Genomic DNA, 70,316 nt, shown 5'->3' with positions numbered 1-70,316 from the left:
GCTGTGCGTGTCACTGGGGCAGCCCAGCAGAGCTGACTCTGAGCCCCTGCTCAAGGAGACCCTGGTCTTGTCCTGTATCTTAGGCAAAGGCAAGATCAGGGAACAGCACTTTGAAAACACAAGCCAAATACAGGGTGCTCTGAAATGAAATCCTTCTGCCTGCATATGAGAAAATTTGGTTTCTAATTGCTTGTTTTGAAATGTTTTGTCACAAACTTCCTTTGTAAATGGAGAAGATGGAAAAAAATGGGATGAGTGCTCCCTGGTCCAACCTCACTATCCAGATCTCTGCTTAGAGTTCTCAAGGAAAAGCTTCCTCAAAGAAGTCTCCTGTCCACATGTGATGCAGCACACATCTCTGGGAGTTCCCACTGTGCTCTGAGGTTGTGATACCCTCTTTAGCTAAGGAAGAAAAAACAAATAGTCTTTACCTCTGTAGAGGTGGGTCTGGATACAGTCATCTGAGTCTCACATACCCCAGAAGCCTAGGAGAGCTTGGATGTGGACTCCTGTAACCTGTCAGGTTAACTCCTGTAACAGAGACAGGCTCAAACAGAAACTGTCTGGATGTGAATCCAAATCCAAATTCCCAGAGACCTTTGGCTGCCAGTTGGCTGGGAGCCTTTATGCTATCTCTAATTCCACAAAAGAAACAAAAAAACCAATAAAGTAAAAGGTGCTTTAAAAATACCATGAGGAGAGAAACTGCCATGGAAATAAATAGCAAAAATAACGTTAACATGTCTGGTATCACGGCAAGTCTGACATTCAAGTAGTGTGGCCATGCCCACAGAGCTTCTCACAGCCACTGCCGGCAGGGCCCAAGGGTCAGAGCTCGGCTGGTGCCCCATTGCTCACTGGAACAACCCACTCCTTCCTGGGGCTGGAATGGATGTGAAGAGAAGGGGAGAGGAAAGATGGATGCAGTCTCTGCTGACAATCAGGTCTTTGCTGTGCCCACCTTTAGCGGGACGGAGACACAAAGCTCTTGTGGTTGTGTCTCTGTCGTTTGTGCCTGAGAGAGAACGGCCACGCTTCAGAGCTGGAAAGGATATTGCTTCAGGTATTCCCACATGCGCCGGGGCAGGGGCAGCTGCTCCACGTTGGCCGTGCACTTGTTGATGCACAGCCGGCACAGGTGCTGCAGGCTGGGAATGCTGTCCTTGCGGCCCAGCGGCCGGATGAGCTTCAAGTGTACTGCGGCTGCTGCCATCTCCTTCTGCAGGGGAGGTAGAGGAGACGGAGGCGGATAAGGAGCCTCGGTCTTGCTTTCCGTTGTGCAGGACGTGAGATAGTGCTGGATGAGACTGACCACGTCTGGGAAGGCCAGGATGCGAGGTTTGGACAGGTAGTTGGAGTCCAGGCGGAACTTGCTGTCAGTGTATTCGATGCGCACGTTGGTGGGCCCTCGGTTGGTCTTGACGGACAGTGTGAACAGGTAGCTGGGGTGGGTGCTGTCCCGCACCAGGAAGGTGCCCTCAGGCATCTTCTGCAGATGCTGCTTGGCCTCACTGGCGGTGATGGAACCCCAGTACCAACCTGGAAAAACATCCAAAAATAATTTGTTAGAGAAAGAACATATTATAGGATTGGCAGTATATTTAGGGAAGCCTTGAAACAACCATGTTCAGGGCCTGGGAAGCAACCAGAGCCGGAGTTGGCAAGACCTTCATAAATTATGACCAAGTTCTAAGGGTTTCCTGCCTGTGCTTGGCATTGCCGTGCTGGGGCTTGGGATGAGGCTGGCGGCTGCTGCAGCAGCTGCAGTTTACAGAGAAAAAGCAGTTTGCTTTTTGCAATTCCTTCTCCCAATTCAGTAACAAAAGATAAAGCAATAAATTAGTTCATGATATAAGTTTGTAGAGTCTGCGGATACGCTTGCTGTGTGCACAAGAGCCAGCCACGGCTGTGACAGAACCAGGTTCCTGTCTGAAGTGGGGAATTGAGTCTTTTATTAATTAAATAATTGAGTCTTACCTGATTCTCGCAGGTAGGAGAAGGTTTTTGCAATGCAGAGAAGGTCTTCTTCAGGGTCCCGTGTCTGAGGTGGGTTGCTGTCTGGAACTGGAGCTGCAAGGGCAGGCGCAGACTCCTCCTGGAAGGCCATAACTGGGAGAGGCTGCATGATAGGCTCTGACAATTCCTCAATGCCCCTGAGTGACAGTCTCTTGATCTTTTCCTCTGCCAGCAAAGGATGAGGTCTGAAATGAAAGGCACACTCTGCTATTTCTCCTTGCCATGCTACATTGTACTACAAGGTGTTATGTTTTGCAAACAGATCCTCAGCACCATTGTTTCTGAGAAAGGCAAGGGAGGAGGAAGGAACACAGCTAAAGATGAGCCTTTAGAAACAAGGACAGTGAGTTTGCCTCTTTGGCCTTATAGAAGGTGGTCAGTCTTGCCATTTAGGATGATTTGAACCTGATATTTTTAGATGTTGCCTTTTAATACATATTTTCATGGGCAGTAAGGTTTACAACAGCACTACAGTTTCATTTACATGATTGCCATGTTAGAGCATTTCTGTTTCTGCCAGTGGGATTGTCACTTGCTGCAATATAATGAGAAGCAGAACTGGGAATAGCTTGGATTTTGTCCTACCCACTTTCTGCTCAAGGATGACCTGATCCTAAATGAATCTATCAGAACTCAGAGTGAGCTGATCATGCAGGAAAACAATGGGAATTCTTGTTTTAGCCAAGCCTGTGCACTACACCCACCCCACCGTCAGCAGCTCGATGGCGGAGTCAATGTGGCTGTAATCCCTGCAGGATTGCAGGAGGAGGCTCTGCCATGGCCAGGCTGCTAGAATATGTATTCCCCTGTGGCCTAAAGTGGTGTAGCTATTCATTTTCACACAGCACGGAGCTCTCACGGATCATGGGTGCTCCTCCTCAGCAGCACAGGGATTGCTAAAGGAAAGCAGAGCTCCAGGAAGAGGAGAGATGTCAGAGGCCAGGAAAGTCTTCATTCCCAGGCAAGCTCCTGAGCTAAAATTAGTTTCTGTCCCAGTGTGTGTAAGCTCTTTGCCTCTGTGTCCCCTGTCCTGCTGCATGTCTTGTGTTACATCCCCCCACCATCCCCAAAACACCTGAGATGTTCTTTCAGACACTTTAAAGAGAAGATGGCTGAGAGAAATACACTCAGTTGTCAGTGTGACACTGTCACAGCACCACTGGAGCTGACAGTGATGGCACAGGGTGCAGCCACCTCCCCACATCGCTGAAGAGAAGGAGGCTCTGAAGTCCTAAGTGCTTCCCTTCAGATCTTCCTCCTTCCCTGTGCTTTATGTGAACAGGGCCACTTTGAGTACATAAATAAATGTGCTGGACTGCACCTGATCGTAGCTGCACTTCACCACCTCAAACTGCTGACAATCAAGTATGGGACAGAGAACAGGATGAAAATATGTGGGAGGAAAGTAGATTAGAGAGAACCTGAAAACACCTTCACAGCCTGTAAGTGAGAACCATGATCAGTTCCACATCTCTGCATTTCTAAACAAACCATGGAGGTTTGGAGTATGGTTTTGTAAAACCACTGGTAAATTTAAATCTACAGAGAGATACTTCTTGCCCTGGCAATACATAGCAAACCCCTGCTATTCTGCTGGTATTTAGGAAAGAACATTCTTTCTTTTTCCATGTGTCAAATCACACTTCAGAAGAAGGATACCTGCTTGGCTTTCATGGTATCTAATCTATGTTTCTTAATTTCTATTAATGGGTAGGAAGCCAGGCTGAATGAAAGTGATTGCTGGACCTTGTCCTCACCAGGGACCCTTGGTCGCAGGACCTGCATTTTCAGGGGCTTTTGTACACCTGCATATATTTTTATACCTGGAGATCATTGTTGGGAAAGCTCTGAGTTCTCTTTTAAATCCTCCTGGAGATACATTTATACATGTTGAGGGCTCAATTTTTCAAGATATTTGGATGTCTCCCTCTTAATGTCATGGTCTTCACAAATGCCTAGCTACCTGTCTCCTTGGGGAAAGGAGATTCCAAATTATCCATTACCCCTCTTTTTGCAATAGGAGGACCATTAACCAGCTCAGCTGCTTGGAACATGGTGCAAATAACACCAAGCTCATGGATTTGATCCCCATACAGGTCATTCAGAGTTGGACTTGATCATCCTTGTGGGTCCGTTTCAACTCAGAACGTTCTGTGATTCTGATCCTTGCCTGTGCTGAACCTAATTACCAATTGGTGCTGTGCAAAGAGGGTGTCCCAGGCCTGCTGGCAGAGCAATGTCTCTCATACCACCTGTTCCCTGAGCTGAAAATGACTGTGACTGATACTAAGGAAAATCAGTCCTGCACCATTCACTCCCCAGAACTCGAATACTGCAGTCCAAGTGCCAAATCTCTCTGAATTATTTTCTCCCGGACAATTTTTCTGGCCTACCCTTCCAGAAAGGTTTGGAACATAAGAAAATTTTTCACAGCATGGAACTTTTTTTCTTTTTATATACCAACTTCAGAGAGAAAATTAAGATTTGGCTGAGAGGCAGGGAAGGAAGGGAGAGAGAGCAAAGCTACACAGGGAAATGTCTGCCATGAACTGGGAGGAAAGTTGTTACGTCCAAGGACTGTACCAGTTCACAGTTTGGTCCTCCAAAAACGACATCAACTGTGTGAATTTGTCAGTAGGTTTCTCTTGCAGAGCCCATGTGCTTGAGATGAGTTTTCTCATTGTACTTGTACTCTGCTGCCTTACTCTTTGTGCCACATGAGGATGGAGGAGCCCAGACCCCGTGCAAACACTGTGGGGATCCTTCCACCGCAGCCAGAGAAGGGCTGGGCTCACACATTTCCTATTTTCCTTCTATACATTTACCTTATGTCCCTACAAAACCTCCCAGTGCAGCTGTAGGCTCAGAGGAGCATGGTGGAAGAGAGGAGAAGGATTAGAAATTTTGACAGACTGGGAGGTGCTGGTGTCCTAAACAAGTTTGTATGTAGGCTGAAGAAAGAAGCTGCTGCCAGGAGCAAAGCAGCACCAAGCACAGGAATGGGAGAGCAGAGGGATCAGCAAGTAATGGCTGATAGTTCTTTTAATGCAAGAACACCTGCAAGAGGGTTAAGAAGAGTTTGCTGGGATAAGGACAGGTTGAAAAAGGTTTGCTGACATGAGAAAGTCAGCCCTTTGGTGAGGCAAAGAAAGGATTTGCAAATAAATAGTGCTTGTAAGAGAGAAAGCAGAGGAAAGACGTGGAAAATCAGGACTGAATAGAGCAAAGTGTTCGTACAACAGCTGTGAGGAGGAAGCAAACAACCATATAAAATTTGGCATGTCTAGCTGGATGCACTCTCCAGAGAAACAGCAAATGAACTTCCCTATGCTTTGGCAGTTAGTGTTTCAGAAAGCCTTGGAATGGCAAGAAAGTTCAGGAGAATCAGATATGTCTGAGACCATTTAGTGTTGGCTTTGTAATTACTGTGCTGATAAGCTAAACTTTGTAACACAGTATAAACACTACAAGAAAAAGTGTAGAGCTGTGACCCTTCCCTCAGCCACATCCCAACACTCCAGTGGGAGCTTGGTCTGAATAGGATGGAGAATATGGAGTCCAGGATATATGAAATCCTAGAGGATAATGAAAATGGAGCAATAAAATAGACATGAGAAGAACAATATCCACACATCTGGCTCCATAATAAGTTCTTGGTGGGTAAGGGAAGCAGTAGCTCTGGTATGTTGACACTGGAGAAAAGCTTCAGATAAGGGTTTCCCAAAGGCCAAGCTGAAAACCGAATTCCCTTCGCCATGGCTATGCATGGAACTAGGAACTGCAGTTGCAGACTGAAAATAAGAATGAAAACAAACCTCCTTGCGTAGTAGGAAATTAGTGGTAAGCACGAGCTCTCCTAGTCTGTGGAACAGATTCTGGAGAGGGGGGGAAATGGCAGAAAAATCCCCACGCTTCAGTCATTGCAAGCAGACAAGGAAGATTTTACTCTGAGGAAAATCCACCATACACCAGAGTGATAGGAAAATCTGACATGATGGCTCAGACTGAAACAAATGTTCACAATTTCCAAGTATGTGTATGTGTAAAAATATCAGGTGATTCCTGTGCACCAGGTATTCCTCAGCTGATGAACTGAGCTGGTCACAGGGACACTGAAGTGCCAACACATCAGTACCGATACCAGAGAAGGCACTTGGATGTCACCTGTTCTCCTGAAGGCAGATGTGGAATTATCCCTGTGCCCTCTGTAGCTCTCACTCTACAGAATGCTATGTATATGTACATACACTTAAATTTACACAAAATTGAAATTAATTTAGCATAAATATCTCCTTAAAAATAGACCAAAGCACCTAAACTCCACAGAAGTTTTTCCCTGTAAGCAGTTTGATTCCAAGAGGACTTTAGAGAGCACCTATGGTGTTGGGTTGGTGTCCACACTCGTGCTGTGTCCACCACGGTGAACAACACACTCCAAGTTATTCTTACTCTCCCAAAGACTTTGAATAATGTGTAGTTTTTCAGCAATAGGAAGCACGGAAATCAGGAATACGTTATGGTTCTGTTATTCTGGCCTTGGAATCTAAACCCAGACACAATAGGACAGACAAACAGAACTCAGCACTCGGCCAGCCAAAGTCATTCCCATTCCATTACAGTCACACATGACAACACACACGAGCTGAAAAACTGTTCCAGAGAACCTTCCTAATTACAATTATCAAAGCACAGCTTTTCACGGAAGGCTGCAGAGTATCTTACCCCTGAACACAGAGGATCATGTCACTCCCGGACCAAGGGAAAAGCATTAAGTCTTCAAGAAGGTGGGAAATGATTTCTCCTCTTCTTGCCTTCTTTGCTTTCCCGAAGCAGCGAGTTCAGCCTCTAGTAGGGGTTCACGGTGAGAGAAGGCTGGCGAGTCCCAGCTAACTCCTTCTGCAGGTTGTTTCAGACACAGGAAAAGCCAAGCAGAAGACAAGCTGTCCGACAAAGACTTCAGCAACTTTGGCCAAGAAAATGCGTGCACTCTCAGTGCTTTACAAAAAATAATGTATTCTTGTTCTGCTTTTCAGAAAACAGCAGCAAAAAAAAAAAAAGTTAAAGAAAATAACCAGAGAAAAAGGAAATTACATATATTTAAAGAGGAACTGAAGTTCCTTCAGAACACTCTGAAATAGTAATAAATAGGTACCAATAAATAAGATCTCCCCGAGTGCTGCGGGAAGAGCCGGAGCAGCGACCTGTCTCAGCGCTGGCTCCGGAGAAATGAAGCTCCGTGGAACGGGAAAAAAAAAAAAAAAAAAAAGGCAGACCTCCTTACTAATCTTTTGTGTGTCCCTTTTAATCTGTTCCAGGAAGTGAGGGATTCCTGGAATCGTATTGTGTTCGCATCACTCTTCCTATATCAGCCACGAGGGGAGGGGGGGAAAGAAAAAAAGAGAGAAGGTATAAATAGCTGCGTCCAGCACGGCCGCGTCCATGCTGCCATGGCCTGGGAGGGAGCGGAGCGGAGCCCTCCCGGAGCGGGGCGGCCAGGGGAGGGGAGGGAGGGGAGGAGGGAGAGAGGGAGGGAGGGGAGCGGAGCCGTGCGGGGCCGCCGCCGCGCGTGTTCGCGGAAACGCCTTTGATCCATTTCCAAGAACTTTCCAGGAACGCGGGGCCGGCGCGCCGGGCGCTGCCAATGGGCGCCGCCGCCGCATGCGCGGGGCCCGCCCGGGGCGGGGCCGGCAGCGCCCACCGCCTCCTGCCCGGACTTGTGCAGTGTTCCCTTTGATTGTCTCGCAGTTACGTGTCGTTTTGCTTCCATTTGTTTTGAAGCATTTGTAGTTTTGCGGTGTCATTTTATGCCTCCCCTCCCCGGCGGTTCGGCATCCCTCCCGAACTGACGGCGCCTCTCCGGGTCGCTTGAGCTCCGCTGCAGCGGGTGCTCGGGGACGGGCAAGGCCATGGGGCTGGAGGGACAATTTCCAGTGAAACCTGGGGACTAGGAGGAAGACGTGCTGCAGGGTCTGCTACTCTGGGCAGCGACTGTGTGGTTGTCACGCTCTTAGGTTGTCTTAAAAGGGTTGTCTTGGTCACCTGAGAGTCTCCTGTGAATCAGGTATCAGCTCAGCAAAGTCACCTGGAAAAGGCTACACCAGCACCGTTTTGTCCTGCATGTATAGAATATTGTCGAGTTAAAATCTGGCAACCCACGAAGAAATATTTAGGTTTCTTTTAGGGCTATTGAGCCTTTTATTTTGGAATACTTTATAACAAAAGCTTGGTTGCTTTTGTCTTTTCCTGCCACGAGTTGCCCCCTCTTCGCTTATTAAAGATAAGAGAGAATGAGACATCTGCCACCTCCATTGGAGTAGGTTGAATACTTAAAAATATTCCTTATACCATTCAGAACACTCAGAAGTGGATGGGGCCGGGAGCAGAGGGGAAGGCAGGATGCTGATAAGGGTGAGGTTAGAAGGGTGCTCCCTTCTAACCTCATGGACATGAGCCTGAGAGCAGGCAGCCTGTGTTCTGCTCTTGACTCAGCCTTTCACTCCCTGCAGTTTCATTTGGCAGCTGCTCAGCCTCCTGCACACTTCCATCTGTTTTCTGTCCTGCATCAGGGGCATCAAGAGCAGTGCAGTAATGAGTGCTGCTAATAATACACAGCTATGTGAAGAGAGAGGTGCTGAGGGCCATCGAAGTATCCTGAGTATCCATCCAAGTACTCGAGGGCCATCTCAAGGGGGTGGAAATGTCAGCCTGCAGGCACTCCTTGACCAGGTAGCTTCTGAGCCTGACAGACTTCAGCTCCCACTTCCTCTGAATGTGTGTAAATTCACAGAGGAGACCAGGGGCTGGCAGAGGAATTTCAATCCTCACCTTTCCTGTGCACAGCAAGCATAACATTCAGACGATCATTCGGAGGCCTCTTTGTAGCTCTGGCTCAGGGTTCCAGAGGACACCTGTGTGCCTGTGCCCCTTCACATCTAAATCCGAGGCTGTCTAAACCTTCTGTCGGTGGCGCAGCAGCACGATGGATTTGAGCAGATCTAGATAGACTGCCTAGACTGAGCTGGGAGCAGCTATTGTCTCCGGCAAACCACAGTGAACCTGCACATTCGGAAGGTATTTAATTCGTCGTCAGCCTCGGGGGGGGGGATGCTGAGGTCCCAGCTTGGTGTGCCGGCAGGAGCGCTGCAGCCCGGCGCCGGCAGTGAGGAGCTGTCTGCATCTTTTTTCCACTTAGAATCGGGCTCCATCTAGTGATCCTCTCCCAGAGGAGGCTTTTTGTGCCGGCTCTGAGCTAGGCTGAGCAGCCATTTGTATCCGCGGCGCAGGGAAGCCCCGCTCAGAGCTGTGCAGAGCAAACATCCCCGCAGAATCTCCAGCGCTCCAGCAGAATCTCCAGTGCGGTTTTCCAGCCGCACTCACCGGACCCGAGCCGCTCTGCTCACGGCCCTGCAGGAACCGGGGAGATGAGCATTGTCTCGAAATAGCTGAGGGTGTGCACATAAATGAAAGGAGCTTGAATTTGCACTAGAAACTTCTGTAGGAGATCATATAGAAAAATAATAATAAAAAAATCAGCCCAGCTAATGCCTGGGCTGTTTTATCTGAGAAATCAGCGATCTGGTTCAAGTCAGGAGCACTCAGCAGTGTGAACGTTGTGCTCACTGGCACTCCTCGGGCACAGGGCAATGCCCCAAGAGGGGAAGAGCACACTGTGCCCGATGTGCCAGTGTCCCAAGCCCTGCAATCAATATAAATTGCAGCCATTCACACTAATTAGTTGTTTAAACCCAGTTTATATTCATATAAACGGTTTTCCAGAGTACTGTCTTGAATAATAAAGACATTACAGAGGCAGTAGCAAGAAACAGTATTGAGTGATATAATTGAATGCTAGGCTTCAGTTATGAAAGGTATCAAAGAAAGCTCAAAGCTCGCAATAAAGTCAGGGAAGAAAATCCAGAAGGAGTGAGGCAGTTAGTCCCTCACGAAAGTTCACTGACACAAGAGCACCATCTGCTGCTAAATGTGTGCTTGGGAAAACCGGTGGCCAGAGTCCCCACTGTGGGTGTTACACAGCTTCTGCTGGGCATTTGGACATTCCTGTGATCTTGTAGAGTTGGTATAAATGAAAAATGTCATCCAGAATCGAAACTCTTGAGAGGGGTCTGTGTGCCCGGGGACTGGATTTTACCTTAACCAGTAGCTTGAAAGACTGAAAATAAGTCACCCCTTTGGTTGCTGCCTGGCCCTTACCCTGAGGAACGCTCTGAGTGACCCAGCATTATCAATAACAAGCAGCTGTTCTTTCTTTAGAGGGGCCAGCTCATTATTCGAGTAGGACATACCAATTCCTGTAATCAACAACAGGTGGTTCATTTAATGTTGTGGTTTTGATTTCCCAACCTTGTGAGTAACAATGGAGGAGTCTCCAGGGTGTGGGATGTGCCATGGATACAGGGACATCTGAGCTGGCTCCATGAGAAGTGGGATGTGCAGAAAGGAATGGGTTTCATTTCAACCTGTGAAAAAATAACCTGGGTTATTATAAGGAGCTCAGCATATTTGTTGTCCCAAGGCTTGTGGCACATGGTGACCTAGAAGTCACACCAAGGCAGTGTGGCATCTGTTAGGAGTTTTGATTCCAGCTGCTTGATTTGAATGCTGAAAATGCTGAAAAAATTGTATTCCTGAGTGGTCTGCAAGGCCACCCCACAACTACCAGGCAATGCTGTCATACCCATTAGTTGCAGGATGTTTCAATGAAAGAGATTAATTTCTTCTGCTCTACTGCAGCATAAAATGAAGCACCGTCTCCTCTAGACAGATTAGAAAGGTTTTTATGATTTTGATTTATGATTCTTCTGTTAAAAAAAAAAAGTTTTTTCTTTTCCTGTCTGCTGAAAAGGAAATGTTCAGCTGGTATCTCTCTGACTCTCCCATCAATAAGCTGTGGAGGAACATGGATGGAGCCTCCCAAAATTTTCTCATTGACCAGGACAAGGTACCTGTAATAGGGTGCCTGAGGCCATGCATAAAAAAGCAGCTTTTCTATGCTCACCTGTATTTCTATAGGAAAATACCTGCTATGTCCTAACATGGAGGAATTCATCTTGAGGAACAAAGGTACTAGGACAGGCTCTCTAGATGGTGAGAGTGATGTTCTTGAGACTTCCCTTTCCTTAACTAGAAGCTGCTTCATAGCCAGAATTTTAATTCCTCCTGGAAACCATGCTATAATCCCACTGACACAAGGACAGGGAGTGTTGAGAAGAAAAGAGAAGTTCTTCTAGCAACAAAGCATCAGTAAAGATCATTGCCTATGAAAGAACTTTATAAATCTGGTTTTGTGTCAGCCAGGAGAGAAAAGAGCCAGGCTGTTTGCTGATGAGCTTTTTGAGTTCGGCTTTTTTTTTCGTGCCTTTTTGATAAGTCTGAGACAGACACCTCCAAAGCAGAGCCAAAGACAGGTGAAAAAACATGCATATAGTTTGTGTTTCAGACCACTGTGTACATGACAGACTAAACTAAAGATCCTACAAGAAGCTGCTTTTGTTCTCCTTCATATCAAAATATTACTCTGTAGAGCTGCCCTTTCTTTCTTTTAATATCACAGATGCAGTTTCTGAAGAACTTCCTGGGGGATTTAATAAGGTTGTTGCAACTGCCCAACCAAACAAAGCCATGTCCTCACTTCAACCTGACAGTACAGAGGATTTTCTCTTTGGTGACATCTATATAATGCATCCTGTGAGCGTGGATTTCTCATACCAACAGAAAAAAATAGAGAGCTGTTACTCAGACAAAGTAAAGTTTCAGAAAAACAAGTCACAAGTTTTCAGCTGATAATTTCTTGATCATAACTGGTGAGATTTCCATGAGACATTGCTGTCGAAGGGCTGACCCCCCAAGCAAATGACTTTGTATATAAGGAAATATACAATCCCTGTACCATTCAGGCATCACTCCTCAAGATATGCCATCAGTCAGAGAACATTTGATGACATCAGCTTTCCTAGCTCTCCAGATGACAGCAAACTCAGTTATTTAATTTTGTTTTTATTAGGAAATGAGACATTTGAAAGTCTGAAATAGCTTTGATCCCAGTTATTGAATTGCTGCAGCATGGCAAAGAGGCAGTGAAAATACCCAGTGGAACAGCCAGAATGAACCTTCTCTGTTTAAACAGAGTGGTGCTGTCTGTTTGTAAAGCAGGTATCTGTGCTATCCAAGACATGATAAAACCAGGGAGAACATATCCAAACTTTGTGCTAGCTAAAATAAAAAGCTTCTTCAGGTTAAGGCACTGGTTAGAGGAAAGGGGATGCTGCCCCAAAGCTTCTTTATAGAACAGTGCCTTAATATTTGCTACTTTCTCCTATGAGCCTTTTTTTTTCTTTTTTTTGGGGGGGGGACAAAGCAGGCATAACTGAGCTATGAATTCTCTTTTGAAATTCAAATTGTTTTGTGTTATTGCTGTTGGGGACTTCTGGTAAAAATAGGATTATGTTTAATTTACAGTGTTAGGGATTTTTGTGAAGATGAAAGAACTTTTGCTGTAGTGGGCTCTTAGCCTGTAATAGTACTGTTTTAGGCTTTTGGATTTTTTTTTAACTTCAAAAAGCAAACATCAATAAATAAATAAAAACATCTGTTTGAATGAAAAACGTCCCCTGGCTCAAGGAACTGCAGTGGGCCTGTCAGTTTACTCTCTATCAGCATCTCCAGAGAATGCTAATGGAGCTCCACCTGCCACGAGCACAAAGAGAGGCTTCAGGAGTTGCTTTTTATTTTGGGGTCATCCTTGTGCAGAGTGAGGCTGCCTAATACTTGGGCTGGTGCTAGAAAGGCTTTTTAGGAATTTGTAGTGGTTGAAATTAGCAGAGGGTTGATGTAAGGCCATATTAACTATGATTCACATTGGATTTTTAAGGTGTTTTGTCCTGTTTAAACTCATTACTGGTAAAATTATGAACTTTGCCAAGAGCATATCCAGGCAACATCAGGTAGTGAACCCAAACAAGTTTTTCATCCAGTGAGATACCCCATGACTTGAAAAATGTGGTTTGTATCCTCCCAGTTTAACTCTTCTCATCAGGAAATGGCTTATCACTGAGACATGTAGAACCAAGTAATTTCACACATCCTTGTCTCATTCCTTCATCTTTCCTCGCTTTCCATGCACAGCTGATTTTTTTAGAAACTCATTCTTGTAATAGTTAGAGTCATAGTTTCTTAATGAAATTCCTTACTTCTGACACACTATAAAAAGTAGCAACCCCTTAAGTAGACATCTGCTTGGAATTTTTGCAACATTTAATATTTCCTAGAATAGAGCCATAAATCGTCTTGTACCAGCTTCAATGTGCTAGTCAGTGTAACTCCTGCCTGCTTTGGGCAGCCAGAGGCTTTTGGGCAAGAGTTACATGGAAAGATCCAAAGTGGGGCCAGGAATGGGAGCTACAGATGGGTGAGAGCAAGTATGGTTTTCAAAATAAAAAATGCAGAAGAAACCAGAGAGATTTAGAAGTTTTCTGAAGGGTCTGCCCCCCAGTGACTGAATGCGAAGAAAAGGACTAATAGTTACCTGTTGCAAAGAAAAGGAAGTTACTATCCAGGACAAACAGAAAAGCAAAGACAGGCAGAAGCCATGGGAAGGAAAATCAGAGCAAGCCAGTGACCGCAGAACCATGTTGTTGAAGGTTTGGAACCTGGGAGCTCACAGTTAACATATACATTTCTCTGAGACTACTGCAGTGGGAGGTGATGCAAAGACTAAGAAGGCTGACAGCTAAATCTGAAAAGATTTGATTTCCTCAGGGATTTGACTAGCCCAGAATAGGTGAACTGAATCAGGGGACCAGGCCCTCCAGCAGCTGAACTGCTGAAAGCCTGGAAGGGAAACCTGAGGCAGAATTGCTGTAGCGTCACATCACATGGTGATGTACTGCAGATCTGCATCCTGCTAAGTTGAACTACTTTTTATTCCTTGGAGAAAGGTCTCATTAGCCCTTTTAATTATTTTCCTATCTGCTAGAACTCCAGATGCCATTATGTTACGTAAAATGACAAATGTATTTTTAACTTGTAAAGCATGTGAACTTTAAGCTCCTTCCAGTGATACGAATGCAGCTCCATTTCGATGCATGACTCATCTTCACATGTAGGGAAAAAAGATCAGCATTTCACATCCCTGGAACCACACTCTGTGCACCAGCGATGAGCGACAGTTGCTGTGGGAACCATCACTTTTAGTATCCTGACTGTGCATCTGAAAGTGCCGAGAATCACTGACCACGTCTTTGGTCGCGTTTAGTGACTGCATGTAGTGAGAGCACCCTTTCGGTAGCCAAAAGCCTTAAAGATCACTGCCCGCTATCGGGTCTCATTGCAACAGCCTGTTTAACACAGGCTTTGGAGCGAACGTGGCGATTCTCCCCAGAGGAGCCATCGGGGGAAGGGCCGGCGGTGCCACCGCGCGGGCGCGCTGCGGTACCAGCCCGGAGCCGCCGCCGCTACAGCCTCATTTCCCTCCTCTATCAGGGCCGTTTACCCCAATAAATTCATATCGTGATTAAAATCACCACCCTAAATCACCTTAAATTCACCGCGAGGGTTGTTCCCCGCCAGGGTTGTTCAGAGGAACCCGAGCAGTGGAACCTGACCACGAGGGAGCTCCCGCTCCCCGCTCGGGCCCGGCCCAGTCCCGGCCGCTTGTGGGGGACTCGGGCCGGTCCCGCCGCCGGCAGCCCGGCGCGGTTCGGGGCGGGAAGGCGGCGCGCACCTGCCCGGGGCGGAGGGGCGGACCCAGGCAGAGCCCGCCTTCCCCGAGCCGCTCCGGGAAGCCTCTGCTGGGGCCGCGCCGCCACAGGCAGGTAATCGAGCTCCGGCGTGGAGCTGCCCCCGCCCGGCTCCCGCCGCCGCCACCCCCCGCTCTCCCGGCTTCGCCTCAGGGCTTTCCCGCCCTCCGCCGCCGCCTCAGCGCGGGGGGCTGAGCGAGCGGCCCCTCTGCTCGTGGGAACGGGGCTGCTGGCACCGGGACCCGCCCCGGGGATCCCCCTCAGTCCCTTTGGGAGCCGCGCCATGGCATCTCCACGGACTTCAGTTTTTGGGTGGTTTGGTGGTCCCTGCTCCTCGCTTGTGGACCCAGGCAATTAAAGCACAGTCCCAGGGTTCGGTGCCTGCCCAAGCAGTGCCGCTCTGGGGTTCAGTCCAGGTATTCGTGGTTCTCTTGCGTAATTTGGGAGTGTCGGGATGAGGCAGGGGACCATTGTGAGGATTTCTACATAAAACATTGAGGCAACAAGTAGTTGATGCGGGTTTATAAGCTCGAAGCACTGCTCTGTTGTACAGAGCTTAGCTGTAGTGTTATTCCAAGTCTCAGCAGTTACTCAGTTACTTTTTGTTGCAGTAAAAGCAGTGATTTATACCTGCAGATTGAGAGCTGTGTGTATTGGAACTGGGGTCTGTAAAGCCAAAGTGTGTGCTTTCCTGAGGTGACACTCCACTTCTGTTCTTCCTGGCACCTGGTCATCTTGCTAAGAGAAAAGCGGTGAGGTGGGACAACAGTTAGTTGACATCAATTACTAACACTTGTTTACATTTTTACTCAGGACTAAATGGCAAGAAAATGGACCGTTTGAAGCACTGGGTTTGATTGCTTGAGTGAAGGGGCTCTGCTGAGGATACCCCACAGGAATCTGTCGGGTGTCTCTGTCATCCCACTCTTCCCTGATATGGAACAAAGTGAAGGTGAACAGGAATCCCAGGCAGAGAGTCACGTGGAGAGTAAGAGCAGCGTGAAATCCTTGCCTGGGGGAACAGCCCATGTCAAACTAGAGATAAAAAAACATGCAGTTACAGACGACTACAAACTCTCCAAACGTGTGCTAGGGTTAGGAATCAATGGCAAAGTACTGGAGTGTTTCAACAAGGAGACAGGCCAGAAATGTGCTTTGAAGGTATGTACATTTTGTACTTTCTCCTTATTTATGGTTTGGAGGCCAGAGTTCACTCCCAGAGCCCTGTAAAAGCTACTTGTTCCGTTGTTTACCTTTCACAAAGAGTGATGCATGAAGAATCTGAATACGTGGAAACATTTGCTATTGCAACACTGGAGTCCCAGCTTGAGCCTTTTCCAGAATATTCTGTGTAGTTTCCAGAATAATGTTATCAGCTGTGAGATTCTCGTGTTCATATTTAAAAGACAAAAAAGTGGGGGAGAGAACCGTGTCTTGGTGTGTTCTGGGAGAAAACCTGTTAGATTTTGAATGAACGTATTATGCAATACTCATGAAGGAAACTATTTTGGATCTTGTGCAGTGAATAGGCCTAAGCTGTGAAATACTTAAATGCTCATTGATCTTTAGTCTTTCCTCTGTTTGGAGACTTTTCTTAAGGAGCGTTTCTAGTTGTTCATTTATTTTCCTACTTTATTTTTGCAATCCACTTACCAAAAGATATTTCCTGGGAAAGCACTGGTTACACCAGTAGGGTAAATGAGTTTAGTAGATATTTATGGTGATAAGTACCACTTAAATAAATGGAGCAATAACCATTCATTAGAGAACATAAAGTTTGCTTGCCTTTTGTTCTGCAGCTTTTAAACTTGAAAATTTCCCTGATGCTCTTAAACCACATTGTTAGGAAAAAAAAAGCTGCCTAAATGAGCCTGGTTCAGTACCAGAAGACTGAAAGCAGCTGAAGTAATTGTAATGAGAATTACTTATGGGTGTTACAGATTCCTTGCTTGTGTTAATCTGATAGGTCCAGGAGGCTCTTGGGTATCCTTCCTTTCCCTAAACATGCTCCATGTGTGCTGGGAGCAGAGTGGATCTGCCAGTGGACAGCTGGATGCTCTGCCAAGGCCTGGAGATGTTCCCTACCAAACAGAACATGTCCCCATCAAAGTTTTTGTGTTGTGATAGAGAAGCCTGGAAATACCTGGCAGCTTTGGGTACTGAAAAAAATTTTAATAGAGGAACTAGAAAAGCTTATAATACAATGTTTTGTATTATGATTAATAATGATTAACAGGTGATTAATTCACGTGTTTCCAACACTCTCATGTACTTTATCACACTTTTGTATTAGCTTTATGCAGGTGACTCACAGAAGTTTATCATAGGGAAACTGGAGGTTTTGACAGACTTCAGGTACTGGGGTTTTGCACCTGCCATGGGGAGTGTCACATCTTTGCATCTCTGAGGGGATCCATTAATCAGGTCCTTCTGGAGCACTAGCAACATGAATTTCTAAACTTAGCATACTGTGATGAAGGATAATAGTTAATGCTGAAGCTGATCTGCTGTTTCTGAAGAGTTCAGTGACTGTTGCTGGTTAGAGATCATTCATACTTGAAAGGGTTTGCAGTCATAAGGGCTGGAAGCATTTTAAAACAGAAGTTGCCTTTCCAGAGAGCAATTCAGTAGCAACAAGTATGTTCTAGAGCAAATTTTGTAGCTCTGGAATGAAGTAGGAAATATATTCTGATGTATATTAGTATCCAGAAAATACTTTTTTATTTTAGCCTTCAAAGTTGGAGAGAGGGAGAAGAGAACGGAAGTTGCTGTGCCCTGATAGAATGTCTTCTGCTTGATGGGTTGGAGGAACCTATGGTGGAGTCTCTAATACCTGTTTGTGTTTAGTACTGATTGTGTTGGCTGATTTTTTTTGGAACTTTTAGTATGTCTTGAGGACCAAAGTTTCCCTTCCTCAGTCATTACAGATCAGCAATAGCTGATGTATCACTGAACTTACCCTGTAAATGTGTTTGCCATCCTGTTTCACATCCAGCTGTGGAATGTGTGCACTTTTCTTCTGAAAGGGACAGAAGTATGGCAGCAATATTAAGATGTTTATGAGTTCTCTTGGGAGTTTGAATGGCAGATAATACTTTGCTGCTTACATGTGTGTGTTTCTCATCATTATGGGTTTAAGTGCTGAATAAAAAGTTAAACATGCAATTAAGTAAAACTTCCAGCAGCCCAGAGAGAATCCACTGCTCTCTGCAAGGATGGTCTAGTGAGAAGATTACTCAACAAGGAGGGATAAAAACTCTGCTTGGTTAATTGGCAAGAATAGGAAGATCTTTTCCCAGCCCTAAAGATATTTGCAAGGATGAAAATATTCAGAGGAAGTTTTTTCCTTTGTTTCTTGTGAAACCTGAACTGGGCCACACAAGTCCCAAACCTGCTCCAGATGACACTTCAGAGGAAATCATCCAGTCAAAGCAGTTACGTAAAAGTTACAAGAAGCTTGGGAAAAAATATTCAGAAACAACTTCGGAGCAGAATTCTCTGTGTAGGGACAACAGGGCCTTGCCACTGCCCATTCTTCTCAGGTATGATGGCGGGGTTATCATTGACTTACAGGAATAGAAAGTGGAGGCTGATGAAGCTGTCACAGAACAAACCCAACTGGTATGACAGGTAAAGAAAAATGAAAAGACTGAATTGCAAGTTAAACATGAAAAAAAAGGAGATGCTGGATGGATTTTTTTCTGGAGGTTGCTTGCACATATCCATTGAGATTTATGTGTATTTGTGGACAAATACTTCAGGCATGAGAGTGCTTGCTGTAACCTGCCCCTGGGAAAGGAAGAACATCACTCCTGCTGCTGAAGATAAAGTGTAATAGGCTGTTCTCCTTCACATCAAACTTACCCATTAAAGCAGCTCCTGACTGGGCAGATGGCACTGCTTTCTGCCTGCGGGTTTTCTTTTAAATGGGAACAGAGCCAGCACAGCCAGGGTCTGGATAGAAATTACTCAATGGAAGGAATTTTAGCAGAGGTACTCAAGAGGAAAGGGCTTGAACAGGCAAAAATATTCATCCCCAGAGCCATACGACAGTCAAGCACTCCATGCTGTAATTGGGAGGTCCCTGTTGTTGTTTTTGTTAGTCCATATGCATAATTGGAACTGGTTGGAATTTCACTAATCATTTTGGAGTGGGAAAACACAAGGCATCCTTTTGGAGATACTGCAGGGTTTTGGTTATTTTCCTATAATACTGTGTGCCTTAGTTTACTCTGCTTGGCATTGTGATTTGCTGCCCAGTATACAATGTGCTGTCAGCTTTGTTTCTGTTAAATTGAAATGCCACATGCATTGCTGTCCTGCTCCAGAAAATCTCATCTGGTTTCTCACTTAGACATATAATGACATTTTGGCTGAACAGCACTGTTTCCAAATAGTGAGAACATGGGGATTTAGAAAAGTAGAAGCATAAACAAAACTGCTGTGCAGTGCTGTGGCCTTCTGGAAGGCAGCTATGTTTTTGGTCTCTGTCTCCCTTACAAATAGAAAAGCTTCTCAGATCTCTTTCCATAGTTGATCCAGAAATAGCTGTCAAGTGAAGTCTAGTCACTCTTCTATTTTTATCTCCTCTCTGCCAGCCTGCCCCCTTCTGTTCACTTTGCCTTTTGGGGCTTTAGGGCAAGTTTAACCTCTGCTTCTTTAACACTGACATCAGCCCAAGTGTTCTCTGCTGGTGTTTGCACTCTTCACTGCTTTTAGGGAGAGGAGGAGACCAAAATAGCTGGTTAACCTGTGAGGATAAATGTGAACTCCTGGGATTTGCCTTCCATGAAAAAAAAACCCAACCTACAGCTCCTTGTTCTTTCTTTCCTTCTCCCTCATTTCTTTTTAGGCACAAATTCCTGCTAAGTGGTGTCAAAATAATACTTCAATGTATTTGATGATCTCCTTTATTTTTTGTGGAAGATGGTAGGAAGGGCTCAGAGCTGGGATTAAATAAGAATAGAACAGAGAGGTAGAGAGCTTCCTGTTGGATATTGGGGCTTCTCTGCATCTGCAGCTTCAGGATTTTGGTGGATGTTTCAGGATGTAAAAGCAGTGTTACATGTCATTGCTATACTATTTCTCTTCAGTAGACAGATGGTGCTTCTTTCCAGAAGGAAAGGAGGGACAATTCAGGCATAGCCACAAACCAAAGACCCTTGGAACTTCAGGAAAGCTGAGTACCTTGGCTATGGGGACACTTTTGGGATGAGTAACTCCTGAGTAGCAGTGGTAAAATACGTCTCCCCTAAGCACTGGGCACATCCCCTGTATACTGCAGATGCCTCCAGCCACTTGACACTTCCAGGTTCAGGTGGAGTGTGTATGAATGGACCTGCTACTTCATGGAATTGTTTAAACTTGAAAAGACCTTAAAGATCATCAAGTCCAACCATTAACCCAGCATTTCCAAGTCCACCACTGAACCATGTCCCCAAGTGCCACGTCTACACACAGACCTTATCCTCTAGAATAAATAGTGAGGTAAGCCATCCCCTGCCTCATGGAAAATGTGTTGTGCTCCTGAGTGCCAGCAGAAAAGTGGCTGTAACTTGCTGATTCGAAGACAAATAGGCATAGCCCAAATGTTAAATAAAGCAAAAAGCAAACACAAAATTGAACACCCTCCTTGCCTTTTAGGTTTGAAGAATGTTTAGTGAATGATAGAAATGATAATTGTAGAGTAGGGGTCTCTACTGTTACGCCTGAGAGTGTTAGCCTAACTTTCTTCTCAGAAGGAAAGAAAACAGATAATGGAGAAAGAAATTTTGCAAGGAAAGTCATTCCCAAATGTCTTAGGACCCAAACATAGAACTATCTAGAGAATGTTCTGCTTTCCACAGGTGAGTTGCTGTGGACAGAGACAAGCATTCTGCCTCAGTTTCATTTAGTCTCTAGCTATGTTTCTGTCTCTCACTCAGTTTTAATGTTTCTGATTACATTAAATAGTTCTGCATGACAAAAGCTAATAGTGGGATAGTCTGTTTTCAGTTAGTGTACCCTGAAGAGCCAGGTCATGATTTCTCACAAACAGGGGACTGTACAGTCCAAAGTATTTGTTTTGCAAGTTATCTAAATAGCTGGTGCTTGTAAAATACCCTGCTTACTGCCTAAAGTAAGATGATGACCGAGGAAAATGATGCAGCAATGGAGAAAGTACTGCACACAGTGAAAGTGAAGGTTATTTTAGGCTGGTGATTACTTGTAGAATAGGAAATGGTAACAGTCTTCTTAGATGCTGCAGATTGCATTTTTAGAAGAGAATTATGCCAGATTAGGAATGAAACATTTCAACATTTTTGGCATAAGGAAGAATAATGGTGTGCTAAACTTAGAACTGTGATGACAATTTGGGGAACCAAGTGTAATGGTTGGTTAGGTTTTATCCAGGGTGAAGCAGCTCTTGAATGATTGTATGTTTCTGGAGGAAATTAGCACTTTCTAGTGAATTATTCTGTAATTCTCTCTTACCTACCATGTTTTCTGCAGTGCTTATGCTGGTTTATCTCATGCTACAGTAAATTTAGCATCAGTAACACAGCTTAGTCTGAGTAACAAAGTCCGTGAGCTGTGTTGTAGATCAAAGCTGGATACAGCATAGAATGAATATGAGTTCAGAAGAGTTCTAGTTAAATAGCAGCCCTGTCTACAGAGGAGTGCCTAGAATATGGCTAGCATCAGACTGGTCTTGAATTTTATCCTTCAGTGCCAATCTTGGTGACTATTACGTAAATATGCATAAAATACCTAAAATAACTTCCAGTCGATTAAAAAGTGGGTCGTTTCTACTGCTAGAAGAATTGTTTTTAAACCAGTGAGTCATTCAAGACCAGAGTCTTTGAGCATTTTGTACTTATTGGGGCCAGACTGGCACCTTTCAAAGTGTCAGTTGGACTAGTTAACTTTTAAAAAACAAGGACTTAACAATTTACTTTGAAGATCTGATATTCTTGACTGGTCTGCTCTTTATTTGAAATACAGCAAATAATTTAAAAAGAAAGAGGTGGGCTTGGTCTGAAATAATGAAATTATATGTAATAAATTAATTTTTTTCAATGGCAATTCATTAAGCCTAAAAAGCAGAAACAGCCAAATGCTATAAACCATTAAGTCATCTTGAAAAAGCAAAACTATGTTGATGCTACTTTGCACCTTGTCTGTTCTCCCCTAGTCTCTCAGCAAGCTGGCACAAGTTAGAGCCTGACTTGAGTGGCAACAAAGCTTGGGAAGATCAAGGCGTGTTCCCCGCCTTGCCAGGTTCAAAGACCTGATAATGTTCCAGATAAGTGTCTTACTGCAGCTGCGAAGGTGCTGAAAGCAGAGCACGTGTGTGCCTGGTCAGACTCCCCTGATTGCCTGACACCCTTCTTGGACTAGAAGGCTCCCCCTCCTCGCTTTAGAGCATAAATCCTCCCGTGGAGGAAAACCTCTCTGATTTGTGCTAGTGGGAGTCTCGTTACAGGTAACTGGAATTTGCAAATCAGCTTAAGTGCAAAGGAGCAATATACAAGAATTTTAAACTCAATTTACAACACAAGTGTACTTCAGGTGTATTTACTTATGGTCATATCATGTAGAGAGATTCCCAGGTTGGAAAAACCTGATAACCTTCGGAAAGAATCAGGTCCACACCTGAATGCCAGGGCTCACACACAATCCCTTTTTCCTTTGTGGATTTCCCTCTGTCTGTGGTAGCACCCTGTATAAGTGTGGCCTGGGCTGAGAATAAATGGCTTCTTGTTGTTGTTTGTGCCTGTTCAGTTTCAGCAGAAAGCAGAGGTTATGTTCATGCTGTGATAAATTCATGGGAAGCATAGAGAAGGAAGGTGTCACCGTTATTGGCAGCAAGAGTCAATGTGATTTTGAGGAAGTTAGTGGATTAATATCTTGCCTATGAAGATTGTTCCATTTTAATCCCTTCACCGTATACAGTGATTTATCTTTTTCTTTTAAAAAATGATACAATCTTTGATTTATTTACATCACCAGACAGCATTTTGCATCCCTAAATATTTTTGCAGTTCTCTTTGCTTGACCCTGAAGAAGTTCCCATTTCTCATATGACCTGAATATGTTTCCCTGTTTTGGAGGTTTTCCATGATAAATGTGCCTTTAGAACAGCAGACTTTAGGATGGTGTGTAATATTCTATTAGCAGCAGTACAGCTGTCTGCAGAGCTTTGTCTTTTGGTCCTGCAGAGCTGTTTGAAGTCCGTGTGGCTCTTGCACTCTCCGAAATCACAATGATGCTGATGGGAAGGGAAGTGGCAGGGATGTGGCCAGTGCTGGGGGTGCAGAGTAGATGACCTGCTTCATTAATTGGAAAACCGTGAGAACTTCTTTCCATCAGCAGCAGTGAAAGCTGGAGGTGTGGTCTGTCTGGATTAGGGTGTATAAACTGCAGGGATTGTGGTATTTTACACAGACTTCCTAAGTACTTAAGATGATTCAAAGCTCCATAAATGAGATTAAGCTGTAACGCTGCAGCATTTTAATACCTCGGGAGTGAAGGGGGAGAGGATTCTTGCTCAGCATGTAAATCACAAGTGGCCTCCAAGTTCCTGAATCTTTGTGATACCTGGCATTTTGCACTGGAGCTTTTATGGCCTGTATTAAGAAAAAACACAAATATTAAATTTGTGTAAAAGTTCAATTTTCCTCCAGAGAAGTTTGCTTGTTGAATTTATTTTAAAAAAACCCAAAAACCAAACAAACCACCATGAGTGTGCCATCTTTATAAGTAGTTTCAGATGATCTGGTTAAGGAGCCAGTCTTATTAAGGTTGCACTGTGCACAGATCTTAAGCCTTGCCAGTTCAAACTCTGGCTCTTCTCCATAGGCTTTTTCCCAGGATTTTTTTTTTCTTGAATACTCTCTTAAGGATGCTGGCATTCCAAGTAACAGGCCCTAAAGCAGCTCCTGGGATCTGAGTCAACAAGGGCTGAGGACAGATTTATTAAGACTGTTGCAAGGGGAGAAATCTGAAAAAATAAAATGGATTGTTTATGGGTTTTTTGGATGGCATTTCTGAGATGGCATTTCCCTAAAGTGTTAGGGAATGGCAGGGTGTGGAGCAACTCATGATCTCCATGGCCAGGTCTTTGTTGTGCTGAGGTTTTGGCTGGGTGAGTGCTTTGCCCAGGTGTGAGTCAGTCTGGGCCTTGCGAAAGCCCTTCAGTGCTGATGTGTACCAGCCTTGGCTTCTGTTGCACTGTGGGGTGGGGTTGGGTGTCATTTTGTTTTCAAAGGAGAGCAGTTAAAAACTGGATAGGGAGCAGCTGACTCCCACACCTGTGTTGTGTGTTGAACTCCTTTGTACTCCTTAGCCCTGAATCTACCATATATTTCAGGGATGAAATGTCCTTAAAATCCCTCTCCAGTGCCACAAGGCCTGGCTTTTGTCAGTGTTCTCCTTGCCTGTTGTTCTAACACTGAGAAATACTCCCTTTTACTTGCTTAATTTTTAACCAAAATTATATTTATTTTTCCTGTAAAGGATTAATTTCTCTCAGGGCCTTCCATTTTCCCACGTGTTGCTTTTAGTCAATGTGGCTTTGTCAGAAGCAGTCTGGTTTCCACAGCAACGAGTTGTTAGCACCAAAGATGTCAGAGCTCCAAGGTGGGGAGGGGAGGGGGCTGCATTTTCTGGCTCAGCCGCTGTGCCACGGTACCGGCCTTGCTGCAGCCACGCTACAGCACAACGTCCCCATTGTCTTCGTGAAGAGTGAAAGCCTTTCATTTTGTTCTCCTCTTCCCTTTCCAATCAATTTACAGTCAAAATCTGACACTTGGGAGGTAGATGGGGCTTGATGGTTCCTTGATGCTTTGAAGCTTCCTGTTCTTTCAAGCCCTCTCTCTGTTCTAAGGGTTCTGCTGTGTCCTCTGCTTTTTAAAGAGTTTTTCTGTGGGCAAAATAGGGCTTTTGCATACATACAAACCCTGTAGAAGTAGGTTTGTGATAAAGGAGAGCAGGGCACTATTCTTTCTGACCCATGTTCAGTGTCTGCCTGTGAATGAGAACACGAAAAATTGTCAGTCCTTTCACCTTGCCCAGTAATGTGAAACCTGCTCCAATTAAACCTGCTTGGTTGGGTTTTCCCAGGCACCCATTTCCTTAGGGTGGGAACTCAGTCTCGCTGCTATTGACCTTGGAATATTGCATTATTTAAAAGGATTTTTTTAAACACAGTTAACCTGTGAAATTCATTGCCCCAGGAGCTGAGAGGTTGTGATGCTGTGAAGATCTTGAAAGAAAACAGAGCATTTCTGAGCATTTCAAATGAGAAGAAACCCCCTGTAGTTTTAATATACTGTACAAATTTGGCTGTGATCGTCCAGATCCTGTTGTTACAACTGATAAATACAAAACTGTCAGGATAAATAATGAAACTTTGAGCTTCAGAAGGCGTATTATTGTTTCTCTTGTGTAAAGTGTACTCCTGCTGTAGGGGTACAATATCCTCCTGTCTGAGGAGAGGGAAATGAGCTGTGGCCTCAGCTCTGCTGGTGGTTGTGCCTCTGGGTAATGTCCATCCTTTGCACAATAGTTTCATGTAAGGGTGTGTCTTTCTGGGCAACTTGTACTTGTCTAAACTTGGCTGTAAACATAAGGTGAAATAGATTTTTTTTTGCAACAGTTATTCACATTTATATCCTTCCCCCTGCCAATCCCTTCTGAAGGGCAGGAAGGCTTGTGGAAATACAGAGTAATGTTATTGAAACTTCTTTTCAGGCCCATTCTGCTCCTTGTTTTCACCTTTAATATGAAATAGGGTAAAACCCAACTGCTAAAGATGGTTAAAACCAGAAGCTGAAACTTTAGAGACATGGGTAGTTAATACTTTAAACTCCTTAAATATATGATGAAATCGTGCACCCCAGTGCTGGTTTTAATTCAATTTTTTGCATGTCTGCTATTGAATTTTAAAAGCTAAGCTTTGTATCTGGAACTTGGAATAGAATTACAAACTCCTTTGGTAGCTGGTTGTATTCTTAGTCTTTATTTCACTTTCTTAACAAGTATCTGGCTTTGCATCAGAGTTCATGGTACGTGAGTCATGCTTACAAAGGGCAAAATATCTGCATGGCTGTCTTGTGTACTGGAATTAGGTGGTTTTCCAGATTTATCATGTTTAGTTGGGAGGGTTTAAGGTTGTTTGTTTTTTGGTTTTTTTTTTTAATGTTTGAAAACCTACAAAGTAACATCTCCCAAGGTTGCTGGCACCAGAGTGCAGGTAAGCAGAGTGCCAAAGTGAGTGGCACATGGGGAAAGGTCAATGTGACTGCCTTGGCTTGGACTGGGCCTCTGTGTCTGTTACTGGTGAAAAATGGGACAAGACACTCAAGATCTGCAAAAACTGACCTCTTGCTGCACTCTAGAGGAAGAGAAAACAGCACTATACATTGTTGATAAAACACTTCCTACAAGAGCAATTAGTTCTGAGCTTTCCCCACCTTTCTGCTGTCTGAATCAGTTGTGGAGGTGTGAGGGAGGGTGGATGCTGTGTTGTGTTCACAAAAGCCAAATCTCCCAAGGAAAATAAGAAAAAAGTTCTCACAAGTGTTGGTTCAATAAAACATCCAACACAACAAAAGTAATTTATTGTTAAATGGTTCCTGCTGTTTGTGGCAGTCTTCATTTTTGGTTATATGAGGTAATAACTGTGTAGGACTGCTTGGGTCTAAAACCAAAGCAGGATTTTTCCTCCATCCTACAAGAAGGGAGGAGGTTTGACAGGAGGGCAGTTCTGGAGGAGGAAAATGGCTAGAACTTGGAGCCTGAGCAGTCAATGTGAGAAAGGGCTGTGTGAGAGGAACCTCTGAGGGTAGCATGGGAAACCATCCATGATCCTCCTGCTCAGTGTGGGGCTTCTCCCATGTCTGCTTTCCCATCTATCACAAGCATCAAAGCTCATGAGATTGGTGTTCTCTGGTTTTGTTCATGTAAACCCTCGAAACACCTGAGGCCACCCAGTGTGCTGTGACTGTATTGTGTGCTCAACAATTGCATTCTAACTCCTGCATGCAAGTTCCAGTTGTTTATTTCTTCTTCTTGAGGATGCTGTGACTGGGCAGACCAAAAGGGAAAATTCTGTCTTTTAATCTTGATCTTCCATCTTCATTTGAGCAAGTTAAAATAGGGATGGCTTGGTAGGGGGAGGTGTTGTTATTATCACCACTGGCCACCAACTTCTTGTGTGCACAGCACACCACCTTTATCACTGACAAGCATTGCTCTGTTTCTATTAAAAATTAATAACATTAATGCGTCCCATCATCCCTTGGTTTCCTGCTGTGTAGGGGATTACCCAGAGACTACTGCTTGTCATTCCCCCTTTATGTCCACAAGAGCATTAAATGCTCTTTGGCTGAGATTAGCACTGTTAATATAATATTAATATCAATTAAGGTTTTGGTTTATGTTGCTTTTTATTACCAAGAGCTCCTCACCTTCTCTGAAGACCAGTATACTTAATAGCTCCCCAGTTTACCAGATTTTATCTTTTTTTTTGCAAAAAAAGCAGGCTCACCAGGCTAGAACTCCCTCAGATTTAACTTTTTAACTTGAAACCATTCATAGGAAGAACTTTTCTGATGCAGTGACCCTACTGAGAAATTAGGCTGCATTGAGGTGTCTGTTCAAGCCTTCAAATGATACTTAAACTTTAATTAAAAAATAAATTAACTTTAATAAGATAAATTACACTTTCATACCACATTTAATCTAAATCTGCCACTTATTCATCAAAATACCTTCTACGTGTGGACTGTAGCAATCTTTAGATTCCTGTGCACGTTTTGTTGCATGATTATACAGAAATCTTGACTGGTGCTTTGTATCTGCACAGAGCAATCGGTGTCCCAGCTTCAAAACTTGTGAGGGTTTTCTAATTTTCTGTTTACTTTTAGAAAACAGGTTAATTACATTTATAGAGCACTTTCCTAACCACACAAATAGAATCCTGTGTACATTGTGAGCTGTCAGTGTGTATCAGTCACTGATTCCTGGGCTGAGACATCAGGAGCAATGATCTCCCCCACTTTGGTGGGCCTGATGGCCATTCAAGGTCCAGAGCTGACTGCTTGTTTTTCAGGGAGTATTTCTAGGGAGCCCAAAATCATATTCCTGGGAACCCTGACATCCCCCTTGTTTGGGAGAACTTCTTCTGCAAATATGCGTGGTTGTGTGCTTTCATTCAGTTTATTCCACGCCTTTTAACTTCTGTGTAATCAGAGCAGAAGTTGGTTCCCTTCTCTTCCACCCCCACCTTTTTCTGATATTCATTCTCTGGAAGGATTACATTTTAACTACTAAATGTCAGTAAATGTCAACTTTTGCTTCCACCCCAAAACTTCAAATTTTTTATTAAAAAATAGATGACGGCAAAGTAATCTATGAGACATCACTCTTTATGTTTTTTTTCCCTTTTTCTAAAATTAATTTAGCAGTCAATAAATAGAAATTGTAGTTCTGAAGTATGATTAAATTTGCTGCTAATTTTTTCCAAACTACTAAATTTGGTGTTTTCAATGTGTAACTTTTTTTAATAAGGCACCGAAGAAGAGAAAAAGTAAAATAGCTTTAAAAATAAAACCAGAATTCGCATTTGAGCTTTTTCTGAGGCAAGATAGAACTGTATTATCTCTACCTTTTTCTTTACAGTTGATACACTCTTCATTTAGTGAGGCTTTTCCCTCTAATTTTATTTTTACTAGTTATATAGAAATATAATCTCTGGTATATTATTTGCATGTTTCTTGTTTTCTGAAATCATGGACCTTGTTAGCTCAAAATAAAATACATTGGTTTGCCCTTTTTTTTCATGTTTGTTTATATCTTTGTGTAAGAACATGAGAGCCAAAATTTGTATTATTTAGAGAAAAAGGACAAATAATCACTAATTACTGGGAACTGTAGCCCACTAGAGGCTTGTTAGTAACTGCAAATATACGACAAACCCAAACTTGTAGAATCAGTAACTAAACCAAAAATGTTAGATGCCTTTCTGCCTTTCTCCTGAAAAGCCTGTTAGAGTTGGCTTGAATTGGGAGTTCAGTTTTGAGGCTCTATTTGTTTGCTCACTGACTGTGAAAGTAGAACTCAGTAAGCATTTTGGGGAATACTCAGGCTTCCATACATTCTGTAAATCAAGGATATAGGAAAGAGGAGTCCCAAAGCAGATGGTGCTGCTGCTACTGTTCCACGTAACTGTGCTGTCTTTGTGCCTCTGACCCTCCAGTAACCCAAGGTTCTTCCATTTAATGCTGTCCCCATGAGGACTGTGTTCCAACTTCAACATTTACATCTTCCTGTCTATCCACACAGGATTATATTTTACATCTTAAAATTTGCTAAAAATGTAAGTTGAAAAATTTGGATGTATGAGGCTTTTATTCAGCAGAATATGCCAAAGTTTACTTTGTTATTTTGTTCAAGTGTTCCCCTTGGAGGAGCTGTGAGGCACGTTCAGTATTTCTGCTGTTTGACCAAAGTACTTTTTTACCTGCAGTTGTTATTTTTCTATGCAGTTTTAGAAGGCTGGGGGAGCAGTGGGGAGTATTCCCTGTGCTGTTTCCCTCCAGGCTGGGCTGTGGGTTGTGCTGCTCTGCACAGTGGCTGTTGCCTACAGAGCTGGTCTGGGGGAAGAGCACAATCACTGCCCCACAACATCTCAATGCAATGGACAGGCTTTGAATTGCACAAGGACAAGGAGTATTCTGGCATGTGTGCATCTGTTCCCCTAATGCACATGCTCTCCACTCAGGAGGCATCTCCAGGACCGCCTCCCAAATGGCTTCTCTGCTGAGGTGACCCAGGTACAAGGCTGAGAACAGCTGAGTTGGTCAGGGTGATCTGCATGATGACTCCAGACTCCACAGATGCTGAGGATCTCAGTGTTCCTTATGAGGAGCAGCTGAGGGCACTTTCTTTGTTCAGCCTGGAGGACACTGAGGGGAGACATCACTGGGGTCTTCAATGTCCTTTATGAGGGGCAGTGAAGGGGCAGGTATTGATCTCTTCACTCTCCTGACCAGAGAAAGGACTCAAAGGAATGACATGAAGTCAGGACAGGTTTAGGTTGGATATCATAAAAATGCTCTTCCCTCAGGAATGGTGGGGCACTGAACAGGCTCCCCAGGGAATGGGCCCAAGGCTGCCAGAGCTCCAGGACCATATGGATAGTGCTCTCAGGGACAGGGTGGGGTTGTTGGGGTGTCTGTGCAGGGCCAGGAGCTGGACTGGATGAGCCCTGTGGGTCCCTTCCCACTCAGGGTATGCTGTGATTCTACAAGGGCTGTAACCCAACATTGAATACAGGTGTCAGACTTCAGTCTGTAACCTTCATTTAGGGAAAGCAGCAAGGATTTGTGTCTGCAGCTGGCTGATGGAAAACCTGATCTGGCTGTTAGCACTTCATGGCTCACAGGAGGCTTGGCTGCTCCCAGAGCTGCATCAGCCTGCTTCTCCTTCCCTCACTCTGCTGTTGAACTGGGGTCTCTGCTGGAGAAAGAGACATAAGGATCATAAAAGCCACAGAACTGGCCAAATAGTCTCAGACTTCTTTAGTTTGATTGCATTTATTTAAAATTCTCTTCTTAAAATATAATGTATTATTCATTGCCCCACAAATTGGGAAGTATTAAATAAGTATCTTCTAATTTCACCTATTTTTTTGATAGCTTGAAATGTGAGAAAAAAAGGCAGCAAATTACTTTCCCGTAGACTTTTTAAGACAAAAAAGGTAAGGTACACAAATGATCTGGTATAGCCCAGTAGAACTGAAGAAAATAAAACCAACTAATAGGTATAGTGGGGCTGAAAGACATGGAGGTAATGACCCTTACTGAAAGAAGAGAGCAATCAGATAAATGAGTCTAAGAATTATTGATTTTATTATTTCAGTTAAAATAAAACAAAATCAGAGTGGTAGAAAATTACATATTTTTTAAAAGACTGTGTAGTGGCACAATTTTCTGTAATATAATGCTGAAATGAAGATAATTCCTAGTTTTGATTATTGGATCAATCAGGCATTAATAAAGGTAGCAAATCTTTTATTCAAGTCTTTGATTCTTTACTACACCAGAAAAATTAGGCTGTATTTGAGCAAAGCAAATGAAGAAGTCGCAGTAAAAGATGCTGAGGGTTGTATTAAGTCATCGATTCCTCTGCTTTTGTAAATGATTTTCAAGCAGAAGTATGAGGTACAGATTAATAACAGTAAAGTCATCAATACGATGTTATGAAATCAAAACAAAATGGAACACGTGTACTTCTCCAGAAGATGTGAGAAATAGGCAGAAGTAAAATATGGAGCCTAATGCATGCAGATACTTGAGTTTATCCTTTCTGGGAATTAATTAATGACAGCAACAGCAGTATTGAAGTAGTTAAAGAACTTTCTATGGAGACCCTCAGTTATATTTGGTGCATCGGGGTTGATCTGATTTGCTACAATAGTGCTGGAACCACTTAATGTGTGGATGGAACTGCCTTAGCAGCCTGCAAATCTCAGCATCAAGTGACAGATACTGCCTATCAAGGAAACATCAACCATCTGAATTGTTCCAAAACAGATCGTTCTGGATAAGGGTGTTTAAAAGGAGAGCAGTGATGAAAGCTGAATAGATGTGGTTTGAAGACAGCATCAGGAAAAGGCATCTCAGAATGCTGATTACTTTCCTGATGTAATTAGCCTCTAGGGCAATATCAGAGTTCATTGTGGAAAGAAACAAAAATAACCACCAAAGTCATTGTCCTTGCTCCGGCAAAATATCTGTAAGTTGAAGAGTAGTTTATCTTGGTGAAGACATCAGATCTGTGACTAATGGGATAAATCTTGTGTAAAAAGGAAAAAAATAGACATCAGGAAAAAGGATGCTATTGTGAGGTCAATGCTATGAGTGCTTTTTCCAGGGAACTCCACTGTGCCTCTGGATAGAGGCAGAATTGGGCTGGACCAAGAACTTTGCTTCCTGTGGGATTGCCTTGGTCTGCACGGCCTCACACATCTTAATATTCTGACAGATTTGAAGGATGGGTTTTCCTGTGCTGAACTGAAATCGTTTTGCAGGAGCTGTTTGGGCAGAAATTTTTCAATCTTTTCCATAATAAGACTAGAGGAAAAAGTTGTTTTGAGTACATAAAATACAAATTTTATGTCCAGTGATTTGCCTGTTATTTGGATTTGCGGTTTATTGAGGGGTGAATTTATGAGTTCTGGGCGTGTCTTGCCCTGTCACCCTTAAAAAGTCATCCCAAGTTCAGCTAAGTTCCAAATCTGTAATGATCAGTCTGCTCTCACATACACAAAGCTCCCTCATAAATAGCAGTTTTGTGTTGGTAAACTGAGCATTCAGATGTAGGAGCTGTCAGGATCCATGCTGTGTTTATACATATGACTATCTTGCACTCTCTATTTTCTATCGCACTTAAGGATTTTTTCAGTGTACAGACGAAAATATTAGAGTGGTAAATGATTGATTTCAATAGCTAGTTTCATTGTCCTTGTTCAGTGTATGGATTTCTTTATTTCAGGTTAGCTTAGACCTGCTCTGGAAGCAGGGTTTGGGTTTGTTTTGTTTATTTCCTCCCAGCTGTGCTTTGAGGAGTTTTCACTCTAATGGCTGGATCACTGTTATTTTCACAACATGGCTTTAAGTTTGCATTGTCTCTACTTTGTGTACATGGAGCAGGCAAATGAGTTAAACTTATAAAGTTCCACCATATTTTGTGAGCTGTGTATGAAATATCCCAGACAAGGGGGCTTGGCTTTAGTTCCCTCCACAGGTCCAGATTGCACTTGAACTCAGTCGAGCTTTAGAGACCCAAGCTGTGTCCCAGCACTTCGGCAAATCCGGCCGCAGTCCAGGCCCTGGGAAATGAGGAGTAGGCAATTACAGAGTACCTGTATGGCTCAGCTGACTTCCTGAGCATTGCATGAGACATCAGGAAGAACAAGAATCCGGATTTCTGGCAGTAGCATTCAGCTGTGGTTAAACCACAAGACACTTCTTTCTTACACTGCACTTTCCAGTGTCTGTGTAGAATGCAGAGGAGAAGGGAAGGGCTGCAGATGTCAGTTCTGTCACTCTGTATCCCAGCCTGCATCCTGACTGGGTTCAGCTTGTGCTCTGGTGTAAGGATGAAGTTAAAGGGGGAGGAAAGTGTGCAATAATACTGTGTTTAATACATGCAAAGAGAACAATATTCAGTTTACCCAAGCACCTTAATCCTGAAGTTCACTCATGTTAGAAAGGCCATTTTAATCATATTATAAAATCTGTATTTTGCTTTTGGTAATTATCACAAAGGCCTGATCTTAGCACATAGAAGAAAGACAAACGGTTCTCTTTTTTTTTTCTGCAACATTTTATTTATTATGTATTTATTGAAAGGGTATTAAATGGTTCAGAGAAAACAATTTAGAGAAACAGCAGAACTGATGGAATTGCTCAGTTCTGCTGTGTGCACAGAATTTATATTATTAGGATTTATTACAGTTTCTGTCATCTCTGTTGAAGATTGCCAAATAATTTATGCCAAAGCACCCCACTGCAGTAAAACGTGAGAAAGTGACATCCAGAGACAGGTTTTGTCCCAAAAGAAGTTTGTGACCAAGAAAAGGATCTGAGATTCCTGACTTCAGTCTCTTAATGGCAAGAGCTTAGGGTCTTGACCAAGCCATAGCAGTCCATGGGTTGCCTGTATGTAAATACATTATCCTGTCAGAAAAATGCATGGTGAAATCTTCCAGGCAATTCCAGGGCCATGGGCTGCAGGAAACTTGGAGTCAATGCCACATGGAGAGAGTATCACACAACAGCCTTCAAGGAATACTGCTCAGGAGTTCAGTGGTGCTCGGGTTGTTGATGCTGCCATCAGTTCCTTCCAATAAAGCCTCACTGTTCTTCCTTTGCTTCTCTGAAGGCTTTCCAGTGAAAACTGCAACCTGGGCCTTGTCTGCTTTACTGCCAATTGATTTATTTTTTTAGTCAGGAACATGCAAAGAAGATTATTTTTTACTTCTTTATTTTTCTTTACAAACGTTACCTCATTTGCCTGGATCAGAGCTTCAGGGTTTTGAGTTGCCAAAGCTTCTTTTACAGGTGCTTCTGTGTGTGCAGTGGTCACAAGACACACTGCAAATGACCCTGGTGGGAAAATAAACTGTTTAGGCTGGGCTTTCCTTTCCAATTTTTATTGGCCTGACGTTAACGGCTCAACTGTGTAAAAGAATATCAATGTATCTGAAAATTTTAAACATTTCTGGAAGTTTGGAATCGGCAGCCCTGTGTGCTCTGGGCAATGCAAAGGATTTTTCTTGGGGTGCTGCAGGAGAGATGGGAGGCTCCAGGACTGGAACAGAGGGAGGGAAGATGTGGGATTGTGGATGTGATGCCCGTTCTCTTCCACATGTTGAATTGGTTGCTACCACTGTGAATTCTATAATAACTTTACCCAAATAATAAAGACTTGGAAATGAGATGTCTGAGCTAAAGGTACAATAATAAATCCCCAATGAACACATGAGATTATTGATAATAAGAAAACCTATGGCAATGGTATTAACAGGCAAAGAGCATGGTGATGGGAAAGACAGGGTGAGGAATGTGACTGTTGACTGTGTGCCCTGGATTTTAGGACAGGCAAGAACAAATGTGTTTTGGAAGGCTTGCATAGTCAAAAGAGATAATGTTATCATATGTGGCCTAGATGAAATCTGGACTGGGAAATATTGGAAGAATGTACGACACTATAGACTATTTATAAATCTGTAATCTTTACATTTGACAGTATCTTTGCAGAATGCAACCTTTAAATTTCACCTTTCAAGTGCCAGAGAGCATTGGAATTTAAATATCTTTCTATCTTTTTCTTCTGCCAGATATCTGTTTGGCTTTGTACCTTTTGCAAGGTATGTAAGACAACTGTGTGGTTGTATCCAGGAGAACAAAGTTACTGCACACATTGCAAAACAGTCAGGGATTCAAGGCCAAGGCCTGCAGCGTTGAGCAGAACTCAAAGGTGGGGAGAACTTATTTACAAGCTTCCAGAGACATGGGCATTGTGCAGCTTTAAAAGTTGTAGCCAGACCTCTTTTGGGCAGAGCAAGAGGGAGGGCTGTGGCAAATTGTTGTAGCAAATGTTGGAATTTCAAGTTTCCAGACATGTCTAAAGGAGCATGGCAGGCTCTGTGGCTCACTCCGCTTGATTCACATTCTTGGATTGATTTCTGTTTCATTTTTAGTTCTGCTAAATAATTGCTTAATTTGAATATGAAACTTTATTTTTTATAACATTATTTTTTTGGTTTGTGGGTTTGGTGCTATTCTGGGGTAGCCAGAATTTGGGTTGTGAAAAATAGGCACTTAGTCATTTGAGTCAAGTATCCAGACTTCAGTCCTGTTCCTGCAGCCAAACCTTATTCCATCTTTCTCAAGAGGCAAGATAATTTTTCTTTCTTGCTGATTTCAGAGGCTGAATCACCCTTTATTAGAAATTGCCTGGGTAAGCATGTTACAGAGTTATGAAGGAGCTTCACTTTCACATTCCAAGTCCCAAGTTCTTGTGGTCTTCTCACAGCAGGTTCCCCAGGTTACATGAGTGAAAGAGATATTTCTGTACCAGTCCTTTGGGAAATAGCAGAAGTGTTTTTCCAGTAGTTCTTGCCATGGCAGTCTGTCATCTAGAAAGTAAATGCAGCTGTGGCCTGGCATCCCCTGAGATCTTGGGTGCAGCTCTCTGTTTCTGCCACTCTCATGAAACTTGCCTTAGGGGTGTTTCCTTTTTCAGGCTTTCTTCTGAATCCCCCTCACCCAGTAATGAATCCGTGTATCCCTGAGGAGGTTTTCTTGCTAACACTCACCTTTTCTTTTGTTCTGTGACAATTGGTTTTGGAAATAGCTCCCTTAAAACTGAGCAGGAGATGGTACTGTGATTGCACGAAAACCTTATCAAATACAACAACCTGTATCCCCCACACTAAGAAGCACCCAGGAGTTTTTAAAACTCCCCATGAGAAGTGAGAATAGCCATACCCTTCCCAAAATAGACAGTGGTTCCCCCTCAGCTGGGCTCTGAGGAATTCAGGGCTATGTCCCTATTTTGCCACCTTGTGTTTCAGGTGTGACAGCTGGGAGACACTGAACACTGTAGGCATGCAAAGAGTTCTCTGTAAGAGCTGGAGGGTCTCAGGTGGTGAAGTGGAAGACCCTCATTTAATTCAGGTAGAGCAAGGATCTGGAAGTAGATTTCTTCAGCCAGACTTAATAGGAATTTGGCTGTGTGTTATCTGATCTGGAAATCCAGGGTCTCTTGGTGGTTTTCCATGGTGGTTCTGTCCAGGACCTAGGAATGCTTTCCTACCAATCTGCTGTATATTTTCATGTGGAAACTTCTAGTTTTGACAAAATTAGTTCTAATCTTGCAGTTGGAAATACAGATAATTATGAATTCTGGCAGAGCACCCCCCAATGTTCAAAATATCACAGCCTCTTAGTTTAGAATAGTCACTTCTAAGAAGAAACTGAGACTTCAGGAGTTTTGAGTTTTAATGCATTAAGGTTTGAAAAATGTCTCCAGATCCTGCAATAGTTGATATCATCATTTAGTATTAAGAAGTGTTTTGAAAGGGATTGCATTTGATGACCTGGTTGAGCTCACTCTGCACAGTTGTGATGAGAACAATGTATCAATGTCTTGATGTTCTTTCCCTAGACCTTCAAGGATTCTTCTCCCTCACCCAAAACAGAGCTGGGAGTGGAGAAGCCTGTGGTGGCAGGGACACTGGGATGCTCTTCGGAGCTGGTCCCCTGCTGGTTGTGAGCAGCCCTTGTAACTTCCATTAGAGACTGATGTGTGGCAGGAGGGTCAAACATGTTTCTAAACTTACAAACAAATAACCCCCTCCCTTGGTTATGAAATGGTGAAAATGGATCAAGAAATGGTTTCTAAAGGTTTTCAAAGCAGCTCCCGCTTGGGAAAGCGTTACATGGCCATATATAAATAAACATAAATCATTTTTGGTGATGGGAGAAGGATTAGCCCATGGAAGTTGAAATTACCACCACCTGACAGGTCTTGGACAAAATCCTGCATATTAAGCAGGTGTCATCCAGATCTGGGGTGTGGCATGATGTTCAAAATCTGCAAATTCCCCTTACCCATGCAATCTCCACCTGGGGATCTGTCTTCCCAACCAGAGGGAAGAGCATCATGGCTGAGTGCCTTCTCCCCTTGCCACTGCCTGCTGTGAAGTGTTGGAGCAGCTGCACGCTCGGACAATCTGTTTTCCTGTTTCCCTGGTGGGTCACATCCAGGAGAATGAGACTGGATGGACACACATTGCTTCTGTGAAAGCATCACTGCAGGAGTCAGGAACACTTCCATGGGGCAGCTGTTTCCAGGGTACTGATGTTAGTTTGAAGCAGGCAGGTGACTCCTGAGTCCCTTTTCTGTTGCCCCAGCTTTGTCACTCCCTCCTCCCCCGTCTCAACCCAGACTCTGTCTCAGACACGCTGACTTGTGGAAGTGAGCCAACATTGCAGTGTACCACAGGCAGCTACTGCTGCAGGGAGAGGAGGGGAAGGACAGTGCCTTAAGGAAAGGAAAGGGATATGCTTCAGCTTGGAAAGATGAAAAGGATCTAATTCCTGGAATGTTTCTTGGTTTTCAGCAGTGGTTTTGCTACATCTCATTTTTCTGACCCCTGTGCAGTCCTCTCAGCATGATGCTGATTTAGAAGAGACATCAAAACATCAGACTTCCAAATATTCCTGGGATCCTCCTCCTCTTCCCTTTTCATGTACAGCCAACACAAGGCAGGGGGAGAGAGGAAATTATTCAGGAATGTGAAGGAAATGCTCTTGATTTTGGCAAAAAAACACCCTTCCATTTAAGCTGCTCTGTTCTACCTTTGTGGTGTCTGATTGCTTCCTGTCAGCTTATTGCAGGGAATGTGAACCATTCCTCTCTAACCTCTGTCAAAGAAGTGGAACATGGACGTTGGGGAAGGAGTCCTCTGCTCACACCTCTCGCTCCACAGCATATCCTGGTATAGGGAGAATCTTTAGAGGAGGCAAGGTGGCTAAAAATTGAAATAAAGTGGGCAGCAAAATGGAAAGATGTTCCCTTCCCTTGGGATCACTGGGGGAGTAAAGTCAGCTTGCCTGGAGTAGCTGGGAGCTGTGACTCGCCAGGAACAGGAGTTCCTGGAGAGTCTCCAGAGCTTGGGTGCTCAGACAGGCAGGGTGGATGGGCTGGGCAGATGCCAGCTTTGAATGGAAAAGGGGAGCTGTGGTCAGGAGGCTGTGGGTTAGAAGGATGGAGCATTTACCTGGTGAGGGGATCTTGATTCATGATGGCTGGCAGGGTGTTTAAGGTTTCTGAAAGGAAGTGTGAAGGAGAATATGGCTGTGTACGAACTGGTAGATCCCAGCTGCGTTCTAAGAAGTGTTTTCCAGTATTGTGGATATTAAAGAGCACTTAATCAAGTAATGAGTTCTGTAAGGCATTAGCTGCTCCAGGAATGTGCTGTGGGGCTTGAAAGGAAAGTCCTGCTGGATTCTGCTGCCGTTGTGGCAAAACAGAGCTGTAACCAGGGGTGGCTGAGCCAGTGCACCCGGCAAAAGCCATCAATGAGAATTGTAACATAAATAACAGTTTTACTGCAGTGTCACTTGCCTGTGTTGATTCCATCTGTTGAATTCCCCCTCCTCCTGGAGTATTTTTCTTTTCTTTCCTTTCCTTTTCTGTGTAGTGATTTACTTAGCTTTAGAACATATATTCAGACAAAATAAGGACAAGAAATCTTGGGAGAACAATCTACTTTTTCTCTTAATGGCTTCCTTTGCATTTCTAGCTCTGCTGAATGCCGCAGAGTTTTGTTTCTGTTCACAGTCACACTATTCTCTGTCATGGCTGTACACAATAAGCAGTTCCAGGGATCTTTATGCCTGGAGGACCATTAAGCTTTCATCCACAGAGCTATGTACTGAGTTGTGCCTTAGAAACAGATACAGATCTTTGCTGGAAAATGCCGATGGCAGAGCTTGCACAGACATGAGTGTGAAAACATATAGCAGTGATTAGAAGCACTAAAGAAATCTTACAGATGTCCTTGCTGAAGGCTTTAGGGCTTTGTTTTATTTTTGCAGATGAGTTAAGTTGTCACAGTTGACAGCTTTTAGGATTGACTGTTTGATGTTGCGCTGGCCAGAGTCACTCCAGTCAGATTCCCAAGAACTGGGTCAAATCTCAGTATCTCTGCTGCAAGAGACGTGAGGTGGAGTTGCTGTCAGTGCCACTGGTGTCAGAGATTTAGCAAGTCCCCCCTTAAGGTAATGCTTAAACAAAGTAGAAGATCCCCATGGAATAGGAGAAGGAAGATTTGAGAGGTCTTTTGTTTATTTCTGGGTTCTTTGGATGATTTAGGAATACTTGAGACAGACGATGCAGCAGGAGAGAGACACTGCTTGGTCATGCAACAGAATGCACAAATGTGGGTGTAGAGGAAGGAGATGTCGAGGAAGAACAGCTCTGTCTGAGAAAGAGCTGGCCTGGGGTGGGATATTGCCAAGCTTTGCATGCATGGATGGCAGCCTGAAATTCATGTGGAAAGGGATGGGAAGTCAGCTAAAAAGGAGTTTAGGTGTGTGGGCAGTGGGATGACAGGACAGTATCTTCGTTCTGAATTTCTCTGCCGAATGCTGGGGCTGTGGAGGAGAACAGAGCTGCAGGTATCGGGGGAAACTCACTGAAGTGTTAGCTGTCGCAAAATGGGGCTGGGGTGCAGAGAAGGGTGAAAAGACAGACACATGGCAAATGGCCACAGCAGGAATCCAGCAGGCAACCCAAAGAGCCTCTGTTAAAGCCTTCTTGGGGGTTCTTGAGTGATTTAATCTTCATGACTGTAGTCACACATGCAAAAAATACAGAGAAAGGCTGGGGAACAGCTCAGGTTTCTCTCAGAGCTACTGTTATCTGTGGTTAATGAGATTAAACGTGTTCCTAATTTCTGCTTTTACTTTGAATAGTATTATCACATCTGTGTTAATTTTCATACTGCTGATTAGTGTGAAGACCAGGAAAGAGAACATCAGACTTAGATTTTCTCAGTGCCACATCCTGCCACATCCTGCTCCAGCAAAGCTATGTCATGGCTTACTGAAGTTGGTATCACTGCCCTGCTGTCCCACACAGCAGTACAGGTGTAGTGATGGCAGCTAGAACTGAAATTAGAGCACTTGGAATAACATCTGTATTTGCTCTTTCCCCTTCTTTCTGTGGAAAATGTGTGTAGAATGTTACTACTCATTAGAGGAGTTTTGGTTTTATTAAAGAAAAACAGAGCTGTAAGACAAAAATATAGCAAAATATAACAGAAATTATGTGGGATAACATATTATTGGAAAGTGGTGGGATTAGGGCTGGTTAAAATGGATCTTAGGATCTGTAGCTGTCAGTATTGGGAAGCATGTGAGAGGGTCACATCCTGGCAGATATGTTCCAGCCCATTTCATGGCCACAAAAAGTGCTGGTGTATTCTGGATGTATTGCCGCGTCACAGGCATTGCACAGAACAATGCCAAAGATAAGGAAATACAACTGGCACTTCAGAAAATACAAACAGTTTTTGTGGAAATCTGTGTCTCAGTCTCAAACTGGCCCCAAGACAGCTCTGAGTCCTGGACAGGCAGGGTGTGTCCTCATTGTGGGAGATTTCACTATGGCAGGTGTCAAAACTGTTTGCTATAGGGTACATCTCAAAGTTTTAAGTGATCCTTTATTTGGTTTGATTCAAGGCATAAAGATCCTAAACATCTGGAAGATCAAGACTGCAGCCTTGAATTTACTTTAGTGTTCTATGAATAGCTAAAGTTATAGCAGAGGGAAAGTTTGATTAGCTGAAGATGTGAGGAAGTGCCATGGGATTTTGTACTGCTGGAATTTTCTTACACAGCAAAGTTTCACAAGCAAGGTCCATTTTGCTCAGCCAAGGATTGAGTTGTATAAACTACTGAAGCCAAGTCAGCTGACTCCTTGTTATCAAAATTTATGAACTTATGGCTGGCAGGAGTGAAGTCTGTGTTGAGGGGTTTTTTGTTGTTGTTGTTTTTTTTGTTTGTTTGTTTTGTTTCGGTTTGGTTTTTTTCTCCTTTTTTCTTTCCCTTTTCAAAGGCAAATCTTGTATCACACTTGAGTGAAATTATAAGGTAAGAAATATTTAAATCCCAGCTGAAAATTATGATTTCCTCTTCCTCAATTTGGAAATTTAGGAAGAGTGAAAATAGTGGCAGATCTAGAGATTATTTTAATCACAGATTAGTGTATCTGGGTTTTGGAAAGGGCTTTACAGCAGGTCTCCCCATCTGCTAAATATTGACTGCAGGTGTTAAATGCAGTTCTCAGTGCTGGCTAAATGGCATTTTGCGGTAGAAATTGTCATCAGGAGAAGGTAGAGAGAGAAGCTGACTTCTAGGCCTTCTTGTATAAACAAGTGTTTGAGGATGTTCCTGTCTGATAGCAGAATGTTAGTAGCTGTTGGTGATTTATTTTTCTTCTAAAATCCATTTGCAGTGTTTTGAATACAAGAGAAGCCACATGCAGCTGGTTTGTAGCTGTCACAACTGAGAATAGCTGGAATCTTACAGTGCCAGTAGGAATATTTTTCCATCCACACAGAACAACAACGGTATTAAAATACAAAGTAATATTATGGTTCTAGAAAAATACATGGTTTTTATTTATATCTCTATATACCCCATGGTATTGAATGTACAGTTGCATATGTTTGGCACCGCAGTTCAAATACATTCATGTAAGATTATCAGGGTATCAGGAAAGTCACTTTTCTTCGTGGGCATTTTGGCTCATTTCTGTGCTTCCTTTTATGCCAACCTCACGTGTGCAAGGAGATACCTTTGAAATGTATCCTGGCCCCCAGCTTTGCCATTTCAGTTGCATTCCCTGTATCTCCACTAACATTTATGAGCAAAGACAGCTGACCTTTGCAGAGTGAATGGCTAGTTGCATGTGTAATTAGAGCATTAATAGTGCTATGTCTCATTTATTTACCTCAGCTTGTAGAGTCATAGCGAGTGCCTGGTGGTGACTAGAGTACTGCTACAATAAATAAAATTCAGAAACCACACCAAAGTTATTTTTGAAAGACCTGGTTGGTTCACTGAAGGAGAGAGGCTTGGAGCAAAATAATATTTATGTGGCGTGTGCTCTCTAAGGATGGAGAAGACGGAGTGAGCAAAGTTCTTCAGCAGACTTGCTGTACGTCCACTGTTCAAATCCTTAGGGGAAAAAAAAAAATCTCTGTTAACCTGTTCTTTTTGTCTTTGTCCATTCTACTCTTTTCTCCTGTTTTTCCTTTCAAATGTGTGTAAGGAATTTGAAGTCATGTGTGTCAGCAGGGAGCTGGTTTCAGCATGGCTCTGACTCCACGTGCAGAGAATCCTCCCCTAGTCCTTTGCACTTTGACTTGTGCTGGCAAGGTCCCAAAGATCTGCTGCAGCTTTTGCCATTTGCAGGATTAGCTGAGTAGAGACTGGAAGAGTGGAGGGAAGATGTGGGTAGAGAAGGGTCCCTCAGTGTAGGCAGTACAACCCTGACACTCAGTAGGCTGAGGGAAAGGATTCGATACCAGAGGCAAGAGTGATGGCAAATTGTGCTACTTGACTGTTGTTCCTATTATTAGCTTGGAAAAGCCCACCTTTGGGACTGGCTGTCTGTCTGAGCCCCCATGGAGACACCAGGGAATGCCAGCTGCGGTGGCAGCTTGGACAGCTATGCAGGAATCAGGATGACACTTTGTTTCAGTGAAGCCTCCAAGCAGATTTAATATCCAACAGCCTAAACAGGATTTGAAATAACAGCAGAAAACTGGAAGGTTTACAGATGACCCTCTACCTGTCCCTGCCCTGCTTTTAGCCCTTAGCTGCAGACTGATGCTTCAGTACTAAATTATTCAAGCAGAAGTGTGTTGTATTGTTTTCATTTTAAAGAGAAAAATTGGTGCTTTCTTGGAGATTTGCAGGAGTGGATTCCCCATTGCAGGCACACATGTGGTTTGTGTTGCAGCTCAACTGATGGGCACTGCTGATGTGTGAGGAAGGAAACCTTCATAATTTCAATTCCTTGAGTGTTCTAACACAAAGGATGGCTTTATCCCTTCTGAAGAGACCTGGAAACAGATAAAGATTGTCAACATTCAATTAAAAGATATATTGGAAATAATCAGGATGTAATAAAAGACAAAACGTCCAAAGCCATACTGTTAGCTCTTTTTTCTTTTCTTTTTTCTTTTTTTTCTCCCTTTTCTTTTAGTAGCATAGGGGAGGGAGGGAATGAAAGAAACATTATCCAAGCTTCTTTTTGCCATCAACCCCTCTTGAATAGAGAGAGACTGGAAGAACTGCTCTGCTGCAAATGGTGTCAGGTTCTGTGCATCAGCGTGAGTTCACTTCCCAAGGCTTATTTGTAGGATTCAGCATTTTTGTTACAGCCAGACACAAAGAAGAAAGCAAGCAAAAAAATGCTACATTTAGCCCCTTAGACCTTTTATTTCCCAGCTAGAAACATAAATAAGCTTGATACAAGTGCCTGTATGTCAGTATTGTGTGCTGAGGACCCTTAGGACTGAAAATTTCTGCAGGTTTCATTTCTGTTTTAATAATGGGAAGCCTTCCTGTGAGGAAGATAGCGTATAAAACTGATTGTCTTGTGGAGTTCAGATGCTGGAATTGGTGTATATAAGAAAGACATGGTTGCAGTGTCAGATGCTGTTTTTCTCATCTACGTGGAGTAGATGAGAACTGAGCCTGTAACACCTCTAATCCAAGCACAGCACCTGTTTGGAACTAGGAAGAACTGCTGACATTTAAAATAAATAAAAAAAGCATAGTGGAGGTCTTAATCTCCTATGTAGGGAGCAGATAGCAGGTCTGACAGGAATCTGTGTAATCTGGCAGTAATATTAAAGAGAAAGTCACTGAGAAGTGGTTGTTTCCTCTCCTCAGCCTGTTCCCTAGCCATGCCTATGGATATCTTCCCTCTCAGTTGTTACAGTTTCAGAGTCCAGATCACTTGCCACTCCCTGGAGCCCCGGGGTTATTTCCTGTATAGATCAGACCATTAAAGTATGGGTTCCTGCTGTCCTTCCTTGTGTACACCACACTGAATCAATGGAAAAGCAATTAGAAGATACTGTGTCACTTTTTGGCGTCCTTTTTTTTTTTTTTTTCTTTTTTTCTTTTTTTCTTTCTTTCTATCAAGTTCTGCACAGGAAGAAATTGCACAGAGCCAGCCTTCCAAACTGCAGTTTCGAATTTGTTTGGCAGGTGCTCCCCAACCCGAGTTAGGCCAATGCCCCAGAATAAGAGTTCAGGCCTCCTTGCACTGCCCAGACCCTGAACTGGCAGCACATCCCGGAGTGTCTGCTGGCATCTGCCCTGTTGTTCCTCAGGAACAGCCTGAACACTCCCACTGTGCTGCTCTTTTCTCCAGCTTTTTCAGATATTGAGGACAGTTGTGTGGATCACCTCCTGTGCTTTCTTGTCTTACATCCATCACCCCTGTTTTAGGTGACCTTCCTGTTTCATCTGCTGCTTTTAGGCAGTGGTTTGCTGATGCTGAGCTCCAGCAAAACTCCAGTTTTGCACTGAGCAGCTCCTGGTGCAAACTGTGTTGTCTGACCACATGCTCATGGAGTTGTGCAAGAGCTGCTGTGCTTTGTGCCATCTGGTCTCATGAGAAACTGGGAGATGGAGCATTTCTCTTGAGGTTTGTGTGCTTTTGAAATTGGGCTGGTTCATGATCCTGACCCCAGCCTATCGTGACATGCTGTGACTCAGCTGAACCCCGAGGGAACTTTAGGGCAGTGACTGGGGGCTCATGTTTCCAAAGCTGCTCTTTTCCCAAACCAGCAGCACTGGAAACCTGATCTGAAATTCTGGGTTTGTTCAAAACTGTCTCTGCACTTTTGTACAATATCAGGGAACCTGGTTGAAGTCTTATCAAAGCTGTTGCAGCAATAGAAGTACAGTTGCTTTTTGGGCTCAGAAAGATGGCAAAATATCCATTTGGGTTCTTTGCAAGTTTGTGATATTTAATCACAGGTCTAAAATTTTAGACTGTGTTTCTAAATCATCACCTACATTTTTCAGAAATTGGTGCTTTCAGCCCTACACGGCTTTCATTTTAGAAGTGTCTGTGTCTCTAAAATGTCTTAAAAGGTACAGTTCTGCCTTCCAGTTTTAGACATAAAGAGAAGATTTAATTTATTTTTGAAGTTCAGAAGGAGAAATCCAAAGGTTAACAGTTGGTTGGTATATCAGATGTTACTTGGTATGTGTATCTGCTCTTTATTTTTGAATTTCCCTTTCTCTGCTCCTCCAGGTGTCATCTTGACATGAGTACATTCAATCTTGGCACGAAGAAGTGTACAAAACTTACTTGAAGGGTGGAGAAAAGAAACTGCAGCATCCTTGTGTGCATCAAAATGCCAAGTAAAAGCTCTTCAGAGAGTGAGAATTCAATTCTCTGAAACAATTTTCATAAGCACTTGGTACAAACCTGAAAAACAGCATCTCTGCACTGTGCAAGCACAATAGACACAGATGATAGTGCAGTTACATTAGTATAGAGAATGGGAATGTCTGATCAGTAGCACAGGATACAGGAGGAGTTTTTGGAAGTGTCCTGCTCAGAAGTGGCATTAATCCAGTAATATCCAAGCAATAAAACACTGTGAGGCCTGGTTAGTCTTGAGAGTGTTTGGGCTTTATTGTGGCACACATAATTTAATTAACTTTTGAAGAGACCGCTAGGCAACAGCCCAAACTCAGAAGGGCAGAGGGGAAAATTCTGATGGACAGTCCTACTGAGCTAGAACACAGTGGCTGTGAAGGAAAGGCTGCTGAATGGGCTGATGGCTGAAAGAAGCAAAGCAACCGCACTTGGACTCACTAGTGGGCTCTTTGTCCAAATTGGAGCCATCTCTTTCTTTAGAAAGTTATTTGTGTTGGAAATGAGGCCATAGCCAGGCTGGAGCAGGAAGGAAGAGGCGGATAGTGATCTCTAAAGGGGGTGCTGTGGGTGCAGAATGACAGCCGTGCAGAAGGAGGTTGGCTGCCAGGGCAATGAACTTGGCCAGAAAGTTCCTCCAGCCCCTCGCTCTGCTGTATATCTGGTGCTGTGCGGAAGTTTTGGGGCCCGGGATGGGCACGGTGTGGGGTTCCTGCACATTCAGCTACAGAGCCAGCTGCCCTCCTGAGCCCACTTGTGCCCTCCTGCAGCCTTCCCGTGCTTCGCAGAAAAACCAAAATGTGCACTCAGTAGAGGAGTAGCTGTCACCCTTTTCCTGTTCCCGGCCTGGAAGAGAAGCATTTACCGTCTTTCCAGTCGTACCTGAGCACTTCCCCAGCATTGTATGAAGGGCTGCAGACCCTTCCTGCCATGTTACCTTGTCTGCTCTGCTGAAAGGGATGCTGAAGCAGCAAAGAGGTGTGAGATTTTTTTCCCAGTGATATAAATTATCTGTATTGAAGTCAATAAAGAAAACTGAATTTGTGTCTTCCTTCCTGTGACCTTTAAAAAATGTGTTTGCCTGTATTGAAGGTGCCTGTGACACCATTTGTGGCTTAAGTTGGCTATTGGATGGAAACATTTCAGTTTCCTGCTCTGATCCATCAGTCCCCAATGACAGGTTACATGTTAATTCTTGCTTTCAGGAATTTTCATGCAGTTGTGTTTTCACTGGGACCTGATAGCAAATGTGAGCAGAAAGAGCTTCATGCTAAGGCCTAATAGTGCAGCAATGATTCTTTTTATTTGCCTGTCTGAAAACAGTTCCCCCATAGTTGTTGTGGGCCTTTTGTAACACAAATATATCAGAGGTGATTGTTCTTTGCTTGTTTTTTATTCTGTTTCACTACATTTAACAATGCTTTATATAGCATCAGTTTTGTTGCTGCTCCATCATCACCATGATTATTACCATAGGGCATAAAGTATCAAACTCAGATCACAGCTGTATTGTGCAGGAGCTGCACAAACGTGCAGTAAAGGGAGTCTCTGTCACAAAGTGTTAGTGGTGTCTGGAGAGCTGAGGCAGGGAGGAACAGGCACGATTCAGCAATGTGCCCCAACTGCACAAAAGCTCAGTTGTGGTGTCGGGTACAGAGCAGTGCTTCAGACAGGAAGGGACACACTTCTTGTGCACGAGGTTGCAGGATCAGGAAAGGATGAGCTCTTGCTGCCCTTATAGAGATCAGTGCCTTTAAAATAGACTGGCCTTGCATGTGACAGAAAAAAGTTCAAGCATCTGGATAGCCAAAGGTCCCTTTCTTACCTTGGTGGGGTCAGAAGCGTGTGTAGTATTTAAGAAGCACATTCAGAGTCACTGTAAAAGTCCTCATTGCTTGAAGTCTCACTTAAGTTACAGGATTTGCACTGCACCCATCTGGAAGTATTTTGTCCCAGCAGCTGGGGGCAGGTGGGAGAGTTATTGTCCTTAGTAGGGGGATTCTCTGTTTAAAGTTTTGCAAACAAGTAAGAAAAATTTTCCATTTCCCATCCAGAAGTGGGTAAGATAGACCTGTCTCCATCTCAGATTCAAAATCCCTCCTTACTGTCATTCAAGGCCCTTCCAGTTCCAAGGGACCAATTGTTTTCTGTATTCCTCAGTCTTAACTGGACAGCCCAGAGAAGGTGAAAATGTTATGATGGATTCTCATCCTTTGGCTGGCAAAGGTTTTCTGATCTGGGGCTCGTCTCTGAGCCCCAATGCATGTTGGTGCCAGTTGATAGCAGGACGATGGTGCCTCGCTCACTTTGCTCTCTGTTCTTTCTCCACAGCTCCTGTACGACAACCCCAAAGCCCGTCAGGAAGTCGAGTATCACTGGCGAGCCTCGGGCTGTCCTCACATTGTCCATGTCCTGGATGTGTATGAGAATATCCATCATGGAAAGAGATGCCTGCTCATTGTCATGGAATGGTAGGGACCAGCAGCAGCCCCTCACCAGGCACTGCCGTTGGAGGGATGGAGGGAGTGGGAGAAGGTGTTGGCTTAGATGGCAGTTGGGGCATTTCTCAGCAGCACAATTTTGGTCTGCACAGGAAATCTCTTGTTCCATTTATGGAACAGGTAAGGAAATGTAAGGTAAGGCTTCAGCCTGTGTGCTGGAAGAATGAAGAACCTTTACCAGAAAATAAGTTTTCATTGTAATCCATAGCAATTGTCCTCATTAAGGCATTGACTGATTAGTACACCTTTGAAAGGTGTCTCTACCAGTATGTTCTGCTTTGGTTGTGATCAACTTCCAACTTCAGATGCAAATCCAAAGATCCAAATGTGATCTGTCCTGTCATAACTATTTTGACTCTAACTTTCTCTATTCTCTCCCTAGTCTCCAATACCACAGTTACTGTCCTTTTCACTGAGGACAAATTAATAATTCTTTTAGGTGTCTTTGCTTCTTTCTTTTTCTTCCTCTCCACCCTTTACATGAAACAAGATTATTGTCAGCCTCCCAGTGCTGGCATATCTGACTTCCCATCTTTGTATGTCATGTTCCCTGTGACAAGGTGGATTAAACTGAAAGCATCAAAATTCCCTGGTCTTATTTTGTTTTCTATTTATGCTGTACCAGAATGGCTTTCCACATTGATGTGAGTGTGATGTTTAGGAAGCACTGGTGTAGGAGGCAGCCTGTAATCTTTATCTGTTCCTGCTGTGGTTCTGTGAGATTATATGGATGCAAGTCAGGTGTTAATTTTGTCCTTTCTGCTAATATAAGGTGGGGGTTTTTTGTGTTCTTTGTTTCAGCATGGAGGGAGGAGAGCTGTTTAGCAGGATCCAGGAGAGAGGAGACCAAGCTTTCACTGAGAGAGGTGAAACATCACAAGTTTAAAATTAAAGTTTGTGAAGACTTTTTTTCTCCATTTCTCTGTCCCATGTTTCCTTTTAGGAATTTTTCTTTGATTTTATTTATGGTGGTGTTTGATGCTATTATTATTCTTAATTATCCCACTGTGTGTTAAGAGTGATTATAAAAAGTTCCTGATAACCAGGAATTATGAGAATTGGCCAAGTTCAGGCAAAATGTGGAAGGTTTAGAGAAAAACCTTTCTACAAATCTACTCCACTTTTTCATTCCTGTACCATGAGAGCATCTGTTCCTCTGATCCCTGGTCTCATGCCAGACCACCTCTGCCATGATCAGTGCAGCTGCTGCTGTGCTCTCTCTCTAGCTGTCCCTCAAGCAGCATCACTGCACACTGTTAGGTCATGAGTATAATGAGCAAATCACATCTGATGAAACATCTCCTATTCAAGGGTTTTAAAGCACTACTTGAAAGGAAGTGTTATTAACCACACTGCAAACAAACCTGCCTGTCTGTAGGAGGGACTGAGCAAGTGTAAAGCCCTGCCATGAGGCAGGAACAGAGCTTGTACTAGACTAGTCTTGCCATTTTTGTTGTCTTTGCTATTTTTTATTGACAGAGAACCACAGGTCTGCCTGGCCGTGGTTCTCCTTGCCCCTCACCGTAGACAAGGGCTGCTCAGAGGAAAACCATTAATGTTTGTATGGTGATAGTGTTTGTAACTATTGGCCTCACAAAATGACTAGAAGCAGAAAAATATGCACCTGGGCTCATAAATTACTGTGACTCATTTTGCAGGTCCAGTGTAGAGGCCAGTCTGTTTTCTTCTCCTGTGTTTCCTAGCCTAGGATGAATCCTCTTTAGTCCTATAAGAGGGGAAAATGAGCATTTTTAGAAACTTTATTTGTTCTTCTCTAAAATACAAATTCCAGGGAGAAAACCGGTGCCATGAACATTAGCGACTGCACTCTACTAAAAACATTATTTTTCTACATTATATAGCATTGTATAACATTACAAATACTTATTCAGAAATCACCTGTTTAAACAAAAAACCACCTTCATTCTTTCCTGAGGTAAATGAACCCTATGCCACTGGATTCCCCAGGTTCACTGCCTGTTTTCATAGCCACAGCTTCCCATTAGGACCAGGAAGGTAGAGGTTGTGCAGGGCTTCCCCCAAAGAATAGGAGTGTTTCTGCATTCTGATTGTCCTTGTCTGGGATTGTATAGTTTCAATCTTGAGCCATGTGAAAAAGGATTCCAGGTTGCAGTACAAGTTCTGCCTATGCAGAACCCAGAGGATCAGGCTGAAGTTTCTATTGTTTCCCTGCCAATGGAGATGTGATATAAAGCTCACATGGGAATGTCATTCCTCCCTGCACTGAAACCCCTCCCTGTGTAAATGAACCCTTCCAGACTCCCAGAGCACTGCTGTTGCAAGGCAGCTCCACCACTAGAATTTCCCATTGGGGCTATGTTAAATTTTTCAAATGTATCATTTCAAAGGTGGCAGTTTGGGCTTTGCTGAATAGAACTGTTGATTTTCTTCCTCCTGATGAAAAACTTCTAAAGACAGTGAGGAATTAAGATGTGACCTACCCTGAAATTACTATATTGTTATCTTGCTCTATTTTTAGAAAATATGATAGATCATCCTCCTACCCCTGAACTAGAAGCTGAAAGTTAAATTTTTGTCTCAAACAACCAAGGACATGTCCTGGACAATTAGAGATAAGGTGCTGGTTCTGGCTCCTTACTTAACAGTTGCTGCTTGTGTACCTGCTCTGCTCTTGCTGCTTTTTTTGGTAAATTAAAGCACAAATTTCCAAGCTCCTGAGGAGTCTGAGCTGCTGGGCTGCAACGCCTGCTCAGGAGGAGACTGAGCAGCCGGGCAGTCGGGGGCTTGGTGCCTGCAAACCCAAAACACAGCTGTTAGGGCTAATTTTAGGGTTTCTCTAGTCTTGACGCTTGCCCCATGTTCCAGCAAGCTGTTTGTAAGCCATAAGCATTCCCAAGCATGTCTCTGAATTACAGTGGGAATGTTAATGTACCTTTCTCTAAAATTGTATTTATAGAGGCCTCTGAAATAATGAGAGACATTGGGACAGCCATCCAGTACCTGCACTCCATGAACATTGCGCACAGAGATGTCAAGGTGAGGGCCCAAGGTGTGTGGGCTGGGGAAGAGAACTTTGGCAGGAAAAATCCTGGGCAGCAGTGATTTTAACAGAACTGGGAATGCAGTCAGATGGTCAAAGTGTTCCTGTTCCTCTGCCAGTGTGAGAAAGGATTTGCTCACTAGTTTGCAACTAGTCCAAGGTTGGAATATTCATGTGTGCTAATGCCTTCCAGTTGTGTACGGAATGCAGAAAAATCTCATGATAGTCAGATGCTTAGTTAAAGAGGTACTGCCCACTTGCAATCCATTAATTAGCAAGAAAATAGCGCTGCTTCAAGTGAACCTATAGCTTATAGATGCCTCTATTTACAGTCTTTGCTAGTTATTAGTTGCTTTCAGTATCATACCTGCATTAAAAAAAAAAAAAACAGGCAAAAGAAACCTCCACAAAAACCCCCAAACAGCAAAACCCCTTCAGAAAAAGGGGAAACTTCTGGGAGGAATAATACCAATTTCATGCCTCTAACCCATTCAACATGTGTGAATATTTGGGAAAATAGGGAGGTCTCAGTTACTGCCAGTGTTTAATGAGGTAAAGTTTGAACCCGAATCTCACTGTAGGGGTCTGACAGAGTTTGCAGGGTTGTATTTTGTGTTTGTGCTCTGAAGTGCACAGCACAAGCAAAGCCAAGCTCACTTCGCCCCAGCATTTCCAGCACAGTGACACAGTGAGGGATGATGGAATATGCTGGAGAACAGGGCATGTAATGATACACTGAGGCATCAGATCAACTCCACAGCTCTGAGCTGGTGGATTTTCTACAGATGTTTGTGTGTTTAGCTGGAGGGAGAACTGACACATCATGGTGTCACCAGGGGGTAAACTGGGAAATGAGCTGATCTAATTGTAGATAATGGAAATATCCTGTTGTCCCTCCTCTTGGGCACAAGAGGTTGTATTTCCCTCTGTGCCACTTCTGCCTGTATGGAGTGTGGAGCAAGAGTGCAATTGACTCAGGTTTCAGGATCCAAAGGAGGGGGGAGCAGCAAAGGGTCCATGTCTGTATCAGTTCATTTTGATGGAATTGTGTCAGTTGCTCATGGAGGGTTTAGTTGAGGATTTTGCTTGTCCTGCCCCTTGGGTGCTTGAGGCACAGCATGGTGTCAGATCAGCTGTTGTCACCACACAGATCAGTCCCAGGAGGTGCAGAGAGCTGGAAGAGGTTCAAGAAGCCAGGCTGGATACCTATTGGGTAGGGTCTTGTGGTTTGCTCTCCCAAACACCTTTCTAAGAAGGATGTTGATGCTTAGTCTGAGGAAAAGTGCTGCTTGTTGGGAGGGAACTTTCTCTCTGTTCAGTGGGGTCGTGATACAAGTAAGAAGACCTAAATGGTGGTGGTGAGTTTGACATGTCAGCTCATTAGAGACATCTCTTCATTGTCCTGTTTATCCTCTTTTGGTGACCTTCCAGCCTGAAAACCTGCTTTACACATCTAAAGACAAAGATACTGTGCTCAAACTCACAGACTTCGGCTTTGCCAAAGAAACCACTGTAAATGCACTGCAGACCCCCTGTTACACTCCTTATTATGTGGGTGAGTTATCCAAGGACATTTCTTCTGTGTTTCAGGCATTCCTTCCCTTCAAGTGGGTGGGAAGTCTTCTATTGTGGATGTAATGTAAAGTGTTAACCTCCAGGATTTAAACTGGGATCCAATCCAAACCTACTCTGGTTCCAGTACAGTTCAGTGCTCCTGCTTTCTGCTTGATGGCAGAGGAAACAGCCTTCACAGGAGATACAAATGAGGATATACAAGGAGAGAGAGGGAATTCCTTCTGATTACACTGAAGTAAACTGATGTTTCCTCTGAATGATGCAATAAAAGCTGTAATTTTAATTGAGCTTCATGATATTTGGGTGTTTCTGTGCAAAACTTTCCTTAGCTTAAATTAATGCAATAAGAGAGGAGTCTTGCCTCAGCTGTAAAACTTCTTTAAGCTGGCAAATTGAGGAATTAGTAATAAAGAACCAACGTGACTTAATCACAGCAGAATTTTTCCTTCATTTTGTCCAAAGTTGAAGCACTGTGTAATGAATGCCACAGCAGACTGTCCTTTATGCACTCATTTTAGTCTTGAGTTAATAGTCATTTATCATATGGTTTGACTGGGGCAGTCCATGCTTGGAATTTCTTTGCTGAAAAAAGGACTTAATTTGTTCGAAAAATTACTTCTCTGATTAAAGTTTGTATAGTTTTCTGTATTGAAAGAGACTTACTCACTGGGAGCAGATAATCACATTAGCAATACTCTTTTTCTGATGACTTCTGTATTTTTGTAAGCTGGGTTTAGTGATAAAATGTTAAGGAGTTTACACACGTATGTTTTTATGCCTTTATATTTGTGTATAAACAAGCTGACATTTCCCTTCTCAGCACCTTTTTATAAACCAGCATGATTGCTCATATGTTTAAAGAATAATTTTCCTTACAAAATCAAGCTCCCTGCCAGTTTACCTGCCCCAGGGGACAAAGAATGTATCTCTGTCTAATTTTGTTACTTAGTGGAAAAAATATAATGCTCTGGAGGCCAAAGAAAAATACAGTGCCCTGTAGCTGCTGGAGCTAAACACACCACCCAGGTATCGTTCAAAATTTTATCACAGCTCCAGTAGGGCCTTTCTATTCTGATTGCTGGAACATATGCTCCTGCCTCTTTCAGTGCAGTGTCTCCCTGTACACATTTAGCTGTAGCTCCTTCTGCTTTTTGGTAATCTTAGTACTCCCTTGAGCAGAGAGACACCAAGGTGAGGAGTAGGGCATTTTTCCAGCTCTGTTCCTCCTTTTTAAAGCTATTTTAGATGTCTTTAGGAACTTGTCAACCGAAAGTGCTACCCAGTTCCTGCAGTGAGCTGTATTTTTTAATGCCTTTAATACCTGTTGTTGAAGTGTGCTGCTACTTACAAGGTGATGGAGATGAAGTACCTGGTACTCTGTTTACTTGTGGTTTTCATCTTCCCCAGCCCCAGAAGTCCTTGGTCCTGAGAAGTATGACAAATCATGTGACATGTGGTCATTGGGTGTCATCACATATATTCTGTAAGTATTTGGGAAGGAATGTGGTGAACAGAAAGAGAACACAACTTGTTAAATTTGCACTCACAAGTAGTTGTTGACTGGGATTGTGCAGCCTGCAGTAGAGTATAAGCTTGAATAAAACTTTCTAAGAGGTGAAAGGACTTCCCTAGTTATGAAAATTCTTTTGTCCACTCCTACAGCCTGTGTGGGTTCCCTCCATTCTACTCAAACACCGGTCAAGCCATTTCTCCAGGGATGAAGAGAAGAATTCGGATGGGGCAATATGGATTTCCCAATCCAGAGTGGGCTGAAGTATCAGAGGAAGGTAAAAATCCTCCCTGGTGCTGATGAGTGTGAGCATGGTGGTGTGCAGTGCTGCAGTGCTTACAAAGAGACTATTTCTAAAAATCTGTCTGAGCTTTTGTTTTCCTTTCTTTTACTATTTAAATCAATTTTTTGTAAGGTGCTGCAGAGAACGACCGGGAACTCAGATACCAGCCAGCAACCTCAGTGCTACAAAAGTAAATGACTGCTGAAAACCTTCTTTCAAAATCCAGTTAGTGCTAGTGAATGCTGATATTAAACCCTCTGGAAACAGAAGTCTCTAATCCTGAGAAAGGAGACAGCCAGGACAGCTCCAATGAAAGCTGAGCTGGAAGAAAAGCAAACTGTCTTAAGAACTTATTCAGTCTTTGCCCTCCTCAGTGATCCAGCCAGCAAGGATGGCAAGTTTTCATGCTAGCTTTTTGGGATGTGGGAATTTGCCAGCCACCACTTAAATCAAGGTCAACAATTTATTTTGTATAAGACATTGATCAAAAGCTGCTGGGCTCAAATCAATGTCCTGAAAGTGGGTATTTTTGATTCCCTCTCATCCTGACAGTCTCATAAGCTGAAAGTATCACCTGCCTGTCATATTAAAGAGAAGGGTCGGCAGTGTCTGGGCTTATCTGTTTTTCTTGCAAGCCCTTTATATAGCTGTGATCCTGTTTTTGTCTGCTGTTTAGCAGTAAAAAATAACCCTTGGACCCTGCTGTGCTCTGTGGTATCTTCACTCCTCACTGGATCTCGTGGCTGTGTGTGCAGCACAGCCAGCTGAACATTGTTGAGGGAGATGTTTTAGCCATGGGTTTCTGGTTAAATATTTTCTCTGCTTTGGGTCTTGTTCATATTCCAGCAGTTAAAAACAGGCTAGAGATGCTCAGTGAGAGAACATGCGCTTGGACTGTGTGTAGGGTTTGCGTGGATGGAGATAGGGGCCCTCTACCTTCAATCCTATTAAGATCATCTCATCTGTGGGTGTTCTTTAGGCTGATGAGGCACCTTCAGCAAGCTGCTTTTTTCCCTGCTTTGTGCTGTGCTTGTCCTTTGCAGCCTCTCTCAACAAACTAAACATGTACCTTTGGCAACTTATTGCAAGCATTTAGTCATCTTGCATGTGATGTTCCTAAAAGAGACCTCTTATTTAGAAGTTTTTATAGGTTCCCTGAGGAGGTTTTGTGTAAGTCCTTCTAAATAACTTCCTTTGGATGCAATGTTTGCAGTCTGTCCACCCACATTAATGAAACTCTTGTCTAGACTCTCACCATCTCATATCTCAGTTATTAGTGCTCTTGCTTTGGCAGATCCCATGTTCACAGAAAGCTGCTGCAAAGCCTGTTTATGCAATCCATTTATTTGACTTTTTTTATCTTTTTGGTGGCCTCTCAGTTGTCAAAGTTCATTGTCCCTTTTTTCCACAGTCTATGGTAGTTGTTGTCTTCCATAATTTCTCAAAACATCAACTTCTGTAGTCATTCAGCCCATCATGCCCAGCTTGTTGCCATCTTTGAGGCAGGCAGCTTAGCAGCTTTCTGTTCCTGTGCTTCTCTTTTCCTCCAGCTGTTGCTCTCAAAGCCATTGGTTTGGTGATGTAGAGATCATAGCTGGAATCCCCAGTCCTTTTCTTTCCTTCTTTCCTCTTGTTTTGGATGTTTTCCTGTTTTACCCCTTTAAACACAGTAACCTGCCCTGCTGCATGCAACTTCTTAACACAGTCACAGCAATCAGGAGGTGTTTTCAGTTCTGCAAAATTGTGCTTCTTCATTCAGCAAGTCCTTGTGTTCCCAAGATTATTTGGGAATGCAGTCCTAGACTACACCATGCCCTGTTGGTTCTGTTTTTCAGCCAAACAGCTCATTCGCCATTTACTGAAGACTGACCCAACAGAGAGGATGACAGTCTCTCAGTTTATGAATCACCCGTGGATTAATGTGAGTCTTGTATCTCTTTTTACACCATTAATTGATTCTCACATGCAGAACTTAGGTGTAGCTCCACACAGCACAGCAAAAGAAGGGCTGTTATTACTGTTGATCCCTTAATTAACCTCCTGTGCCCTCCACAGAGGGTCACCTGCCCATAAAACCACAATTCTTCTTGGTGTTAGCAGAGGACAGACAAGAGGAGACACCCACAGTCGTGTCCTTGGAAGCAACAGCCGAAGATGTCTTTCTGTTCTGTGAGCAGGCAGTCTCTGTTGACGCTGCAGCATATGCATGTGTTACTCCCTTTAAAAATATAAAAATAAACTCTATGTGCTTACTTCATCGGTGCAGGATTTAAAGAGCTATTATTAGTGGTCTCAGGCACCATTGTACATAGCTGTGTTAGGGTGAACATGCTCCTGTGCTCAGTGGGAATTCTCATCCTTGGCAGAGTTTGGAAATGCATAGGGGAGGAGCAAGGGTCTCTTGTTGCCCTGTGAGAGATTGCCACGTAGGGTGGCACACAGAGCTATTAATGGTCCCAGTTCAGGTTTCATTCTATGATTTGATCGAATTTACATCTCCTTAAAAGAAATTTTTTGGGAAAAAGGGAAAAAAAAAATCTTTATTAATATAAGATGGACTATTTCAAATAAGAGACACAAATCCCAGATGTTACAAGACTGAGTTTGATGATACCATCTCTGCTCTGTAGGTGTCCCCTGAAAATACTAGGTTATACTTCTCACATTTGTGTCTAAAAAAATACCAGTCTTGTTCTCAAGGCCCAAAAAATCATCGGCCAGGAACAGAATCACTTGTGCTATAGAATGCCCTTTGTTGCCATAGTGCTGGTGTGTCTGTGCTGATTCTCAAAGGATGGGGCAGAAGCAGAGGTGTGGCTGATAGTCCCCATTCCTACAACGCCTGCTGCAGGATCTGAAAGCCCTTGGAATCAAATGAAATGCAGCTGTAAGACATCCTGACGAAGTAGAAAGGTGTTGTCATTCAGAGTTGAGAAAGCTGAGAAACTGAGGTTGTAAAGACTATAGAACAGACCCTAGACAATGTTTGAGTCTTTTTATAACCAAATGAAAATGTAATCACTGCTTAGAATAAATACCTCCAGCTTTGAGTGTCTGAAGCCCAAATAAAGTGTTTCAGAAGTCAGCAGGTGAGGAATTTCATGGAGTGAGTGCCTAATAGCTAAGGAAGCTGCCACCCACGGCGACACTTGCTACTTGGAATATGCACAGAGCCAATTAAGGAGGAGGAGATTAGAGACAAGGTCTGCAGACTCTGCTGCACCTGCTCCAATTGGAGCCCTGCTCCAATACCCTTCCTGGAAGAAAGCTGCAGGTTGGCTTTTTTTCTGCTGAACCTTTTCCTCACAGGGGGCAGAGGGAGGGAGAGGGAAAGACTGATACAGTGAATGTTTGTTCTCCCTTTTCCTAAATCCCAAAGTGGAAACACGTCTGGGGAGTTGCACAAGCAGTGGAGGAGGGTGCTTGTGTGTCTTTTCTTTTTATTTCCCCTCATTTTTTTTAATGAGATGGATGGCAGAAGTATTTTACTGTGAACTAGGCAAAAATTGTCAGTTTAGGTGGAGCACAGACTCATTTAGCTCCTCGTGTATAAGGGTTTTTTTTAACAAGTAGCAGCTCACAGCAGAAAGGTGCTCTCCTTTCCTTTTCTCCCCAGGGACAGGGACACCACTGAAACCAGTCTGCTTGTTTTCTGTTTCTCTTGTCCCAGCTGTGTTTGATAAAACTGTGCCCTGGCCAGCTGGGTTCCTTGTCTAGAGGATGGAGGGGTCAGGATCTGTGACTGCTGCACTGCTGCTCTGAGCTCAGGGGATCATAAGCACTGGCTCCAGTGTAGGGTTTGTTTTACAGGGATGTACAGGGATCTCCTTAGACTTTGTTGACATGCAGCTGTAGGATGGCACAGCAACAAAGAGCAGATTTGGGTAGAAAGCATAAGGAAAATATAGTATCCAAATTAAATTATAGTTTGGTTATGGCCTGGCAAGAATTGCCATGATTCTTGCTGAGTTTAGTCAGGGAACTGTGCTTCATGCTTTAGAAATTGTCCCTTATTCTAATGTAAAGTATCTCCTGATCTTTCATGGCAGGTGAGCAGAGATCTGAGTTTCATGTTGATGCGCTGTCTCCTGAGCTGTGCCTTGCTCAGAAGAACTGTGTCATTTCCTCTTTGGGGCTCACTTAGTCTGATGCACTGGTAATCTCAGTTAATGCATACGTGCAAGAAAATGTCTCCTACAACAAATCCTAGGAGATAAAGGTCAAATTAACCACTTTAAGACATTGACTAATAAATAGTGAAATGAAGAGTTAAAATCTAAAACCATATGTAAAAATTTATCCAACAATGGCTGGATAAATTGTTTGGACTGGAAGAGTAGAATGAAAGAAGCTCAGCACTAATTTATCTCTCTTTTTGTGAGGGGGATTTAATCCTTTTTTCCTACACATATGAATTCATTTGTGGAGTGACTGGAAGCAGGAATAATGAGGGCCGTTGGAGGACATTAGATCAAGTTTTATGCCCTTCATACACCAAGAGGACCAAGAAATCACTTCCCAAATGTTGTTTTTCAGAACTTCTGGTATTTTTCTTTGTTCTCAGAGATCAATGTCAGTGCCACCAACTCCTCTTCACACTGCACGTGTCCTGCAAGAGGATAAAGACCACTGGGATGAAGTTAAAGTGAGTCAATCCAAATTCAGATTTTAGTCAAGGAGATGAAATGTGCTGCCTTCTCTGGGGCTGTGCATTTCCTTGAATACTGTGGCTATTTTGAATACAATCATGTCAAACAAGGGAGACATAAATGGTCTTGGTTAGAACAGTAGTGTATATGATAACTGTTTAACAAAAACAAAAGAATGCTATTTGAGCTTCATCTGGCAGCCTTACAGACCAGATATCAACAAAGATGGTCTTTATGATCAAAGGCATTAATGATGCTCCTGCTGAGCCACTGCATGTACCCAGGGAGGAGAAGGACAGTGCTGGGGCTGTTTGAACTTCATTACAGTGAAGAATGTGCTGAAAATGTAGGGGGACATGTGGGAGGGCTGAGCTGCATTCTGGTTTTCTGCAGTGCTTTTGAATTGTGGAACAACACTGAATAACCTTAGTTTTGTCTTGTTGTGACATTTGGTGGGAGAAGAGGAGAGAAAAAAAAGATTGCCTTTTCCTTAATCTAAGCAGGTGCCTCACTTACTGTGTGTACCAATGACTGCTGAATGCTTCCTGCAAAGTGACTGTAGGGCATACTGAAAGTCTTAACTCTTTCCTGCTGGCCTTCAACAGGCTGGCATGCTTTTACAATTAAATCTGAATTTTCTGCACTTCAGATTCCTAGAATTTTGACATTTGCAACATTCCTGTAGTGTATTTTATTGATTACTGATTTTATTTAAATCACTGATGTGTAGTCTCAGCTGTTGAGCTATGTAATGGTACAATTTTGTAGGATCTAGGCAACATTTACCTTCTGAGTCAGAGATCAAGCAGATATTTTCACTTAGCTGCCTTATTTGCCATGTTTCTGAGAATTTCTTATGCTTGTGCTTTTGTATAGGTCCCAGAGGTATTCCCTCGAGCTACCAACGTACCCATGATATTGGATTGTTTTTCCTTTCCTGAACCAAATGCTTAGGCATTTGTTCACCTAAACAAATTTTTCTTTACAACCTTATTAAAAAGTTTAAAATGTTCCTGTACTTAAGCATTAATTCAGACTAAGGAGATGTGTGAATTTGAAGCACATTCTTTTAAAGATCTTCGTGTGGGGGCGCAGAGCCAGCCGGGGAGAAGTGCTGGGCATAGGGACACGGTGGAATTTAGGCCAGCAGAGCGTGGTCCTGTGTGAAATGCTGTGTGAACAGTTCCTGCTGCCCTGGTGGAAGGAAGCCTCTGCTCCTGGAGCGGAGCACAGAGCAGGCTCAGCTCTCGCTGCCTGCGGGTGGCAGAGGGCTCCGTGTATCCGGGCTGTAGTGTGGGGTGGCCGTGCGCTGGCTGCCTCAGGGCCTTCACTGCACTGCTTGCTTGTTTTCAGGAGGAGATGACCAGTGCTCTGGCTACCATGAGGGTGGACTATGATCAAGTGAAAATCAAAGACTTGAAAACGTCCAACAACCGCCTCCTGAACAAGCGCCGCAAGAAACAGAAGCAGGCGGGCGCCTCCTCTGCGGCCCCGGGCTGCAACAACCAGTGAGGGCAGCAGCCAAGGACCTGTGGGTAGAGGCTAAAAGTAAAACAGAGCAATTTAAATCATATGATCGCCTCAGTCCACACCACAAAGGCATTGAGACTGTGAAGATGCTCTCCTGCAAAGAGGGAACAGTGTGATAACGTTTTGATAACTTGAATCAGGGCTTTGCTTTTGAAGACTAATGGATCTGACATGATTCTGTTGCATATTGCAAGGGAATATGAATAACAGAAATGTTACAGGTTTTTGGTTTGGCTTTAACTCCGTAGGACAAAAGGGGAGAACAGGAGGCAGTCTCAGCATCGTAATGCACTGAGGCTTTAACAGCCATCTACAAGAGTAACTTCTGCTGCTGTTTTAAACTGGGGAATAGAAAGGTGCCAAGTGTTCTGCTAAGAGTGTTTTAGTAGTTTAGTAGAATTGGTAATAGTCTATATTTCCAAACTTACCTCCTGTAGTTACTGAATATCACCTAAACTGTAAACAGTTCTTCTTGTTACAGGAAAAAGCATCCATACATTTCCATTTCCATAAAGTCCTCATGTAGTCTTATGTGAAGATTTGAGTTTGTTATGGATTCCCATTTGATAACATGTAAATTTTCTGAGCTGTAGCCACTATGCTGTATCTTTGCCACTGTCAGACCCCTCACTTGTAATGTTTTCAATTTAACTGGTACTTTATGTGAAGAGTTTCAGTAAGGATTTAAGTAGTTGAAAGTATCCTGCAGAGAATATTGCTGTTCCCCTTGGATCCACAACCTCCAGGACATGCAGCTGGACATGCAAGGGGATTACTTTAGAAGAGAGACTTCTGAAATTTGGGAAGAAGTGGCAAATGCATGTACTCTGAATGGACCCTGGTGTCTGCCAGCATCCCTTCTGGTAATTATTTCCAGATCCTGTGCCTAAGATGTGATAATCACAGCAAATTGTGGGGTGCTGGGGTTGGTTTGTTTCCCAGGGATAGGAGTGGGGAGGGTGCTACTGTATTTATGGTGATATGGTGGTGTTTCAGGATCCAAAGATTATCCCCACTTAAGGAAGATTACTTTTAAATACATCCACCCATTGCTTTTTTTTTTCCTATTTTAATACCTTTTTCATAGGAACCTGGCCTTGGTTTGCTGGTATGTTTTATTTTGTGATTGAAATATTTTATCTCACTGTATTTTTGGGTTTGGCTTTATTTTCAGTTTAGTTGAAGCAAATATTTGTGAAAGTGCTGTCATAGTCTGGGGTGAAAATGATGTGCTTCCAGTGATTCAGGCACATACACCTTTGAGGTAGGCACACAGAGTACTGGTGTGTTAATAGGCTTGGAAGAATGTAAAAAGATGAAAAGGAAAACAGGGCTCCAGAGTGGATCTGAATTGTCAGATCAGAGTGACACACAGCAAAGCTCAGCTCGAGGCTTTGGACCTCATCAGGGGAGTCCAGTTCCCATCTTCAGAGTGGTGAATGAGACCTCAATTCTCCTTTGTGAACTGGTCCTAGGGTTTTGTAACATGATTTATTAAAATCAGTTTTTAACATTCCTTCCTCCTGTCATCCCTGTTTTTGTTGAATTGTTGCAGAGTTTGTATTGCTTTGCAAGATACATCTGTGTTGAAGGTGACAGGGAATAGGAGAAGGAAAGTGTTCCATGATGTCCACATTCAAAAGCTGCCCAACTCTGAACATTTTTTAAGATCACATGGTTTTGGTTTTAAGTATCAATCTCTGTGAAGTTGTATTTGAAAATTATTTCATGTTTCTGGTATCTGTGATTATAGCATGTCTTGTATGTTTTTGTTTTGCCATATCACTCCAGTGAATTATGCAAATATTATTCACTACCTGCAAATGAAGAGTTGTGATGTGTTCAGGGTGCAACAGTTGGAGTTAGAGCCAGGTCCATTTTTCTGTCCCTTTATCTAATTTTTTTGAGGGAGGAATGTACATTATTGCTGCTATTCCATCTCTGTGCCCCATCAGGGTGATGGGTGTTCCCAGGGCAAGTGTATAGTGTGCTGTCCTGTCTGCCTCAGGGACAGTGCCACTGAAAGTCTTGCAAACCAGCTTTTTTCCTCTGCCTTGGCCAAGGTTTGAGCAGGAGCTCTCAGTTCCCACCTGGTGCCTGCTGGCTTGTCAGTTCAGTCTGGAGCTCAAAGATATGTCTGTTCCTGGGCATTTTTCTGTAAAAATCCTGTAAAACACACCTGGGTCTGATTCCTTCCTGTGGGTTCCAGTATTTACTCCAGATCAGAAACTGGAACTGAGGCACCTGGCACAGCACCTTTAGCTTTCTGTCCCTGTGTGGCAGGACAACCCCATCTCATTAAACTCAGACTAACAGTTCTTGTTTTCTACGCTGCAGCAACAGCACCCAGGAATGCTGTAAAGCCCCACAGGAACCAGAGGAGGGCCTCAAAATGGCAGACATGGAAGTGTATGCAAGTATTGGACAGAAGGGTTTATGTTTATTGCACAGAGGGAAGGAGGAGACTCCTTGGGAGCTGGGAAACAGCTGCCCTGTGATGCTTGGAGCCTCAAACTGCTGCCCTGCTCCAGGCACTGATGCCTTCTGCAGCCCAGTGCAGCAGGACAACTTGTGTTTTACCTGGCTCTGTGTTACCTGGAGCTGGGAGGAGCTGCCAGAGACCAGGTTTGGGGTGCAGGCATTCCCCCGGCAAGGCCTGTGTGCTCCATGGAGAGGTAGGGATGCACAGAGCATCCCATGGACTCACCTCTGCCTGGCCCCACTGCACCACCTGGCCTCTGCCCTGCCAGCTCTGAGAGCTCCCTGAATCTGAACCTGCCATCAGCTCCCCAAATCTGAACCTGCTATCAGCTCCCCAGATCTGAACTTGTCATCAGCTCCCCAAATCTGAACCTGCCATCAGCTCCCCAGATCTGAACCTGTCATCAGCTCCCCAAAACCCAGCCTGCCATCTGCTCCTGGAATCTGAACCTGCCATCAGCTCCCCGAATCTGAACCTGCCATCAGCTCCCCAGAACCCAGCCTGCCATCGGCTCCCCAAAACCCAGCCTGCCGTCAGCTCCCCAAATCTGAACCTGTCATCAGCTCCCCGAATCTGAACCTGCCATCAGCTCCCCAAACCCTGCAGCATCACAGGCCCTTCTCTGGGTCTGTTACTCTTCAAAAGGTGTAGCCTCTTTGGCTGCCAGCAAGGCTCTGGGGAGGACCCTCCTCCTCCCTGCATTCACATGTTATAAAGAGCTCTGGTGAGCTGGTGGTGGTGTTTGGGTCTTGCCTCTTCCCCCAGCCATGTCATATAATAGGCTTTTTAGAACCTGCTGCTCAGGATCCAAATTTATAGCCTGTTTTTAGAAAGGGTAGGCTATTACAGAACTGATTATGCATTTGCATATTCATCAGTCATATAGAGGAGGTAAAGAACTGGGAAGGGACAGAAGAAATGAATGGTCAATAGAGAAGGCTAGAAGGCTTCAAAGAGAACACAGATTAAAAGGTCTATTTATTTTTTACAGAAGAAGCTTAAAAAAGGACTGTGCACAATTCCCCACCCCCATTCCTTTTCACAGTGATTGCTCATGGGCCGCTGCCTCCCCTTGTGTTTCTCTGCACTGTGCTCCTCACACACGTGGTTCATGTGCTCTCACCAGTGCTCTTGCTCTGATCCACACACAGATTTGTGCCCAGGCATGCAGGAAATTCCCTCCCTGTCTTTCCCAGCTTTTGCACCATACCTGTGCAATGTGCCTGGGTTTGACATGGTACAATTAAAAACTCACATTAATTATAAGCTCTTGGCCTAAGTCTGTGTTTTTCTATTTGTCAAAACCCAGCATGCAGTCCTGGGATTGCTTTTCTGTCTTAACACTTCACTGCCTTGAATCTGGAGGCCCAATTACGTAAGTGCTTCTGACTTGTCTGACATGAGGGATAATGAGAATGCTACATACTCAGTTTGATCTAATTTCCCTGTCCTCTTTTCAATTCACACTTTATTTGGCCCATGTTTAGACAAAGGTGCTTTTGGGAAGAGGGAAGTTTAGTGAGGAGGAGAGAGCCAAAGGTTTTAATTACTTGCAGGGAATCATGAACACTTGTACTGTTTTAGACCTGTGGTCCAGGTGGGGAGGAGGTGTTAATGTGGGCTTAGCTGCTCTGATGTGTTCTCCTGCTTAGCCCAAGGATGGAGCCAGCTCAGCTAACAAACCTCAGGGACAAGGAGAAGGAAGCAAGCAGAGAATGCTTTCACATGCAGGAGAACTCCTTTTTTCCAAGAGTAAATGTTTTGGGAAGTTTTATTGTGGAAATACCAGAATTTTCTATTTTTTAGGTTCCAGTATCTCCCCTCTTCACCCAACTTTTCTCAGTAGTGGAGCTGGCATAGCTGGGAATGGACATGGTTAATTCTCTTTTAGAGAGCCTAAAAGGGATGAAAGCAATGAAGCAAACCTGAGAGACAGAACACACTCAAAACCTCAAAACAAAAAAAATCTTGTTAAAAATTCTTGCAAGCTAACAGGCAAGCCTTCAGCTCCATCCTGAAATGTATCTCACCTGTGGAAAATTGATGTTAGAGCAAGCCTAGGTAATAACATTTGCTGAAGAAATGTTTCCCTGAAATCTTTGCACCAGGTAAGAAAATTCTTTTTGAGAATTAAGTTCAGCTTTAAAATAGGATTATTTCTTTTCAGTTTGTGTTGTAGAGGAATTTAATGGAGAAAGGGAGCAGAAATGGGGGATGATACATCATGTTGAAGAATAAGATAAGAAATGTCTGCCGTTGTATTCAACTTACTTTTTTACTGCAAGTGCTACCTCTGTACAGACATAGCAAGATAGATTCAACTCTTTATTAGACTTTTTTAGCACTGGAGGAGGATGTTGCTGCACTCTAGGGAAATGTGGAAGATAACCCTGTGACTGTAGATGAACATCTATTCTGGTAAATCTGTAAATGATGCCTAGCATTAAATTTATTTTAAAATTTCCTGCCTCATGAATCTGCCAGATGTCTCACAGGTCTGCTCTAACTGCATCAATGCACAGAGACATCACTGTCAGTGGGTTTCCTCCTGCTATTTGGGACCACAAAAAGAAGTTGCTGAAATCTACTGCACAGGTTTTAGTTTCCAGGAGCCAAAAGAGGAAAAAGGTGTCTTTCAAATAGCCAGAGATGGCAGAAAGGGCCAGGCTCTCTTTTAACTGGAAAGAAAAATCTTGATCTTCAGTTCCAGCTCCCAGAGCTGCTGGTAGCAAACCAGTTTGAGTTGTTTGGGGCTGCAGGCCCTGCTGAAATCTCTGTTGCTTTGACACTGTGCAGGGGCCCTTCCCACTCTGAGCCAGGAAAATGCACTTACTGGGGCCATGGTTGCAAACCATTGAGTATTCTTGGTCCTGGGGCTGCAGTGAAGCTGAATAATGCCAGAAAGGAGGAGCTGCATGGAAGCTGTTTGCTTCCATGTTAGGCTTCTGAGTGTATCTGTTGAATTTTCCTGCCTCCAAGGTCCATCCCAGTACTACCAGTGTAGCAGCTGTTTCTTCATTTGTTAATGGGGAGCACAAATGCTTCTTTTGGGGTCTGTATTTCTTTCTCTGAATCTCAAAGCTGGAATGAAACTCTTAAACAGCATGGTTATTTTGCCTAATGTCTTCTCCCCAAACTTCCAGGCTAATCCATTTGGGAAACATGGAAGATGTTCTCAAGAGACTTCTTATTGCCTAGCTACTGAAGCACCTGCTAAAACTGAGCTCTTTTAAAAACTGAAAATTATTTAAATGTGAAAAAGAGTGGGTTGATCTGCAAAAAAAACTTCTCAAAAGACTAAAATTAGAATGGAATGTGTTAGAGGAGAAATACTGGTGGGGGAGAAGGACTAAGGTTTTTTTAAAATAAAAATGCTACTGCTTGAGTAATGATCAAGGAAATTCTGGTTAGGATATTAGCTGCTGCTCCAACCCAGAGCAGTTCTTGGATTCAGAAATAATTATGTTTTCCTAAAGATAGATCTACAGTACAGACTCCAGGGTTTTTACTGAGTTAGTCTAAAGCAAGGATCAGCTTGATGCTTATAAATTAAATTTTTGAGTAAATGCTGGTAGTAAACCAAATAAATAGAGCTGCTTTTTTTTTTTTTTTTTTAAGAGTAACTAATAACTGAATAAATAAGCTTTGCAGATTAACTTCTGCTCTCCTAAAGTTGCCTGAGTGAGCTGCTTGCAGAAACCTTGTAAGGTGAAGTTACCTTTAATTTTTGCTTTTGGAATTTTGCATTTCTGTCTTGCACTTTGCTGCATGTTTGACTTTTGTCTTGAATAAAATTCTAATTAGTTGTCCCAAGGCTACCATTCCATGACGCGAGGTTTTTTCTCTTTTCTTGGCTCAATAGCAGTTGTGCCACTTCTTCTTTTATTTCTGAACTCCTTGTGGTGTAAAGAATTGGAAGAGTTTCAAGGAATCCCATTACCTGGCAGGAAGCAAAAAACTTCATTGTCTGTAAAATGATAAGGAGGAACATTCCAAGCAATGGGTAATAGTAGGAAAAATCACCCTCTGAGGAAAAGAGAAGGTCTCTACAAAAAAGGCACCCAACTAAAAAGAGTAAAATGATGTGGTCTGGATATTTTCCTTTTAAATCCTCTGATTTTCTTCTCCGTCTTGATTTCAACAGTTTGATGTATTTTATACTGCTTGGAAGTCATGAGTGCTTCCTTTAGAGAGACCTGACTGCAGTATTTCAGTTTCTTCCCTAAACATTAAAAAAAAAAAAAAATCCTATAGAAGTTTTATGCTGTAGGATATTTTAAATCTGAGGAGTAGGAAGGAATTGCATTTCCTGATTTAAAGTGACTCAGCTTGGTCTGCCTCCTTGTTTCGTAATAGATTCTCTGCATCCAGCTCAAACCTTGGCTGGCACTCGGGAGAGCTATCAGATGTTTTCTCCAATGATTTGTCATTCCTGCACAAAGTCAGTATTTAAGCTGTTCCTTGAGGATGCTGGAACAGCCATCTAGTAAGCAGTGATTAGCTCAGAAGGTGCATGCCTGTGTCACAAGGCATCTGCTGCTATTCCTTGGAGCTTGGTCAGCTCCTGTTGGACAGTGATGTGCCTGGCCAGCAGGAACTCAGCAATCATCAGTCATTACTGTGTTAATATTCTTTGCTTTATAGTATCTGCAGCCACTCACACATCAAACCTTATTCCCATAACCACAGTCCCATATGAAGTGTTACTTTTATTTCTGTGCAAGACCTTCATGGTGATCATGTTTTGTACTAAGAAAATTAATTTCAAAGTATTTTCTTTTAAGCCTGATATCTTTTTTTTTTTTGTAGAATTCCCAAGATTTTGTGTTTTCCTTTGGAACAGATATTGTTCCCAAAACCAGAAAATTATTTCCAGTGAGAATTTGAAAGGAAAGTTCATATTTGTTAAAAAGAAAGTTGATATTTGTATGCCATGTATGGATGCATATGACGAAGTCATAATGTGGAAGAATCTAATTAGTACTATCCAGGCAACGGAAGACCTTGAGCTTGCTTGATTAGAATTAACTGCTGCATACATGAAAGGAGAAATTTAATTCAAATTTCTATTAATCAGAAATACCATCCTGCCTGAATGATTAAAATAAAATTAAAAAAAAAGCCATGCTAATTTCTGTTTGGATGATGATGATGATGTCCATGTCAAGAGTGATTTTTGTGTTGCTTTGATCTTTGAAGTTATAGATCCTAAAGTAATGCACAAACAGAAATATTTCAAGTTTTGCCATCCGAATGCTTTCAATTCAGAATCACAAATATATATATATATATTTATGTACATAAAAGTAGGTGGTCTGGCACAAAGCCTCCGAAAATGTTGTTGTCAAGTTGCCCTCAGCATCATGCAGGTAAGGTTCTCCCTGCCAGTGAATACTGTGTGGTTCCATTTCTCTGTTTCCTCTTTCCCCTCTGCCACTGAGCATTGCTTTGTCCAAGGAAGAGGAGGAGAGCAGCAGAGGGGAAGAACCTGGCTGGAGTTGCCTGTTGTTCTGCACATCAGGTGAGGCCTGGCAGGACAGGGACTTGTGGGTCTGTAAATGTTGCTCAGTATTTGCACCTCGGCTCTGCAGGAAACGTCAGTGGCAAATCGTGACCACTTCTATGTCATATATGGGGTTTCTTCTGGTTTTTCTCCAACAATTGAAAAGAATATTATAAATTATAAGAAAACTATGCTCTGAAATAGTCTTACATTAGGGAAAAGCTGTTTGATGTGCTGAATGCCAGCTTTTTGTTGGTTTGTGTGTCACAAGCTATCAAGGAGTGTGGTGAAATAGTGACTCTCGATCTCAAATGCTGCCAGACACAAGGATGCCCCCATCCTGTCTCAGATAGGTTTGGAGGCTCTCTGTCCATCTTTGTAAGTCTTGAGAAGTCTGGGTGACACAACTCAATGTGCTGTGGCAATATCACAGACCAGGAATGTATTTTAGGCAGATTCTTCTGTTTGTGTCCAATTGGCTCAAAAACCTCAAATGTGACCAATTGTCACAAAAATGGAAATGCATCACTCACATGAGAAGTCATGTACAAGCTGCTGTCCTGATCTGCAGTGGGAGCAGGAAAAAAGTCATCTCCATCATGGAATGGCCAATTATTGAATTTCATGTTCTGTTGGACTGTGTGTTTAGCTGAAGGGTTGAACATCACCCTCCTAGGTATAAAAATTAATGGATTCTCTTTGAAAGTGGATCAGAGCAGGGAATGTTCAACTGTGCATCAAAGTGCAGAAATATAAATGTTAGACTAAATTCCAGAATCTCAAGCACATGTAACAACAAAGGGGAAAGAATATGTAAAGTGCACAAATTTAGCTTCATGCTTTATTTTGAAAATAATTTATTGTAATCTGCATGTAACTTAGAGTGCCATCTCTGGGAATTGAATACTTGTTTTATGAAGGAAATGTTCCTTTCCTGGAAAGTTGAAAGGGACTTACTAAACACCTTACAGTGTTTGAAATAATGGTCCTAAGGTTTAGTTCTGTGTATGCTTTTGAGGGAGGCTGATTGATTCTGTGAATCCCAAATGAGCTGGAATGGAGTGTGGGCTGCACTGAGCATCAGTTCATCCGTACCTGCAGCTGCAGAACTGCAAGGGACAGTCAAACCCAGGCTTCCATGATGGCAGACAGACCTTGAATTCCTGTAATTGGGAGGGCAAAACTGAGGCTACACTAATTTGTTTCTCATTTAGTCCTTGATCTTGTGTCTTTATTCATGTCACTGGAGATAGGATGGCTCTGACAGCTCTGGAGGGGGAGCAGGATATTTCAGGTGGCTGCCAGCCATATCTGTGATAAAAGGAGAGCCCTGGCCATGTACACAGAGCCAATCCCCAGCCTTGGAGCATGGGCTGAGTTCCAGCCTGGTTCATGTGAGATCTGACCTTGTGCTGCTGCAGGCACACCCCTGTGTCTGGCATCACAGCTGTTTGTGTTTCACTTTTTTTTTTAATAGGAAAGGTAAAAGATTCCTTTGCTCTTCTTTTTGACTTGCATGTATGTTCCTTTCCACTGATTCTGGGATTAAGGTCCTTTCCAACCCAGCCTGTTCTGTGACTACTCTATGATTTACAGTCATTGCACTCACTGTGTGAGAGTTATAAAGGAGCATGCAGAGATCATCTTCTGATCCTGCAGTGTAGTCACTGGCTGAGCCAAGCACCAGCCATTGACAAAGAGGAAATAATGTCCCTTTGCATGTACCCAGTTAGGATAATTCTGTTTTTCAGCTGTTCATTCATTAGCAGAGAAGTAAACAGTGCAGCAGAAGGTTGTGAAGCAGGGTGTTTATTCACTTGTTTTCTGGCCTTCTCTCTGGATTAATGAAATGACTCATGGACAGTAATAACATGCTTGGAGGGGAAAAAAAAAGGAATAGAAATATCTGGAGGTGGGACGTATAAGGCCAAATCCTTCTGTTAGGACACC

General features: G+C 43.3%; 2 protein-coding genes across 6 annotated transcripts in view; one reads left to right on the top strand and one right to left on the bottom strand.

Annotated features, from left to right (window-relative positions):
* CISH (cytokine inducible SH2 containing protein) overlaps positions 1-7,294 on the bottom strand; it is an 8,763-nt gene extending 1,469 nt beyond the window's left edge. The window contains exons 1-4 of one of the 2 annotated variants that reach the window (XM_014251778.2): positions 7,169-7,294; positions 6,739-7,038; positions 1,978-2,201; positions 1-1,539 (exon numbers count right to left, since the gene is read on the bottom strand). The exon at positions 1-1,539 is cut by the window's left edge and continues 1,469 nt beyond it. In XM_014251778.2, the coding sequence (XP_014107253.1) occupies positions 1,037-1,539; positions 1,978-2,201; positions 6,739-6,785 (774 nt within the window). In that variant the 5' untranslated portion in view covers positions 6,786-7,038; positions 7,169-7,294 and the 3' untranslated portion in view covers positions 1-1,036. Of the gene's footprint in view, positions 1,540-1,977; positions 2,202-6,738 lie in introns of both variants that reach the window. The other variant, XM_005522187.3, reaches the window with a different exon arrangement.
* Positions 7,295-14,790: 7,496 nt separating this feature from the next.
* Positions 14,791-68,002, top strand: MAPKAPK3 (MAPK activated protein kinase 3). Of its 4 annotated transcripts, XR_015773655.1 has the most exons (12): positions 14,800-14,846; positions 15,585-15,932; positions 47,643-47,782; positions 48,614-48,678; positions 50,751-50,830; positions 52,266-52,389; positions 53,817-53,892; positions 54,072-54,196; positions 56,038-56,123; positions 58,767-58,847; positions 60,205-61,244; positions 62,719-68,002. XR_015773655.1 is itself a non-coding variant. In XM_088061789.1 (11 exons), exons 2-11 carry the CDS (start codon positions 15,708-15,710, stop codon positions 60,361-60,363), a joined length of 1,161 nt encoding a protein of 386 aa, XP_087917915.1. In that variant the 5' UTR covers positions 14,791-14,842; positions 15,585-15,707; the 3' UTR covers positions 60,364-62,209. The 4 variants fall into 4 exon arrangements, 3 of the variants coding, with proteins under 3 accessions (XP_087917915.1, XP_014107241.1, XP_005522245.1); XM_088061789.1 differs by lacking the exon at positions 62,719-68,002 and having other exon boundaries at positions 14,791-14,842; positions 60,205-62,209; XM_014251766.2 differs by lacking the exon at positions 62,719-68,002 and having other exon boundaries at positions 60,205-62,209.
* Positions 68,003-70,316: the final 2,314 nt, after the last annotated feature.

Source organism: Pseudopodoces humilis, chromosome 13, assembly GCF_049639895.1.
Source record: "Pseudopodoces humilis isolate 2021_Gansu_Grassland_sample_001 chromosome 13, ASM4963989v1, whole genome shotgun sequence".
Classification (NCBI taxonomy): domain Eukaryota; kingdom Metazoa; phylum Chordata; class Aves; order Passeriformes; family Paridae; genus Pseudopodoces; species Pseudopodoces humilis.
This window is presented reverse-complemented; position numbering and strand designations above follow the sequence as displayed.

Excerpts from the sequence above, each read along its gene's own strand:
- MAPKAPK3 (XM_088061789.1), top strand. The coding sequence starts at position 15,708 with ATGGAACAAAGTGAAGGTGAACAGGAATCCCAGGCAGAGAGTCACGTG. Across the intron at positions 15,933-47,642 it reads GCCAGAAATGTGCTTTGAAG|CTCCTGTACGACAACCCCAA; the intron begins GTATGTACATTT and ends CTTTCTCCACAG. Across the intron at positions 53,893-54,071 it reads GGTGTCATCACATATATTCT|CCTGTGTGGGTTCCCTCCAT; the intron begins GTAAGTATTTGG and ends CCACTCCTACAG.